General features: G+C 37.1%; 2 protein-coding genes across 2 annotated transcripts; one reads left to right on the top strand and one right to left on the bottom strand.

Annotated features, from left to right (window-relative positions):
- The first annotated feature begins 8,358 nt into the window (after window positions 1-8,358).
- On the top strand, window positions 8,359-25,103 carry lrrc23 (leucine rich repeat containing 23). The gene is made up of 8 exons (XM_039763757.1): window positions 8,359-8,429; window positions 13,168-13,324; window positions 15,819-15,925; window positions 16,035-16,297; window positions 18,489-18,619; window positions 18,819-18,955; window positions 24,022-24,226; window positions 24,593-25,103. Exons 2-8 carry the CDS (start codon window positions 13,187-13,189, stop codon window positions 24,632-24,634), a joined length of 1,023 nt encoding a protein of 340 aa, XP_039619691.1. The 5' UTR covers window positions 8,359-8,429; window positions 13,168-13,186; the 3' UTR covers window positions 24,635-25,103.
- Window positions 25,104-38,884: 13,781 nt separating this feature from the next.
- On the bottom strand, window positions 38,885-70,099 carry LOC120535730 (solute carrier family 2, facilitated glucose transporter member 1). The gene is made up of 12 exons (XM_039763756.1): window positions 69,886-70,099; window positions 65,133-65,217; window positions 58,623-58,672; window positions 58,304-58,402; window positions 51,765-51,925; window positions 51,336-51,576; window positions 50,991-51,153; window positions 48,831-49,015; window positions 48,636-48,740; window positions 47,302-47,400; window positions 40,247-40,450; window positions 38,885-40,041 (listed from the first exon to the last, which is right to left on the bottom strand). The coding sequence occupies exons 3-12, from the start codon at window positions 58,635-58,637 to the stop codon at window positions 39,862-39,864; spliced, it is 1,452 nt and encodes a 483-aa protein (XP_039619690.1). The 5' UTR covers window positions 58,638-58,672; window positions 65,133-65,217; window positions 69,886-70,099; the 3' UTR covers window positions 38,885-39,861.
- Between the last annotated feature and the right edge of the window lie 1,990 nt (window positions 70,100-72,089).

Here is a 72,089-nt window from a genome sequence, read left to right as displayed (position 1 = left end):
CTGCGTCATTTAAATATTATTTTATTTTAGGTGTATTTATTTTATTTTTATTTATTTGACAAGTAATTGCAGTCTGATTTCAACTGTTCTAATCATGTAGATGTCTCTGTTACATGTGGAAAATGAATAGGATGAATTACCACTGGTAAGCAAAAACTGGATGGATGGGGAAAACAGTTTTTTTTCCATTTGTATCTTCAGACAAGATCAGAAAAGCAGTCATAAGCCATGAAAAAACAAACAATTCTTGGCAGAGTTATGCAGTCCTAATAGTCTATTCAACAAGTATTTGAATGATTTTTTTCATCATATGTATGTGAAAGTGAGAATATGCTTGATTTATTAATATACAGTAAAAACAAGGTCACATCATTTCCTGACTTCTTGACCATTCGGGTTCATTGCTTTTGAAGTTTGCACATTGTCTCAGCGTCTAGCTCTGTTATTTCAGGATACAATAATTTTGCCTCCTGTGCCAAAGACATTGACGTTAGGTGAATTGTCAGAATTTTTTTTTTGTTTGTGTCTTTTTGTTTTATGCAACAAGCTGTCCAGTGTGTATATTATAGAAGAGTTTTTATGATTTTAGGAATTCTTTTGTGTTTTCTGCTCTGATGTTTGATGACCTTTTTTCTTTGCATGTTTTTTTAAAATCAGACAGTTATGAGAAAGGATGACAGAAAGCCAAGGCAATTGGAGAAGACATTCTCCATTTGCTCCATAAAAACAAAAGTAATCAAAGCACATAGAAACTCTCCCTGGTTTAATGAAAATACTCGAGCTCTTAAATTAGAGTGTCGAAAACTGGAGCGCAGATGGAGAACAACAAAGCTACATGTCTTTCAAATTGCATGGACAGAGAGTGTTAATAAATATAAAAAGGCCCTCTTTAAAGCTCGCTCAGAATACTATTCTACATTAATAGATAGCAATAATAAAAATCCTAGGGTACTTTTTAGAGCAGTGGCTAAATTAACAAATGGGAATTCAGATCAACAGTGCAAAATACCAACAGATATTAGCAGTACAGACTTTATGAACTTCTTCAATGAGAAAATTAAAAATATAAGATCCCAGATCTCAGCATCACAGTACAAACCAAATACTAGCTTAGCAGACCCTGTCTCACATTGCATTCAGCACTTTAATAATTTTAATCCTGTAACTGAGCAGGAAGTCATAACTTTAATTTCGAAAATGAAGCCCACTACTTGTTCCCTAGATCCAGTGCCAACAAAACTAGTAAAAAGTGCAATGGATGTTCTTGTAGCACCAATTCTAAACATTATCAATAGTTCATTATTGCATGGCACAGTACCTGATGCACTAAAAGTGTCAGTCATTAAACCTTTACTTAAAAAGTCAGACCTAGACCCACACATACTAAATAACTATAGGCCTATTTCAAATTTACCATTTCTCTCTAAAATACTAGAGAAAGTAGTCGCCAGTCAGCTTCAGTCACACCTTACGCATTACAATTTATTTGAGAAATTCCAGTCTGGCTTTCGCACTGGTCATAGTACAGAAACGGCACTAACACGGGTTGTAAATGACATTCTGATATCCTCTGATGAAGGAAATTCCACTGTAATTATGTTGTTGGACTTAAGTGCAGCGTTTGACACCATTGACCATTCTATTTTACTGCACAGGCTAGAAAACGATGTTGGACTTACAGGCCCGTGCTCGCTTGGTTCAGTTCTTATTTATCAAATCGATTCCAGTATGTACAGAAATGTGCTGACAGTACTCCATCATTATACACAGAAGTTGAATATGGTGTCCGCAGGGCTCAGTACTGGGACCTTTACTGTTTTCACTTTACATGCTTCCACTGGGATCTCTCATTAGGAAACATAATGTTAATTTTCACTGTATGCAGATGACACCCAGTTATACCTTTCATTTAAATCAAATGAAGTTTCTCCGATGTTGTCTTTAATTAGTTGTGTTAGTGAATTAAAGGAATGGATGAATGAGAACTACTTGTCTTTAAATACAGATAAAACAGAGATGTTAATTGTTGGAGGGAATGACGCTGATCACAGCAATATTTTGTCGTCATTTAACTCAGTTGGAATCCCAATTAATTTTACTGAATCAGCCCGCAATCTAGGAGTTATCTTTGACTCTAGCATGTCATTTAAAGCGCATATTACAAAGTCGTCCAAAACCTGTTTTTCCATCTTAAAAATATTAGGAAATTAAGGCGCTTTCTAAATAAACAGGATTGTGAGAAATTAATTCATGCATTTATCTCTAGTAGGATTGACTACTGCAATGCGGTGTTCACTGGCTGTTCAAACTGTTCTCTATACAGCCTCCAGTTAATCCAAAATGCGCTGCAAGAATTATTACAAGAACAAGAAAATATGAACACATAACCCCAGTTCTTAAATCTTTACACTGGCTCCCAGTTAAATTTAGGGCAGATTTCAAAATCCTCCTTTTAACATATAAAGCATTAAATGGCCAAGGTCCGCTTACTTGTCTGAACTTATCATGACTTACAAACCTGAGCACATTAAGATCTCAAGATGCCGGTCTGCTTAGGATTCCAAGGATTAATAAAATAACAGTGGGAGGTCGAGCTTTTAGTTACAGGGCCCCTAAACTGTGGAATGGTCTTCCTGCTTGCATAAGAGATGCCCCTCGGTCTCAGCCTTTAAATCCCGGCTGAAGACTCACTACTTCAGTTTAGCATATCCTGACTAGAGCTGCTGATTAACTGTACATACTGCATCTCTGTTGTTAGTCATTAGCACTATAACATAAGTAACATGATAATTATATTTGAATACTAACCCTCACCTATTCTGTTTCTTTTCTCGGTACCCAAATGTGGCCATTGGTGCCACGGCCCACCTGCCAAGTTGTTTGCCTGCCTATGGTAAAGTCATCCCTGATGGAGGATCACAGGAATCATGGGAAAGAGGGGTCCTTTCATCGGAGCAATGTTTCAGCCGTGGCATGGCCAAATGGAGATGCAGCTAGATGGATGAGGTCTCCAGGACTCTAAAAATATCCAAACCTAATTATGTCATATCATCTACTGTTAAACCGTAATTCTAAAATTTTTATTATGCTGTCTTAAGGAATTGTTCTGTTGTGTATATTGTATTGTATTGACCCCCTACTTTTGACACCTACTGCACGCCCAACCTACCTGGAAAGGGGTCTCTCTTTGAACTGCCTTTCCGAGGTTTCTTCCATTTTCCTACAAGGTTTTTATTGGGAGTTTTTCCTTGTCTTCTCAGAGAGTCAAGGCTGGGGGGCTGTCAAAAGGCAGGGCCTGTTAAAGCCCATTGCGGCACTTCCTGTGTGATTTTGGGCTATACAAAAATAACTGTATTGTATTGTATTTTCTTTCCTTGTGAACTAGAAAGGGCTCTTCAAAGGAGTGATCATTTAAGAAGGTACAATAAAAGGTTTTAGCAACGTAAACATTAAAGCTAATGGTACCACAGTACTTTTTAAGTAAAAGTATTACTATTTAGTAAAATTATATCTATTGCACTAAATTCAGTGCAAGTTTGAAGTTTGGCATTTAACCCATAAAGAAATTCTACTATGTAGGTTATCACATCATTTACAAAATGTTCACTTCATCACTTATTTTAAAACCTGAAGGTCCGAGGACCTGGACCATTGCTGAAGTGATGTATCTGCTATAAGACATTGTCCATCTTTCCCCCAAACCACCTCCTTCACTACTTGTGACCTCAACCCTCAAACAAACTTCATACCCTTCTGAATCTTCACTTCCTTCTTCCTCATTTCCACATTCAAGTTCTCCTCAGCCAGCAGTTGCTGAAGTGCCAATGACTTCTGTAGTAGCAGGGTCTCAGGAACCTTCAATCCAGTCTAATGGCCTAGTAGGTTTGTTTATATAATAGTAAGGCAGATGCAGTATTTGCATTAAAGTCAGAGCATTTCATCAACATTTTTATTGTGCAATATTAATTTCAACATTTACATTACACTGAAAAGTCATCGCTCTTACTCATGATACAAGGAAATAATCCAGTTCATTAGACAGAAATGGGCCCAAATCTGAATCAAGAATCACACTAAATGATCAAACTTGGAAGTTAGAAATGATGGTACAGCTTGATAATTAACAGAAAAGCTTTATTGTGTTCAGAGTAAAAGTACCAAAAATACTAAAATAACTAAACCATATATCAGTTTTCCCCATAGGATATTAGAGAAATAATATTTAGCTGATAGAATAACAGTTTCCTATTATTTTGTCCTTTACAAATCAAAGAAGTAGACTCCTTGGAGAACATGGAGACATTAGTATGTTATCTTGTAATTGTGCATATCCATATCAATGGGTGTGAAACATCAATATAAGCATAGCTACAGTAAAGACTAGATAGATAGATAGATAGATAGATAGATAGATAGATAGATAGATAGATAAGAAATTCAATATTGGTCTATTCCTAAACAGTGAGTAATATTAAGTTTTTCATTTATTTTCTCTTTTAAAAAAGTTGACATTGATGTTGAATTTTCATCTGCCACAGCTCGGGATTGGTACATTGTCTCCACCTTTGATAGTATTAAGGAGGAAAATTTCATATTGAAAAAGATGGTCGTGAATTTATCCAGAATCAGCCATATTGGAATGACTGTTCCAGAGGGCATTAACCCATCCCCCGAGATCCATGGAAGAAATTGATAACATGGAGAACAAGCTGGAAGACAATATCAAGATGCAGGATGTTATGAGTAACAAAAATATAATAAGATTTTTTTGCTTTGCATAATGTTGTTTATCTTACACTCTAAGCCACTTATTACATTTTCTTTTCCATTCATTTATAACATAAAATAGATTGAGGTAACACAGATTGAATGCTTTTGATAGTATTGGTAGCACAGTTGTTGACTGGGTTACAAAGTTCAGAAAATTTATAATACTAAATATTCAGTTTTTTAATGTAACATCCATTGTAGGCAGCCTTCTTGGGAATCATTGGATAATAAGGCACGTCACATCCACTCTAATGACTAATGAACTAGCCATGCAGCTTAACTGAATGGGCTATGGAGAAAAGAATGGCTTTCAAAGCCGAAATTCTGCCAAATTATCTGGGGTAAGCAAGACTTTTTTCTGGGTTTTACAGTTGTGCTTAAAAGTTTGTGAATCCTTTAGAATATTCTATATTTCTGCATAAATATGGCAAAAGTATGTGAACCTCTAGGATTAGCAGTTAGTTTGAAGGTGATATTAGAGTCAGGTGTTTTCAGTCAATGGGATCACAATCAGGTGTGAGTGGACACCCTCTGTTATTTAAAGAACAGGTTTCTATCAAAGTCTGCTCTTCACAACACATGTTTGTGGAAGTGTGTCAGGGCATGAACAAAGGAGATTTCTGAGGACCTCAGAAAAAGAGTTGCTGATGCTCATCAGGCTGGAAAAGGTTACAAAACCATCACTAAAGAGTTTGGACTCCACCAATCCACAGTCAGACAGATTGTGTACAAATGGAGGAAATTCAAGACCATTGTTACCCTCCCCAGGAGTGGTCGACCAATAAAGATCACTCTAACAGCAAGGGGTGTAATAGTCGGCGAGGTTACAAATGACCCCAGGGTAACTTCAAAGTAACTGAAGGCCTTTCTCACATTGGCCAATATTCATGTTCATGAGTCCAGCATCATGAGAACACTGAACAACAATGGTGTGCATTGCAGGGTTGCAAGGAGAAAGCCACTGCTCTCCAAAAAAAACATTGCTGCTCGTCTGCAGTTTGCTAAAGATCACGTGGACAAACCAAAAGGCTATTGGAAGAATGTTTTGTGTACAGATGAGACCAAAATAGAACTTTTTGGTTTAAATGAAAAGTGTTATGTTTGGAGAAAGGAAAACACTGCATTCCACCATAAGAACCTTATCCCATCTGTGAAACATGGTGGTGGTAGTATCATAGTTTGGGCCTGTTTTGCTGCATCTGGGTCAGGACGGCTTGCCTTCATTGATGGAACAATGAATTCTGAATTATATCAGAGAATTCTAAAGGAAAATGTCATGACATCTGTCCATGAACTGAATCTCAAGTGAAGGTGGGTCATCAGCAAGACAACAACTCTAAGCGCACAAGTTGTTCTACCAAAGAATGGTTACAAAAGAATAAAGTTAATGTTTTTGAATGGCCAAGTCAAAGTCCTGACCTTAATCCAATCGAAATGTTGTGGAAGGACCTGAAGCGAGCAGTTATGTGAGGAAACCCACCAACATCCCAGGGTTGAAGCTGTTCTGTACGGAGGAATGGGCTAAAATTCCTCCAAGCTAGTGTACAGGAATAATCAAAAGTTACCGGAAACGTTTTGTTGCAGTTATTGCTGCAAAGGGGGGGTCACACCAGACACTGAAAGCAAAGTTTCACATACTTTTGCCACTCACAAATATGTAACATTCGATCATTTTCCTTAATAAATAAATGACCAAGTATAATATTTTTTTCTCATTTGTTTAACTGGTTTCTCTTTATCAACTTTTAGGACTTGAGTAAAAATCTTATGTTTTAGGTCATATTTATGCAAAAATATAGAAAATTCTAAAGGGATCACAAACTTTCAAACACAACTGTAAATGAAGGGATCACAAATGAATGATTTGTTTTTTGTCTTTTTGAATTTTTGACCAATATGACATTTTCTGCTCATTGAATGATCCTTTTATTTATCATTGCCATGCTCTTGTGCAGTTGTAGGAGAGCGGGTAATTATTTGTCTGCTGATAAACAGGCAAAATATTTTAAATCAAACAGAAAGAATACTGGGTTCTTCTGAAATTAAGAAATACTCTGGCAAACCTATTTCATAAAGTGTTTATACTCCTAGGGAAAATGCTATTTTCATTATTGTCAAGTTCTCAGTCTTTTTCTAAACAAAGACAAAACAATTAACTACTAACATTTAATTATATAAAGATAATGTAAGCAAAAATCATAATATGGCAGAAAAGTTTACTTTATATTGCAATATATTGTTATTTTTAATGATGGACAAGGAAAGAATTTTCATAGATGATTGAGATTTCTCCTGATACAGTTGTCTGACACAAAGCCCTGCTACTCAGCTCAATCTCAGTCTTTGTCTACCTTGGTTATTCACAGGAATGGGTTTGAATTCAGTAATGTGGGGGGAAGTGGTTTAAATAAATAAAATGTACTTTGCATTTACCATATTTTTACACAACAGGATATTATCGTAAATGTTTTCTGAAAAATATTTTAAGAAAGATAAAATTACTTGGAAAAATAATGAGCAAATAACTGGATAATTTACATTTATTTTTCTTGCATGCTTTGATATTGTTTTCTATTCAAAATTTTAAAGAAAACATGAGCATAATGGTATTCCAATTCCAATACATGAAATGATGTGTACCACATACAGAATACATAATTTTTGAGGGTAAGAGAATTTTCTGACTTGCAGCTCTTCACAGATAGAAATCAGTGTTTTTAGAATCTTTATCCCACTTATCCTATACACGTTTTCATATTTATGGTGTGTTTTTAGATGCTGTTTAAAGAGCAAATCATTCCCCCCAAGATGCTGCTGTTGAAAATTTGGGTAAACACTGGCTCTATAATGTCAGAGACTGACAGATCTAGACAACAGAAACAGGGGCTCATCCATGCATTGGAGAGAAGTAATTCACTAGGCAAATAAGGATAACAGAAGACTTTCTTTTCCAATCTGAATGAACCTTATTTAATACTTATTGACTATTTACTGACTTCTATTTTATGAATGTTTTTGGTAATGTTTTGTATTATGTGTTGTAACTCCACAAAAAAACGCATTTTGTGCTTTATAAGAATAAATAACTGAAGATACATTAGCATTATTTTTTTCTCATTAATTCATAAATTTTAAATCTTCGTCATTACACGCGATATCATTGACATAAAGAAAATTTTAAAAAAGCTTCAAGGAACGCACCAGTAAGGTAACGGGTTCTTTTCTGGTTGATGACCAAATATGAGCACCCTGTCTGTTTGTTCACACTGGGCCAGTGTTTATGTGCCAATTACGCCCCGATGTGCAAATCCCAATCCGTGCCATTGTTGGCGGCCCACATCGGGCCAATATGTTTGCCCACAATTGGCCTACGCTAACCCAATGCCTATTTGTTTGCTGGGTAACTACTGTGTTTTTATATTTTATAATTTAAAACAAAGTTAAGCTCACTCAGTTCTCCGCCCCTGCTGTCTGAGGTAATGTGTTTTGACAACAAGCATCTGTTCGGCCAAGACGTGCCATTTGTGGGCTGTGTTTTCTATCCACAGCCCGTTTATGTCTCCTCCTACTGTAATCAGTTCTACTTCCGCGTATTGTAAGTAAGCCCATCGTCTCCATAGCAACATCGGACGCGTTGATCTGTAGCAGATCCGAGCGAGGTGAGTCAGTTTATGTTTCTCCCGTTTTAACGTATTAATAAATACATGCCGTTTGTGATTATTGCAATGCCATTATCTACTAAAGAGAACTAAAACATAATTTCAAAATTGCAGTTTGATTTATTAAAACGTTGTCATATATTATATGGAAAGACTAAAGCATGCGTTTTAATATACCTAGCGCCATTCCGTCGTTATAATTCCCTATGTATTGCACCATTTAGAGAACGAGAACCTTTCAAAAAATGGTAACCTGGATTATAGTTGATGAGCATCAATAAAAGTTCGCTTTGAATTAGTTGGATATCTTGTAAAACAACGCTTATACTTTCCTGCTAAAGTTACTGTTTGCTACGCCTATTACTTTCATGAACATATGCAAACAATAACCAATTTACACATTATACGTTATTTTCCGTTATATGTTAATAATAATTTGGCTATTAGTACTTCTATTTCACAGGTTTAGTGGCAGGGGTGTTTGTGCGTCATTGAAAAACTGGGTCCAGAAAATGGATGAATGAGTTTATTTATGTTTTCGCCATAGTGCAGTTAATTGCTGCCTCATGAATTCAGGAGCCTTCCACTCTAGCCTTGTGAAATTCCAGGAAAAGAAAGCCTGTAATTTCCAGAAGCTGCTAGCTCTGACCTTTACTTCCTAACTTCATCCTGTGAAATTCGCTTGCCTTCTTACTGTAACAATGACTTGGGTTTTTCTTCTGATACCCTGGTATAACAGTTTTTAAGATTTTTTTTCTCTTCACCCTGCTTACACTTTATGTAATGAAAAGACCCTCACCTTTTTTTACTTTATTTTTATTTTCCCTTTTCTGTCTGATTGTATTCTTATCTAGGTTCCTCTGCACCATTTAAAGACTGGTGTTTGCATTCCAAGCTGGTATTTTTAAGCATTCAATGTGATTTACATTTACATTTATTTGCTTGGCAGATGCTTTTATCCAAAGTGACTTATAACAGAGGCAAAAATAATCGAGTACCATTAGAATTGGGCCTGTTTGTTCAGCAAGTGTAATAGGACAGGTAACAAAAATTGATTACCACAAGTGAAAAGAGGTAATAACAAATAATTTACAATCATAGATTATAATCAATAAGGCTGCAGAGAAGCATCCTCACAGCATTATTCTGCCACCAACATTCTTTATGGCGTTGGTGTGTTTTAGATGATGTGCAGTGTCTGGCTTATGACAAACATGGTGTTTAGTCTGACCAAAAAGCTATGTTTTAGTTTCATTAGAGTCTTCCATATGCCTTCTGGCCAACTTTAGCTGAGATGGCATGTGTTTTCTTAAGAGTTGTTTTCTCTTTCTCACTAGTTCCGTGACTGTTGAAGCACCGAGACAACAGTTGTTGCATACACAGTCACACTAATCTGAGCTACTGTAGTTTGTAACTCCTTCAAAGTAATCAAATGTTTCTTGGTGACCTCCCTCAATACTTATCTTTTTGCACAATCACACAGGTTTCGTGGGTGGGCTGCTTCAGGCAGATTTACAGCTATCCCAGTGTTTCTATTTGTTAATGACTGATTTAACTACACTCCAAGCAATATTCAGTGACGAATTTTTGCTTGTCTCAATCCCCTGACGTGCTTTTGAATCACCTTTTCATGGAGCTGCTTGAAGTGTTCTTTTGTCTTCATTGTGTAGGTTAGGCCACGTTACTGTGTTAGCACTAGTTGGACCTTCCAGACACATGTGCTTTGAAATTCTTTGACTCCAGAAAGGTAATCTCCATTTAACTAATTTCTGCAAAAGTCCCAAAATCCAGAGACTAGAGATCTGGACCACCTAATAATATCTGCACTTTTTGAGAATTCCAGGATTTTGTATGTGATTTGCATCATGCTTATGATCAGTACAAAGCAGTAATCAGCAACACCACAGACACAAAGAAATTACAGAATCATAAACAAAATTATATACACAAATATTTAAAGAAAACAACATAAGCCTCTGCCAGTCAAACCAGTGTTCCATTGACAAGCAGTGGAGCAGATGCAACTGAATTTGTGTAAATGAATGAATAAGTATGCTCATTTTGATAAACGAAACACATTCTACATTTGTTAATGAATAAATCAACAAAATTTTCCTGCTCATTTCTTTTATATTCTTCTTTAAATTTGAATTTTAAATGTACTTCCCTGATTCCAGGAAATCTGAAAATGTAATTGACCAAATTCTCTTTTCTGACTTGTATTGTTTTTGACTTCTAAAGCCAACTGGCTGCACTAGTGATGATTTTTTGTGTTTCATGTTAAACAGGATGAATAGTTATGCAATCAATTGTTTTGCGGTTTTTATTTGTTATTAATTTAGACCACTTTGTGGAGATTTGATTTCATTTTGACATTAAAATCGTTTTCTGTCAATCAGTGTCAAAAAAGCTGAACTCAATCCGCTTTGATTGAATGTTGAAAATTAAGTTTTCCAAGAGACTGAATATTCTTTATAGGAACTGTACCCCAAAACATTCTCACTTTCCCAAAGATGCTACATACAGTATACATAAATCCCAGTCATTGATTTGATTTGAAGTGAACCAGGCAGTGAAGAAAAGGATAACAGATCCCTTTCTTCAAAGGTTTTACTGCAAATGAAGAGACTGACACATTACTTTTCTGCATTTGTAATTATAGTGGAATCCAGACCTGTATCATGTAGATGTGGTTCTCCGATGCAATAATCCAAGTGATTATAGCGCAGTGAATCAAATCTCCTGTAAGGATTGCAGCCTTTTTACATCAGACACCCATTTTTAAAGAAATATAAGTATTCCCATACTCTCACAACTGTCTCTTATCACTTTTGTTGTTCACACTAGACACTTTAATTGAAATTCTCTTGAGTTAAAGGGGCTCCAATGGCTTAGAAGAATCCACTAATGTTCTTCTTACCAGCACAATCTTTACAACTGGGATCAACTGGTTCTTGGAATTTCAGAATAACAAAATTAATAAAAACAAAGTGAATTGACTAATTATGTGTCAAATTGCTTTACTCAGTCTGTGACAGACACTTTTTTTTCTAGGGTAAACATGTCCTCATCATGTCTTTGTTCAAGAACCTCTCTAACAGCTTGATAAATCTTCGTGACGTATTAGCTTATGTACACTTGTCAGTTTTTTTTTTTTCAGATCATCAAGGCATATAGTAGTACCAGGGATTGTCAGCTATAATTCTTCCTTTTGATTAGCTTGTTGCAGATATACATTGTAGCCCAGATTCATAATATGTATCCATGCTTTATAAGTTTCAAAAGCTCAGGAAATTTTTGGTAGTAATTTTGGAATTAATTGTAACCAGATACTAGTGACCAGTGAGCCCAGATGATGCCAAAATGTGCTCAGCATTGCATGTTTTCAGCATTTGTGTTAGAATCAGTGATTTATAAATCATGGGAACATATTTGGAAACAAATGTCAATGATTGAGAACTGCTTAAGGTGAACTCTTTTAAAAGATAAGTACATTTTAGAAGCAATATAGAAAATTTTTCTTCGTTATCGTTCAATGTGCAAATGTAAGAAGTAGTTTAAAATATCATGTACTGGTAATAAATTTCAACACACTGAAGATTAAAACTGATGTCTAAAAGCAATCCATTAATTTAAAAGATGCATGTAAATAAAGAAGAACAAAGTCATTAATGGAGGTAAATATCATTTATTGTGAACATTCATAAAATGTGTCTGTCCTGTTCCAAAATCTGAAAATTCAGAGTTCCAAACCATAGAGAAGCACTGAAGTCGCTTTTGTTGAATATTCCATTCTGCCAGACTAAAGTTATAGTTCTGTGTTGTACTGGCTTGCGTATAATTTACTACATTTTAACCACAGAACAGGACAATAACAGTTTGGCTCAATGAAACAAAACATTTGACAGATAAGCGAAGATAAGTTTCTGTAAATACTTTTTCCTTGCATAAGAGCACATTTTTTCAGATATTCCAAACAGACATGAATCAGAATAATCAGAGTCTTTGCTTACACTTAATAATGTGGTATTTTTTTCTTTAGCCAAAGTAATTATGCTAAAATAATTCAACTGTTCACTTGAGAATTCTGAAAACCTAAAGTAGGATTACGTATACAATCTTTTGATCAAAAGAGGTTCACTTCTCTTAACATTTTTGGACTATGTCATGCCTGCCAAAGGCAAAGAACGTCTGTGAGTATTAATAGATTTAGAGGAACCAATTTCAGTGATGTCTGTAGAAGTTAAGAATGGTCCCATCTTTTAGTTACATTGTTTTACCTTTCTGCAAAATTCTTCATCAAAGCAATTTGTTCCTTTATTTAGTATAATTGTCATAATATATGTTTAAGAAAAATGAAGTAATGTTCAGTAATATAGAGTACATACATTGGACTGTCTTTCAGCTTGAATAAATGCATCATTCCTATTTCATCACAAATTTATTTTATTGTTTAGATTAAATGATTACTTTATGTTTTGGTTTTATTCATGAGCTAGTGGTAGGTCATTAATAAAGCATAAGGCAACTTATACTTGAGAAGCAAACTATAAAAGCAGTCAGCATTTTTATATGTTAACTGACCCATTCACTTGAGTAATGGTTTCCAGAAAAATATTCATAGTCAAATGAAAGGACAGCATGATTTTCCTTCACTAGCTCTTATATGGCAAAGTAAAAAGAAATGTTAAATACCATGTATTTTTATTCACTTACCTTTTTATTTATCTACATGCAGAACTAGTTAATGATTAACAATGTCAGATGAAGAGGATGAGGTTTTGGAGGGAGATGTTGAGGATGAAGAAGAGGCGGGAGCCGGTATGGAAAATGAAGGAGAAGGAGAGGAAAAGGGAGAAGAAGATGAAGCACACGAGGAAGAAGAAGAAGAAAAGGTATTATATTTGTCAGATTTTTAATTTGTTTTTGCCTTTGAATTTATCTTGCAACATAATCAAAGGGCTACTAATAAATTGTATTTATTTTAGTAATGATGTCAAACAGCAATGACATAATTCAGTCCTTCTGATTGTTTAGGGTATAAATTACCAGTAAAATGTTAATAAAACAGGTTTATGTTGTTTTTATATATTTCTTTTTAACTAAGATGAGAGTTTTAACAAGAATACCAAGCTGAGATGTTGTTATTCAGATATCTAAGTATGCTTGAAATTTTACAGTAGACCAAATGTTTTACATTAACTTACACTCCTTTTCACTTGATGTTCATTTTGATCTAACACAGTGTTAGTACAAAATGAGTACTTTTACTGTGGCAAACAGCATACGCTTTACTAACCCATCTCAGAAGAAAACAACATAGAGTCATCTACCCATGCTGCTTCTAGGATCACACTTAACACTGATGATCTATCTTATAAATTGCTAAGTCAAGTTAATTTTGTTTTCATGTGTGCATAGTAAAATGTAATACTTACATGCTTTCTCAGAACAGCTAAGAACAATATAATACAAAAAATAAGTGTTTACTTTGTTAGCACTAGACATTTTAAAGTTAAGTTCAAGTACTTCACAGTAATTCATACAGCTTGCTAGACATTCCTGATTTAACTAATTGCTGTTCCAGGACACATGGTGGCGCAGTGGTAGTGCTGCTGCCTCTCAGTAAGGAGATCTGGGATCGCTTCCCGGGTCCTCCCTGCATGGAGTTTGCATGTTCTCCGTGGGTTACCTCTGGGTGCTCCAGTTTCCTCCCACAGTCCAAATTGTCCCTAGCGTGTGCTTGGTGTTTGTGTGGGTGCCCTGCAGTTCCTGCCTTACGCCCTGTGCTGGCTGGGATTAGCTCCAGCAGACCAATATAATACAAAAGCAGCAGACCCCCATGAAACCTGTGTTAGGATATAGCGGGATGGAAGATGACTGACTGTTCCAGTACACATTCACTCATTTTTGTATTCTGTTGACAACAGTGACCAGACAGCAACTTTCTGCAGAGATAAAGTTTGTTGACCATTTTGCCTTATGCGTTAAGTTTTTGTTTTTTTCAGTATCTCATAGTACTCGGCCTCCCAAATGACATCTTTATGAAAGCAGTTTCGGTAGTTTTTTAAATTCATGAGGTTCTTTCACTTTAAATGAGATCCACAAACCTAAAAGCCACTTCTTCATTTTTGTACTTGCTCTTGTTACCAACAGTGTCATGCTCTACAAGGACTTTGTTGGGTATGGGCAAAGATTTTCACTTACATTACCTGTGAACACCATTTACTCTTATACAATTATCTATTCATACTGAATAATCTGAATATTTACAGTATTCTGTAATACTGAAGTATTGCAGAACACTCTATTTACACACACTTTATTCCTTTTAGTATTTACCCTATTTAAATGACTAGAAGTTATAAAAATTGTGAAGGCAACTTAACTGTATTTTTTTAAGTGTAAATTATTAAAAATCATTTTGTAAAATCAAGCTTGATTTTAAATTGCTACCAATCACAACTCAGGTTGTAAATACAGCGTCACATTCTGGAGTTGCAAAAGTGACTACTGGCCATTTATATCCAATAATGTTTTTTCATCCATTAATTTATTCATGGTCAAAGTTACCTAATCCGCCAGAACCTGTCTTAACAGCATCAAGTGCCAGTGCAAGTACAGGCAGAAATCAAAAGCAAACACAAAAAAAGTTAGTTCTTAAAAAAAAACAAAAATGAGGCAAGAAACTGAGAAAAAAGAAAACATTGCAGCACCATCAAAAGCTGCAGCGTCTTTACAAAAAAAAGTTGACAGACTGCAAGGATGAGATAATATTTAGGCTTACCATACATCGTGGATCTCTATATCATAATCCAGTTGCACAGTTCACATTATTTGTCATGATTTGCACACAAGTGTGTATTTGAGTTTGCAAATTTTACAGAAAGTAGCACTTGTGATTGCAATCAAAAACACTGTGATTTTTCAAAGTATTGAAATTGATGCAAATTTTGTCAACTTGACGGTGGGCTTAATTTGTCCTAAACCAGCATTTCTGAGGTTTTTCTGTGATGCAATGACTTGAGCTTAGATTAGCTTTACTTCTCTGTTTTTCACAAACAATGTTACTGAAATGTGAATGCCAAATTGTGCATGAATAACTTCTGCAGTGGGTGGGCAAAAGAGAAACTGATCGGGTCACTTGTATTTCTGGTGCTGGTATTCTGGAATTTGAAAATGCATAGTATTAGGTGGGAGGATGATACATTTATTAATTTTAAAACAAAAGGATCACATTAATAAAAATGAATATTTTTTAAGTAAGAACACAAATATTTAATGTCAGAATTGTTCATAATGTATACTTGCCATCATTTTTTCAATAGAGGTTTTCATTTTGATTCTTTCTCTATTTCCACTTATTTCTTGATGTGTTCCTTTAAACAGATAGTATGCCCCTTGTCGTCTGAAATAATCACAGAAGGACTATCATTATTATGCAAGACTAGCACCGGCTTGGGACATGCCTATGTTAAGCTGGAACTCAGTGACAAGTAAGCAAAAAAAAAATACTAAATAATAATACTAAATATGCATTTTAAAAGTGTGTCTCAAAATCTTTGCATACATTTCAATGTTTTGAGTGTTGATTATTTATTTCAGGGGACTGACTGACATTCTTTTGGTCAGTAAGTTCATTCACCTGAGATTTATTGATATTTCTTCAAACTTTCTCAATGACCTTTCCCCATTGGCATCCTTAACACACCTCCTCTGGATAAAAGCAGATGTTAATCGATTAACTGATTTACAAGATCAGAAACTAGAAGAGCTCCCATATCTCCAGTGGCTTAATTTATCATCCAATCACATAAAAGTCACAAATGCCTTAAGTACCCCAGCGCTGGAGGTGTTAAATCTATCTGGTAAGTTCAAACTAGCTCTAATATATTTTGTAAAACAGAAAGTATATGTTTCAGTTTTTTTATGTTTATGATACCCCTCTATGCCCTCCATGGGTATATTCTCCAGTCTAATGATTGCAAGGGACATCAGGTGTAAAGTTGCTGCAAAGGCCAGTGTCATTGAAAAGGATGTGTTGGTTTGGGAAGCATATTCCTTAGTAGCTTGTGTATTTAGTGTACGGTTGAACATTAAGTTGTTTTTAAAGGGGCCTAATCTTCTCAGTGAATTAAATGAATACAGACACATTCAGTCTAACATACACAGTGTACCTAATTCAATTTTGATATTTTATTGTCTTTTTTATAAAGATATATAAAATATAGCCAACCCGCGGCATAGCATACGCCGCATAATCAGGCCGCTTTTTAAATGATTTTTAAGCACAGAGGAAAAAACAAACATTTGAAAGATCCGTAATTTAATAAACCACCAAGAAAAGTAACATTGCAACAAGGCACGCTACGAACCAACATACAATTGTCCGTGACTGAAAACCGGAGGAGCGCAGTCGCGCCTTCTCTTTCCAAAGCGAAGGACGGGGTTGAACGGCGCTCGTTCAGTACGCACTGCCCGCTTATGTGCCCGCCCCCAACTCCCAACCTGAGTCGCTTTCGTCTGTGTACAGTCCACATGCACCTGTGAGTCAAGCTGATTGTTAATTTCCCAAACACCGCCTCAGTCGGTTTCAACGTTGATTTTTCATTCTTCTTTGCGGTTCCGGCTCCTTTTTTATATATAATCCACCAAGTCACACAAACTTTTACAAAGGGTAGTGACGTAATCATTTCGAGTGTATGACCCGCATGTACTGGGAATTTCTCGTTCGTGGGGAACAATTGCAAGCCACGGTCTCCATCACGAATGGAGTTCAACGGCTTACCCACGCCGGGTAGACACACGTTGATCTATTCAGTGTAGCGCGCGTGCAGTACCGGACATACAAGTGCATCACAGACCTGTTAATGCTCAATCTCACGTGGCTGAAAGCCACTTGTCCCTCTAAGAATTTGGACGCCGACCACTGTTGGGTCATGTAACTATTTGGCAGGCGGGAGTCTCGTTCGTTTTCTGAAATAACCAGCCAAATCGCTCCACCAACTAAGAACTACCATGCACCACCACCCACAGAATCGAGAAAGAGCTATCAATCTGTCAATCCTCTCCGTATCCGGGCCGGGTGAGGTTTCCTGTGTTGAGTCAAATGAAGCAGAAGGCTTCACACCTGGTGGTGCCCTTTCGTCAATTCCTTTAAGTTTCAGCTTTGTAACCATACTCCCCCCTGAACCCAAAGACTTTGGTTACCCGGTTGGCTGCCCTGTTGCGGGGCGTGCATTGGTGAAGCAGGTGAGACGGTAATGAAACAGAGGCACAGGGCTTATTGGTTTTTAAAGACTGCTTCCTTAACTCGTCACTCGAGTCGTTGTCATCTTTGTACAGTTCAGATGTACATGTGACTCACGTAGACGTTTCATTGCTCTGTGTGGTTTTGGGTGCCTTTCTATATATAATCCACCAAGACACCCGACCACGGTAGTAGCGAGGTGGGAGGGGGGTGTGTACAAAGTGCAGGAGCATCTAAGAAGACGCCTGTTTGTCGCGTATGCGAATTGCTGTATGTAGAGTGTAAAACACTTTGCTATGGTCATGCAGTCGTGCGTCATAACCGAAAACAAGTTTTTTAAAGACTGCTTACTTCATTGTGTTCTAGCCTCAGTTGTAAAGGAATGTTTTAAGGATCCCAAGGGATACCCCTCGCAAACCGTTTTACACGCTGCATATGGCGATTCACCTCCGCGAGAAACATGCCTCTATAAACAGTCAGTGTGGGTCGGAGCTGCATGTTGCCTCTACGACAGACAAATTATAAATGACGCCATTTTTTCTGTGTCGTCGCGTCTGAGTTGTCGTCGTATCCAATGGTCTTGAAGTTGGTGGGCGTGGCTCCTTCCTGTGTGCGCCATAGGTGTCTCACTTGTCGGCGGCTTAGTGAATCCACGCCCCTTCCGGCGTGCTTTCCATGGTCGTCTTGCCTTAGTGAATTATATATATAGATATACTAATCTTGTATGCCACCTTAGATAAACACATTTCACAAATTGATAATTGTAATAATAATATACGAATATAAAAATATATATTAACTCCTTCCAGGTAATCAGCTAAAGATCATTAGTGGTTTAGATTATGGACGGCTATCTAATCTTGTTACTCTGGAATTAAGAGGAAACCAGTTGGAGACTACAGATGGAATCTACTTACCAAACCTTCGTAAATTGTACTTGGTATGTATTTATATTAGAATTTGTGGAAATTCAATAATTTCTACTTCTCTTTTCGTTGTTTGAGGATATTGCAGCCTGGTGATTTCTTTCTTTTGCAAGAGGAGCTCTTTCTGTTTCCCAATTTTCTTTTAACTTTATCCATAACAGTATAATTTACAATTTTGTTATCCATCTATCAAAATGTGTTTTAATAATATAGGCACAAAATATGATCAAACATCTAAAAGGACTTGATCACCTTGAGAAATTAACAACTTTGCACCTTCGTGACAACCAAATTGAGTCTCTTAAAGGCATTGGCGAGGGAATGAAGTCTCTTCAGTATCTCAATTTAAGGTATGTGAAGCAGGTTTTATTAGGTTGCTTCTGGCTTTCTTTTGTATCTTAAACCCATACAGTACTTGTTAATAGGTGACTTTAAAACAGTGTTTCCCAAACTCGGTCCTGGGCACCCCATGTGGCTGCATGTTTTTGTTCCAACCAGCTTCTGTTTTTAATTGAACTCCTGGGCTAATTAAATGATGTGTTATTTACCAAGTTCTGTGTTTTGGGAACAAGCAGTTATATAGGAATGATGTATTTTTTTTCTTTTTAACAGTATTTTCATCTTGATTTTCATTCTACTTTTCTAGATGTTCTAATTGTTTAATTAATCCATTATTTACTAATTAGTGGGTCTGACTCTAAAATAGTTGCAGCCTTTGATTATTCAGTGTCTGCTCTGCTTGTTTTTGTCATTATTAAGATACAACGAAGGGGGTAAAACTGCACAGAGAAAGGGCAAAGTATAATGAAATCAACAAAATAGAGTTAAGCGTTTAAATCTATAGCAAAAGCAGAAATATTTGTAAATTTCTTATAAATGTAAAGCTCATGCTGCTATACCAGATAATTAAATGAGATCAGTGTTATCAGGTGTTGTCACTGATTAGGAATCTGGTTGGAGCAAAAACCTGCAGCCACGGGGGGTCCCCAGGACTGAGTTTGGGAAAAACTGCTTTAGAACGATAGAATGTGATATTTGGAGTACGTAAATGTTCACTTTGGTATGATCTGGCATACCACTTAGGTCTTGCTTCTGCATTGCATCCAATACTCTGGAGTAGTGTCTGCTCCCTGAAACAATCTGGATATATTGGTTAAAAAATGAAAAGATGGGACACATGGGCACTGAAGTAGCTTCTGTAGCTATCATCATTATGTGCCATTTGCCCTGGTGTGTACTCTGCTCTTTGTTAATTGTCATTATTAGGATTAAGATAGCAAAGGCAGATTAATATGAAATTACGAAAGAGAGGTAAGAAGTTAAAACTGTGGCAAAATTCTTATAAATATAATGCTTAGTATTAATATCAAAATAAAGATCAGTGAATTAAACAATGAGATTAATTAGAGATAATTAATTTTCACTGATTGTGAAAATTGTAGAAAAAAAAAATCCTGCAACTGTAAGATTGCCCCAGGACTGAATCTGGAAAGCACTTCTCCATAAATATTATAGTCACCTCCTGCTCCAAATGTTAATCACTCAGGTAGAACCATACTAAATTGAGCGTCCTTTTGTCTCTTTGTAGCTCTTACTGTATAGTTCTACAATCAGTCAAATAGCTTGTCTTTTGACCTTTTCTAGTGCTATTATGTATTTTGTATGCATTATGGATACCACACATTATGCATGATGCTCCAAATTAGGTCTCACAAATGTGAAATACAGATTAATCATAGCATTTATTGACTTGTAATTCCCAAAGTTTTTTATGTAACGTAACATCCTATTAGTCCTTATGCAATTCTTTATACTAACACAATAATGACTCCACTCAGACTCTTAAGTCCCTATCGTAAAGTGTACTTTCCAGCTTCAGATCCCCTTTCTATAATTATATGTAGTATTTTTATTTCCTATTGTACATACAAAAATCTTACATTAATTTAAAATAATCTTTATCTACCACATATGCACCTAACTGTGAGTTTGTCCAGACTCTTATGTAATAATTTTTCTACTTCTATGATATTCTTTTGAACCACTCATTTAGTGTTATTTACAAACTTAACTACCTTGTTAGTTACTTTCTTGTCTGAATTAAACAGTGGGCCACTCCTTGCAGCGATCCCTGTAACACCATTCTATTGACATCACAAGATTCAGAAGGCATGCCTTATGTCATAACTCATTGCTTTCCATGATTAAGTCCATTTTACAACCATCTGCACATGCTACTTTGAATTTCCACTTTTGTTTTTAGATCACAAACCCTTCATGCAGTACTATATCACAACATTTGGAAAATATAAATTCATAACTTTTAAATAATATTCTAGAATACATGTAAAAAATAACTGTCTAAATCTATGTTGACTGTTTGTTAATATGCCTTTACTTGGTATGTGTGAGTAATGTTTTGAAAAATTGTTTCCATTCGATTTCTAACTGTATTTGTGAAATTCCATTAATTATTTACCCATCACCAATTTATCCATCCATTCACCTATTCATGCATTTTTTTCAACCATTTATTTCTACTGCTAGGTCACAGAACCCTACACCAATACCAGCAGCATTGGGTAGAAGTCAGTAAACAACAGCCCTGGATGAATGTTCACTCGTTTAGAGAGACAGTTATTCACACACATATTGGCCCAATTTAGAGCTACCAATTAACTTAACATGCACATATTTGGTATTTTAAAGTGGGGGTGGAAGGTCACGTGGATTCAGAGAGAACATCACAGTTCTGACTGGGCAGGAAATTACACACTGGTGTCTGGAAATTTTAGACAGTAGCATTAACCACTGAACCACCATACAATCTTAAGTCAGTCAGTCAAGCTTAAACTATATAATAGTTTTTATTGTAAGCATTATAGCACTTTACCGGCACATAGAAATATTGTGACCCTAATATTATTATGAATATATATATATATATATATATATATATATATATATATATATATATATATACAGTATATATACTGTATGTTGTTCATAATAATCAGTATATCTGTCAATTAACTGACATAAACATATTTTCCTTAGTAATTTTTTGTATGCTCAAGCTAGTAAACATTTTTATTTTATTTTGTAATATCTATTTTATTTTTGGGACAGCACAATTTTCCCAATAACATTTATAATTTATTTTCTAGTATATATTGAACTGGATTTTACATTTTCATAGCAGCCTGTCAGGTTTGCTAATATTTTCCCCATTTCTTTGAATTGTTTCCTCATTGGTTGTCTTGTTTGGATTTTGCTTGTGGGTATCTTTTCATACATTTCTTCAAAACATCATCTCTTCATTTTTTTATTAATCAATTATTTTTATTAGTAATTATCTGTTATACAGTTTGGCATTAACTTGTTATGTTTCATTTTTACCAGCTATGTTACAGTATTGCAAAACAACTAAGAAACATTTACTGAAACTTGTCACCCTTTTCTTAGAACTCTAAACCACATCTACAGACCACTTACACAAAACCTCTGACTGGCCAGGCAAATTAAAACAATGCACTCAAAACCACTTTATCTTTGCTTGAAACCAAACACAGGTTTCCGATTACACACAAAGCAAGTCAACATACAAGGCACCTTTGAGCATTTACAACACACTGCATCAAAAAATTGAAAACACTGCCAGTCAAAAATGTTTGTGGAATTCGAAAAAACTGTTTAGATTAGATAAACTTTGTTAAAACCGTGTCGATAAGGTATTTTGGAGTTACAGCATAAGAAATCAACAGCATCAAAAGACTAGAATAAAGAATAATATGTTAAATAGCAATGACAATATTTACAACTCAAAACAAAATACTGTATAAGCAATATATAGTGTTTCTAGTTTTCTTCACTCTAAAAATGTTATTTTAAAATCCAAAGGAAAAACAGAAATTATCCAGATGAAAAGCACATTACAGTGAAATGTTGTACAACAGTAAAATATTGCAAAGTCAAAGTTAAGGAAAAATATTCATTCTGCCTCAGCATCATGTCATGGCATCATTTACATCACAGGCAATGCTTTCTCTTGCAAGAAAAAGTGTGAAAGAATATCCAGGCATGCTGAATTTAACCTTGACATTAGTCCACACCTACAGGCCATAGGCCAAGATTTTTCTGGGCATCTGGGATTCTGTTATGCACTTTCTACTGCCATACCAAAAAAAGTTCTCGTATGGGATTTAGGAAGAGGAAGTATGGTAGAAGGAAACCAATTACAAAATGTTGTGATTATTGTTGAACCGCTGACATATCTGTCCAATACATGATTAGAAACGAGGGGGGACCCAAAAATAACCGGAATTTTGTTGTTGTTAGGTTGGTACTTGTAGTACGTGGTTGGGCCGCTAGGGCGATCTAGTTACACTCCTCACAAGTCAGTCTGCCAAGTGCCATCAGTCTGGAAGGTTGTGCTTGTGTTCAGTGAATTTTGTAAAAGTAGTTTTGTGCAAACGTCGTTTTTTTACGATGGCCGATTATCGTGAGCAACGTGCGGCAGTGAAATTTTGTTTTCTTCTTGAAAAAAGTGTTGCAGAAACTATTGTTATTGAAACGGTATGACAACCCTGAACCACCCACCCTACTTACTGGATTTAGCTCCGTGTGATTTCTTTTTGTTCCCTCGGATGAAAAAAGACTTGAAAGGAAGGCGTTTTGCTGACGTCGAAGAGGTAAAACAAGAAACGACCAGAGCATTAATGGGCATTACTTAAGACGAATTTAAAAAATGTTTCGAACAATGGAATGGTTAGATAAGTGTATTTCCGCCAATGGAGAGTACCTTGAAGGAGACTAATTGTAGTTTGTACAGAAAATTAAATTAAACATGTTTTAAAAACATTTCCGGTTATTTTTGGGTCCCCCCCTTGTAAATAATTTTGAATCTAAATTTCTAAATGACGACAACTATGCGTGCTAGTTTGGTTCAACTTTTGTGTTTTCAACTTGCATCAGAGGGTAAAAAGACTCCAAACATAATTGTGCATTGTGAATACTGATGTGTTTATCCAGGGTGTATAAGCTCTGCAAATTTTAGTAGGTGAACATTGTTGAATTTTGCCAAAAGACTGTTTGACTCATTAACTAAGTTTTGGCCTTTGACACTTTTGTCCTAAGAATCATTTTTATTGTTTTAGCAATTCAGAAAAAAAATTAATTGGTTGAAATATAGCAGCCTGAGTAGCTTTTCCATATTAGGAAACAACCTATTAAAACATAGCACTTAATAAATTAACAGGATAACAATACCATATGAAACAAAACATGAACAAAAGCAAGAGGGGGATGCTACAGCAAAGAAAATAGTCTTAGTTTAATTATAAGAATACTGAAATGAAGAGATGAATCTTTATCACAGCATTGTACAAAAAAAATATTTTTTTCATTTTTTTTTCAGAGGAAATCTTGTGCCCGGTTTCCATTCGATTCCCTGTCTTGCTCCATTGTCTGACACTTTACGAGCACTTGTTCTGTCAGACAATCCACTTTGTGAACTTGATGACTATCGTTTAAGAATTCTCTGCTTCCTACCACTGCTAGAAAGAATGGATAAAGATCCTGTCAGCTTTGAAGAGAAAGAAGAAGCAAAAGAGAGACTGAGAGTAAGTTTTTGTAAAAGTGATGAAGTCAATAATCTTGTAAAATAAAATTACAAAGAAACACTGAAGCCCATTTTGTAGTTAGACTCAAAGCCCAAAGTGCAATATGGTTTATATTGCTTTTCAATTAATTTCATTAAAAATAATTTAATTATATACAGTAATAACCAGAGGAGTACCACTAAACTAACACAAGAAATAATATCTTTGAGCAACAACATTGTTTTAAAATATTTCTATAGTATTAATGGGCATTTTGCTTTATCAGTAAACAATCCCTTTTTTAACATATAACAATACAGTAATGATATTGTTGATCTTATAGTCCATTTTCCTTTAGACAAACTGTATATATGTTTTTTTTTTCAGGAACTTGAAGAAGCAGCCTTTGAACAGGAAAATGAAAATTAACAATTCTTGTATTTGTAGTAATATTGACTAGGACTGTTCAGATTTTCATCCTACTGTATGTACACTATACTGAAGACGATTAAGACTGATGAGTACAGCTTGCACAGTAAAAAAATGGACTTTGATTAATACTAGCCCAGTCACACATGAGGAAGTAAAAGTCACTATCAATTATTGAATATATAAAGAACATTGGACCAAACCAAAAACAGAAATGGAATATGGAGGCTTATCATAAATACCATCCAAGAATATCACTGGGTCCAAGAATCCTAAAAGTGGGCAGGTGGTGTTGCTAGCTGCCTCTTCACTGTGTTACTGTTCCTTGCATACATTATTCTTAATACTATATGCAGTATATTATATGGATCTTCTAAAAGAACAGATGCTCCTCTGACAACAGCACTGCTGTTTGTATTAGGACATTAGCTGAAGAAATACAATAAAAATAAAATTATATGTTTTATAACTGGTTCATAAATGGTTTAAATTATTTATAGTCTGTTTGTAATAATAATCTCAAGAAAGCCATTTATAATCTACCAAAATAGCCCATAGCTTGTGCAATTTATGGCATCACATTTCTGTTATTGCCATATGTATGAATACATAATGCTCTTGGTAATCACAGGCATTTATATTATTGTCTTTTAAAATATTCATAATTTAAAAATTCAAGGCATTAGCGAATATAAGTGCACAGTTTTAAATGTTTGCAATACATGCAATGAGGTCACAAAGTTTAACTTTTGTGGGAATAACTTCCTAACTTGTATTAATTACAGTGTGATCCTTCACATGTCTAAGTTACATCAGTTTCATACTTACATATCTCATTAGAACAGATGGCAATAATAAAATACCAACAAATACATGCATACGTAAAAAAATATAAATCGCACTGCAACATAGATATACTGTATATGTATATAGGTTATATTCCATTAGAATAAAGGCTAGGTGGAAAAAATAATTAGTGATTTTCTTATAATTAAATTGGAACATAGCGCAGTCTTTTGGCATGTACAGATTATGGTAAAGCCTTAATTCTAAACATTTTATTTTTAAGTGCCAATAGCATTCAGTCAGTATTATTGGACTTCAGGATCCAGAGGGAGGCAGGTTGGGGGTTTCCTTCAGGGTCCAAAACACGTGCCACGTGAGTTACATAAATGGCGCCCTTCTGTGTCCAGAACAGACACCCCTTAACTTCCATTAACAGCGCCCCTCAGGTGATGTCACCTAATGAATCGACATGCTGTTTCTGGCTGTCTTTTGTTCTTTAGTGAGTAAACCTTTTTTTAACCTAAAAAAGTTTTACATAAAAAGATCATGATTAAATGTTTGAGGAAATGAAGGTCACATTAAATATACAATAAATATGAAAATATCTAAATGTATATGTATTCAAATAAAAATTCAAATGCAGCTATATTTAATTTTTAAAGATGACGTTGTTCAGTTGTTCATAGGATAAAAATCTCAGTGAATTTATGAAAGAACTGGTTGAGTAGCGTAAATATGAAGGGAAGCTCAGTTGTCAGCACTTTTGCTGAAGGACAAGCCAAAAATGAATCCTCAATCTGATCAAAGTATGTGTGTGTACTGTATAAATGGTGTCTTCATAATGTTTGGGACAAAGACTAATTTTTCCTTAATTTACCCCTCTGCTCCACAAGTTATAATCAAACAATTCAGACATGATCAAAGTGTACTTTGTAGAATTACATTTAAGGGTATTTGCATATATTTTGGTCACAGCATGTAGAAATGAGAACACTTTTTACACATTATCTCGCCATTTTAGGGTACCATAATGTTTTGGACATAGCAAGGGTAAATACTGTATATTAAAGCAGTTATATTTAGTACTTTGTTGCAGTCACCTTGTTTGCAATGACTGCTTGAAATCTGCGAGTATCTTCTCTGGTGATTCTCTGCCAAGCTTCTAATGTAGCCATGTTTACCTCCTACTTGTTTTGTGGGCTTGTACCCTTAAGTTTCCTCTTCAGCATATGAGAATCATGCTCAAATGGATTTAAATCGAGTAACTGGCTTTTCCATTGAAGAATTTTCCCATTTTTTAGCTTTGTAAAATTCCTGTGTTTCCTTAGCAGTATGTTTGGGATTGTTATCTTGTTGTTGGATGAAGTGATGTCCAATGAGTTTGGAGGCATTTACTGGAACTTGAGCAGATAAGATGTTTCTATACACCTCAGAATTCATTGTGTACCTGCTATCAATAGATACATCATCAATGAAAATAAGTGTGCCCCTGCCTGTGGCAGTCATACATGCTGAAAGCAACCAATCCCCACCATGTTTAACAGATGAAGTGGTATACTTTGGATCTTGGGCAGTTCCTTTTCTCCACTACAGTTTGCTCTTCCCATCACTCTGATCTTTGTCTAGTCTGTCCACAAGATCTTTTTCCATAATTCTGCAGACTCTTTTCAGTACTTTCTCGCAAACTATAATCTGGCCATCCTGTATTTGTGACAATCAAGTGGTGTGCATCTTGCAGTGTGACCTCTATATTTCTGTTTGTGAAGTCTTCAGTGGATAATAGTCTCTGACACACCTCTGCATCCGTAACACTGTTTCTGATCTGTCGGGCAGGATTTGGGCCTTTTCTTTAGCATAGTGAGGATTCTTCTATTGTCATCAGTGGAGGTCTTCCTTGACCTACCAGTCCCTTTGTAATTACTGAGCTCACCAGTGCATTCTTTGCTGTTAATGATATGACAGTTGATTTAGGTATCCCTAAGGTTTTACCAATGTCTGTAATAGTTTTATTCTTGTTATTCTGTCTCATAATTGCTTCTTTCACTTTCTTTGGCATAGCTTTTGTCCTTATGTTGAACAATGGTAGGTAGAAACAAACCAAGGTGTCTTATGCCTGCAATAATGAAACAATGAAACACACATAATTAATCACAACGCCTCTGATTCCAATTGTCCCAAAATTATGGTGCCTTGAAATGGATGCAATTTTTACATAGTGTGACCAAAATGTATGCAAATACCCTTAAACTGAAGTGTACAATGTGCACTTTAATCATGTCTGAATTGTTTGATTTGTAATTTGAAACTCTGCAGCATAGCGGTAAATCAAGGAAAAATGCATTACGGGGGGCACTGTATATACATCTACTTCTGGGTGCCACATTATCCAGCAGCCTTTACAGAAGCCATCTTCCATCCAACCATCCATTATCAAACCCGCTATATCCTAACTACAGGGTCACGGGGGTCTGCTGGAGCCAATCCCGGCCAACACAGGGCGAAAGGAGGAAACAAACCCAGGGCACCAGCCCACCGCAGGGTGCGCACACACACACACACACACACACACACACACTGCACCACCGTGCCACCCGAAGCCATCTTTCTCTGTTTAAAATTTATTTAGAATTAGTAATTATTTTAATGCAATTCTTCTTCTTTCGGTTGCTCCCGTTAGCGGTTGCCATAGCGGACCATTCTCTTCCATATCTTTGTCCTCTACATCTTGTTCTGTTACACCCATCACCTGCATGTCCTCTCTCACCACATCCATAAACCTTCTCTTAGGACTTTCTCTTTTTCTCTTGCCTGGCTGCTCTATCCTTAGCATCCTTCTTCCAATATATTCAGCATCTCTCCTCTGCACATGTCCAAACCAACGCAATCTCGCCTCTCTGACTTTGTCTCCCAACTGTCCAACTTGAACTGACCTTCTAATGTACTCATTTCTAATCTTATCCATCTTTGTCACAGCCAATGCAAACCTTAACATCTTTAGCTCTGCTATGTCCAGAGTGATGATTTAAATTATTTGAATGTAATTATGAAATGTTATTAAATAATGTTAAGATTTGGTGTCTGGCTTTTTACCATATATTTTTGAATTAATTTTTAATATAAACTAAAGAGATGCTGCTATCAACGCAGACCAATGCAGACTTGAGAAATGTCACATGGTGAGTTTACAGTCATGGTGAAAAGTTTTGAGAATGACACACGTATTGGTTTTCACAAAGTTTGCTGCTTAGTGTTTTTAGATCTTTTTCTCAGATGTTTCTATGGTATACTGAAGTATAATTACAAGCATTTCATATGTTTCAAAGGCTTTTATTGACAATTACATTGAGTTTATGTAAATAGTCAATATTTGCATTGTTGGCTCTTCTTTTTCACGACCTCTGCAATTCACCCTGGCATGCTATCAATCAACTTCTGGGCCAAATCCTGACGGATGGCAGCCCATTCTTGCATAATCAATGCTTGGAGTTTGTCAGAATTTGTGGGTTTTTGTTTGTCCACCCACCTCTTGAGGACTGACCACAAGTTCTCAATGGGATTAAGGTCTGGAGAGTTTCCTGGCCATGGACCCAAAATTTCAATGTTTTGTTCCCCGAGCTGCTTAGTTATCACTTTTATCTTATGGCACGTTGCTCCATCAAGCTGGAAAAGGCATTGTCCATCACAAACTGTTCTTAGATGGTTGGGAGAAGTTGCTGTCGGAGGATGTTGATTCATGGCTGTGTTTCTAGGCAAAATTTTGAGTGAGCACACTCCCGTGGCAAAGAAGCAACCCCACACATGAATGGTCTAAGGATGCTTTACTGTTGGCACCCTATAATCCTGAGGATAAATACAACTGAAAAAAGTCAAATTAAACTCTACGGGGTTGTACCTACCAAATTTAGAGAAACCTCACTGATGACAGCATTTAAATCAAGCTTGAAGACTAAATCACAGGTCTGAAAAATTAAATTAATAAAAAATAGTTTTAATTCTGAATAGTTGTTTTTATTTGCATTCACAAACACAATAAAAAATGTAATAATATTTCAACCACATAAGAATTAATTACAAATCTGAAAACATTGATAAATATTCATTGAGTTACATTTAACATCTATAGTTTTTGTCACTTCTTAGTATTTTTGATCCAAAATTTCAGTCAGTAGTATTCTTTTTCTGGTGCATATCTATGAATCATCCAGCAGTAGTCCACCATCACACGGACATCCACATGCTCCTGGTACAGTATCTCCTTTCTATGTCTCTGATACCCTGACGGAGTTTTTCAGTTTGTGATTCACTCACCGCTCCACAAATTTAAGAAATATTACAGATGCAAATCCAAGAAAGTTAACTTTGACACTCATTTTGTAACCCAATTCCGTAAACATAACCAGCTTTTCATATTTTGTTTATAATTTGTATCTTTATTTAAATAAAAACAAATTGCTTCTTTGAATGATACCTTAGCCTCTTGTTCCAGGTTGTTCATCATAACATCAAATTCTGCATCAGAAATCAGTTTGTTAATATCTGGTCTAGCAAAAATGCCCTCTTTCAATTTAGTCTCGGGAAAACCTAGAAATGTTCAGCACAAACACAGAAAACAGGCTCCTTCTGCTGAAAGAGCTTTGACAAAATGCTTTCTTAAACCCAACAATATGATGCAATGAGAAGCACTATATTTGGATCCACCAAGCTACAGTAGACCTAATGATGTTTCTGGCATCAAGCTGTAGCTTTTTTTTCTTAGCAGGCAATTCCTTCTTATCAACCAAAAATGTAGAATAAACACATTACATAAAAGTGGTAAATTGATTTGCATGTCATTAGGTGAAATAAGTATTTGATCTCCTACAACCCAGCCAGAATTCTTTCTCCCATTTATTGGCAAATTACAATCAATCAATTTATCAATCAATTACACTCCTGATATCATCTCGTTATGTGTACAGAAGCTTGGCAGCTCAAAGCATCAGCTCCCTCCACAGATTTTCTGTAGGATTGAGGTCTGGAGACTCCATGACCTTAATGTGCTTGTTCTTTAGCCACTCCTTTGTTGCCTTGGTGGTATATTTTGAATCATTGTCATGGCAGAAGACCCATCTTCTGGCTGAGGGAATGAGGTTGTCGTCCAAGATTTTACGGTACATGGCTCTGTCCATTGACCCCTCAATACGGTGATGTCATCCTGTACCCATAGTAGATAAACAGCCCCAAAGCATAATGTTTCCACCTCCGTGCTTGACTGTGGGGATGGTGTTTGGGTCATACACAGCATTTCTCTTCCTCCAAACACAGTGGGTCGAGTTAATGCCAAAGAGCTCGATTTTGATTTCAGCAGACCACAGCACTTTCTCCCAAGCCTTCTCTGAATCATTTAGATGTTCACTGGCAAATGTAAGATGTACATGTACATGTACATGTGCCTTCTTGAGCTGGGGGACCTTGCGGGTGCTGCAAGATTTCAGTCTTGGTGACTGTGGTCCCAACTGCCTTCAAATCATTAACAAGCTCCTCTTGTGTAGGTCTGGGCTGATCCCTCACCTTTCTCATGATCATCCTCACCACATAAAGCAAGATTTGGCATGGATCTCAAGACCCGAAGGCGACTTATGGTTGTTTTATTTAATCGCACCAACAGTTGTCACCTTCTCACAAAGCTTCTTGCTGATGGTCTTGTAGCCCATTCTAGCCTTGAGCAGGTCTACAATCTTGTCCTTGATGTCCTTTGACAGCTCTTTGGTCTTTCCCATGGTGGTGGAGAGGTTGGAATGGAAGAAACTGATTCTTTGGACAGGTGTGATTTATACAGTACATATCAGGAGCATCTGTATTTGATTCATTGATTGATTAATTGTAATCTGTATGCCACATGGCCACACAGCCAATCTGTGGGAGCTAGAATTCTAGCTGGGTTGTAGAAGATCAAATACTTATTTCTCTCAATGACATGCAAATCAATTTATAACTTTTATGTAATGTATTTTTTCTGGATTTTTGGTTGATATTCTGTATCTCTCCATTAAAATGAAACTACCATAAAAATTAGTACAGTATATATCCATCCATCCATCCATTTTCTAACCCGCTGAATCCGAATAGGGTCACGGGGGTCTGCTGGAGCCAATCCCAGGGCACAAGGCAGGAACCAATCCTGGGCAGGGTGCCAACCCACCGCAGGACACACACAAACACACCCACACACACTAGGGCCAATGTAGAATCGCCAATCCATCTTATATATATATATATATATATATATATATATATATATATATATACACACACACACACACACATATACACACTAGGGGGCTTTTCCTCCTGCTGGCTTCACTCTCCAACCCCCGTGTGGGCGCTACAATCTAGCCACTTCGTGGCTCTGCCACTCACGTATGGGGAAGCAGATGTACAATTTAAACCGATTGTTATTTTCATGGGAATTGTTACATATGCATAATAGACCTAACTATTTTACATTACAACGAGTAATTAACCATAGTAAAAAAATAGTAAAATGTATCTTGGCTTCAACAAGACATCTTGCCAACCTGAATAGAGGGTGGATTATTGGAGCTTGATTGTCAGGAATTTTAGTGATAAAGATTGCAAATCAGTGGATGCTTCAAGAGGAGAAGTATCTAAGTATATGGGATATTTTTCATAGTTAGTATCTATGATGTACAGTACATACTTTTAATTAGTAAAACTAATGCTATAGTGGTAACCTGATCTGTGAAATACTGTATGTCATCTCATTTGCTAACCTGCATAATCCAGAACAGGGTCATTGGGTAGTGGGACTGGAGCCTATCCCAGTTCGCATAAGGCACAAGGTAGGAATAAGCCCTGGACAGGGTACCAGTCCATCACAGGACAAACACACACATACTGGGGCCATTTTGGCATCGCCAATTCACCTAACCTGCATATCTGGAGGAAACCAGAGTACCTGGAGGAAAACAACACAGACATGAGAAGAACTTTCTTACACCACTAAGGGAGGACCCCAGACACAAACCCAGGTCTTCATACTACAAGGAAGCAACGTTATCACTGTATCATGCCACCTGCCATGAAATATGGAAAAGTGTAATACTTAAATGTGATAAAAAGTAACCTGTATTTCCTTTGTCTCAAATTTATATATTTACTTCCCTTTACTGTATGTGTATTACATTTCCAATTTGAAATTTTATCCAAATAAACCAAAGAGGCATGCTATCAAATTATAACTTAATATAAAAATGTAGCGGTCAGAAGCCACTAAGATTCACACCGTCGTGAGAGACGGTGATTTATTTATTTTATATGAGGATTACCAGGGACAACCCCAGCCTTGGCACGACACACACACACACGCTACAGAGACAAAGAAAACACACTAGGAACTTAAACGATAAAAAAGTATAATGAAATTAAATTAACTAAATGAAAACAATAATAGCACCCCTGATCCCTTCGGCGATATTACAATTAACAGATAAACACGACAAACACACAGTAAAGTCCATGTATGAAATGATCAACGGTGAAGTTATGTCCAGTGATTTGTATGAAGCGAGGGAAATGGAAAAACACAGTCCTACCGGTAAATGCTAAAGTATGATGACCGATGACTGGTTCAGGAGCGCTCCTTCTTCAGTGAAAGCCAATGAATCCAGACAACATCCTCAGTAACAGTAAACAGGTAGACAAATGATTCCAGACCCCAACAAACAATACAATCCAGGACACGAAGATGTAAAGCAGGAAAACGACAGGCAGTTCAACAGATAGTACAAGCACCAAACAAACAAGAAGAAAACCCCTTCTCTCTTCGACCCCTGCCCTCCTTTTAAACCCCTCTGGCCACCTTTGCCCCCAACAGCCCCTGCAAGGACTGCTGGGATATGCAGTTCTAACCAATGGTAGCACTGCTACAAAAATAACATTGGCACTTATTTCAAAATATTCTCAAGGACATTGCTGTAAAAATCAATGCCATGAATGTAAAGCACAAGACCTATTAAAAACATTATTAAGAAGAAAATATAAACTATGCAACAAGTTTATTTATTATATGGGTAGTTAATCTCTGTTTAGCCAAATTTACCTTTACATTTTATTTGACTTTGGTGTGACTTACTTATCTTAATTGCTGGTAAATATTGAAACTACCTGGGCAAAAATAAGCATTTAGCAGTTTTATATGCAATATAATCATGATTTATGTAAGTGATAAAGCAATGAAAATAATTAAAAATGCTTAAGTAAATGATGGACATATTTCTCTGCAAGTATAGTATCTGAAATATTCTGCAATTAACAATTTATTATACTTAGGGCTGTCCATAGAGTATTAATGTTGAACAGAGTCACATATTTTTCTTTGATAAAGACCATGGTGTGTGTATTGCATTTTGATATTACCTTTTTTTGGTAGACAAAGGCTGATTGTTACTTCTGTGTGCTAGTTTAATTTTTATTGCAGCTTTTGCTCCTAAAATGTAATATTTATTACTACAATTGGGCCATGGTTTCCTTTTTATAAACTTTTTCCTTTTAAGAAGAGTTTATTTTTTCTTTTTTTTACCTGTACAGGAGTAATGCTAAGCTTGTGGGCTAAAGTGACATGTGTTTATTTGAACTACCATAGCACAAAATTTGTGCATCCTCATGCAATTGCCTTTGTTTGGGCCTCCACCTCAAAAAAAAACCTTTGCCTACCCACCTGCCTCTCTGCTGTTATACAAATAAACCGTAGTTTAGAGACCATATTAAATTAAACCTGTTCTGTGCACGGTCAGTTTGTTACAATGTGGGGGAAAACTGCTGTGGCATGAACAAAGTGTAGTGGGAAGCAGATTGCTCTGAAGATGGTCAGGACTGGATGCCTGATTGACAGTGATATATCACACAAGTACGCAGAGGACTATACTGTATTACAAAAGTTTCCAGAAGGTACACACTAATTTTGCAGTCCGAGAAGATTCAATAATACTGGCAAAGACTTTTCAATAGCAGCACTGTACAAAAGATAAAGGCTGGTCCTTGGTGGATCACAGAAAAATAGTGTGACCATGGGAAAGACGATCAGCGATCCTAGCCTTGCTACTACAGTTGTTGGCAGAAGAGCGTGAAACTAACACACTTTGTCATGTATGATGTATTTCCTGTGGCACAGAACAACAGAAAAGTGTGATCATAGGTGTTAAACTTCACAAGGTACAAAGGGACAATTCATCATTATTAAATAAATGCTGGGTTTAATTGCTATTCTGCATGTGCCTCAGCTTTCTATCTTGGTGTCGGTTACAACAATAATCAAACATTTTGAGACAGTGTTTTTATTGACATATTTCTGTTTAAAATTGCACATCATTTTTTCTGCCTTCTGTTTGGGGCTGGCAGAGTATTTGGCACATCTTGATTAACAGAGTCATGGTCATCTGAAATGAGGGGAAATGAGCAGGGAAAGAAAGGAGAAGCCTTTTCTTAAAAGCTTGTCTGATGCTATATTCATCGCAGTTGATCTATTCCATTCACACTGACAGAGTACAACTAGCTCCGTCTTCGACTCATGATTTAAAAAGGAATGTTATCTTTGGTATATTTTGCTAATGGATTGTTGTGGCCAATGCTTGCTACCACATATCGAGCACTGCTTAGATGTTCTTTTTCTCAACATAATGGAACTCTTCATTGTCTACTAGGTGACTTGTGCAGATTTCAATGTTTATTGTGCCCAACAATCTCTTACCTGTGACATGTGACAGAACATATCAGTTTCCTACTGTTTTATTTAGTGAAGGAATATGTATTACTAGCTTCAAAAATTAAGTCTATATTTGTGTGGATGACTTTATGGAGGTTTGATGAGAATGCCCTTTGGTTCTGAAGGCTCCTGGATTGTGGAGGCATCCCCTATGCCAGTGTTTATTTGTTATGTGTACAAAAGACAAATAAGATAAATGCTTTATTGCAATTTTATCCACTTAAACTAAAAAAGTTTGGATATATCATTAGAACAAAAAACTAAATAATTCAGTTATATTGCACTCAAGTCAGTGACTATTCATGTTAATGTGAGAGAAGGGACCAAATTTATATTTTATTGTGAGAGACATTAGTTCTGTAGATGGCCGACTTTGTGCTATGATGAAAAAAAATTATTATTACTTGAAAATAGTAAAGACGGTCGCAAAATGAAAAAAAAGGCATGGAAGTGGTGAGAGCTTATTGCTATTTGTAAGTTACTTCACTACACATACAGCCACACAGTAGGGTGTAAAACTGTGATAGTAACAGCATGTTAAGACCAAAGCATGATATGGTAATCTTAATGTTGAAAACAAGCCCTCACTTGCAAGGTTACAAGGTGTAAAATAACTCCTGTAGTTGCTTTTTTGGGACTTTCCAGAAAAACATTAAAAGTGAAGCAAATACAATGCCAGTTATTTATGATGTTAGACTTCTTGGAAATTTGGCCTACATCTGTGACAGATTCCAGCTAATCCAGCATCTTGAGTATAAGGTTTCTGAACTGGTGAAGAGGGTAAATAGCCTATACTATAGTACAGAAATTGACAAATTTACATGGGTTTTCTTTAGAGAGGCTCTGTTCATTTCATAATCAGGAAGATAAATAGATCAGGTAACAAAGGCAAGCGCAAACCAAAGAGGAAGGCAGTAAAACAGAGCAGAGGACCTAAAATCAGTAGAAAGTAGCAAGAAATGCAATCACCAAGTTCTTTAAGAGTCCCTGTAATCTTTTGCTTGGCGCTGACCTTTAGGCAGTTGCACAGATGACATCATGAATAACAACACTATAACAACAATAAGCAAAAGAGGCCACAAAATTGCAGTGCACAAATGAAACAATAATGAAGTAACAATATGTTTAGCTTGTAGAAAAACACTCCGAAGATGACATAAACTTGAGTTTATGCTCTCTAGCCTAAAATAAATAATAAGAAAGAAGAAACCAACTCATAATATTGCATTATCACCTATTTAAGATGGTGGCATGGCAATACCTACATATTGGAGCAATTACAAAATATTTTCTCCACAAACAACTTTTGTATAGAAGATTGTGAAGAAATATTTATTATTTTTTTTATTGTGTATTGTGAATTTGGTGCTTGTTTTTTCCGGTCTTTTCTGGCAGTTGACCTCTGCCTCTCAACCCATTAATCTTTGTCTCTTTCCTTTATAAATAAGTTAGACAATGTATACATGATGTAAAATTCAGGTGTTTTCGGCAACTAAATTAGCTGATATGAAAGATGGATTTATTTATAAAACACAAGAAAATTATCACAGGATCCATGCTTGTTTTTGGATTCATGTTGGACTATGCACAACCTAATGACATTGGAGCATTTTGCCAAAGGAGAACTCCAGAAGTGGACTTCCGCATGTAAACAGAGGTTTTTAAGATGCCAGGTTTCTGCTTTAACTGGGTTACTGACATGGACTAATTGTATAGACCTTCTGTACCTCACACCGGATGATTTATTTTCTATGATCCCATTACCATGACTGAACATGAAGAGGTCTTAGACTCTAGGAGTGCAGGACAGGATCTAGGTTTAGATGCACTGTGTCTTAAGTTAATATCTTTTTATTTGAAGCACTACATATCTCCCATGTTAACACTAATAAGGAAGTCACCCCTGTCATTGGTCACTGGACTGCTTCTAAAACAAAAAAGGACCCCCTTAGTATGCCAAAATTGACAGCCACTGTCATTCATGAATGCAGATATTAAAGTTTAGGTCAAGGTCCTTGTTTGTCAATGATAGAAACTTACTCGTAAATTAATTTTTCCTAATCAAACAGGAGTTATTTGTTTCTGGCCAGGTTAAGTACTCTGTTATTGATTCTGTTTCAGCCCTTAATAGACATACATAACTCTTTTTTCTTGATGAAAAGGCTTTTGATCGAAATAGCCTTTCTTTGATGGGTGAAGGAATAATCTGAGTACATTCAACCATTCAGCATTGTCTTAATGAATTCTTCAATGTCTCATCTTTTCACCAAAAAATGCTAGTCAGACTGGTCTATCTACTTTGCTCCCTTCTTTTTTCTTGAACCATTGTCTACCATCAATTGCAACTCTCAGGTGTTTACCTCAATGCCCAATTATAATTGCTCTCATATGTCATTTTATGCAAATAATACTCTCTTTTACATAGTATAAGGAAGAGAAGGAGAATAGAGAGAATGGCTAAGCAGTACATATACTAGTCAGGATATTGTGATCTGCTTGTGATGCAATATTTTAGTAGCAGAGATGCCATAAAAGTGTCATATTCATCGAAGCCATTAGTGAACAGAAACATTGTTCATCTGCAATGGGGCAGACTCCCGAAGATGCTCTTAGGAATTGTAGTCTCTGTAGGAATATAATAACTTTTATGTGCTTTCAGACAGGCTGTCCTGGCATTGAAAGCACCCCCAGGAATACTTTTATTAAAAACCCTGACCTCCCCTGTCAAACAAACTTCAAATTGGGAAAGGAGCAGAGTATAAGGATGATAATCAGGCTGAATCAAGATGATAGCGTATTGAGGAAGGAGTGTACCACACTTAAAATGTGTGTAGTCTCAACAGCTGGGTAATTGGGTCCATAGTTTATACAGTCTAGACAGTTGCAGAGTAGACTTGTGTTTACTGTTTTATATACTCTTTTGTGTTGTTTTTGATCCTTAAATTTTCACCTCTCCTTTTTTATTTGATTTCTGTAATAAACCAGAGACTAGTCTGGCTAGGTGTTTTTCTGTATTCAGGAAACACACCAGAGCACTCCATCTTCTCACAATAGTTAATGTTCCTACTATCATCCTCATTAATCTAGATCTTCATAAGTGTTATATAAAAACTCATTGGTTATAAAATCAACTGGATCAAATCTTCCCTCTCATTTATTGTTTCAAAATACATTCAAATTCCTTCATAGGCATTGTCCTTCTCCTGGTAGGCCACCTTAGATGTGGCTGAAACCTGATTCAGTATGGTCCCTGGTTGCCCTTGGCCCCTTTTTTCCACCTGTCCTATGTACATCAGAGGGTAGCCTTTAAGCTCAGCTTAGGTAAGTAGCACCTCCTAAAAGTGAGAGGGGGCAATGTCGCTAGCCTTGTCACCTGTTTTTGCCTCCACAGCTCCAGTGAGGGCAACTGACTCGACCCCTCGTGGACCAGGCCCTATAAAGCTGGGCATCCCAGGAAAGAGGTGTCTCACTTTGTGTCGAGCTAACATAGGGAACAAAGCTCCAGTAGAAACAAAGACCCACTCAATTGAGCAACAACACTGCTAAAGAGAATGCTACTACCTACTTATGTAAGGAAATAATTAGCACTAAACTGAAAGAAAAAATATTCAGATCTAAAGCAAAGAAAATATGTTAGTTTTTAACATCAGCCAATTATAACATTTTATCTGAGCACTGTATTTGGAATGATGAGAAATCAATTAAATGTATTAACTTTTTTTATTTTCACAGAAAAAATTGAGCCAAATATGAATGAAACAATGCATTTCTCCTAAAAGTACTAAAACATGCTTCTCCATGAGTTCTGAGTACAAGCAATGGTTTACAGTGTTTCTGCGGCTTTATTTGTTCACTTAAGGAGCTGAGATATGACAGGTAGGTTGTCCTATTTTATAATTACTCTGAATTTCTCGTGCTACCTTTGTAAGGAATTTATTGTAGTTCAATATTTCCATATTTCATTTATTTTTGATATCATTTTTTATTAATGCTTGATATTGCTTGATCTTTTTGTTATACTTTGTTTGTGGTAGATTTATTTATTTAATTAGGTATGTTTGTATATATGTATGTTTGTATGTATGTAGTTATTTATTTACTTCTATAATATTGTAGAGTTTAACAGAATAAGCATACTTGGTGTACTTCGTAGGGACCCTGTAATCTTTATCTTAAAGTAGGATTAACGTTAGGTTTGATAGGGTCCTTAACACATTCTGTCTGCTTCTATCTTCTAAAAAGTTTAACTGATCAGCTTTTCCTGTCCTTGCTGGTTTGTTACATTAATACCATAGACATGGTGCTAGTTTTCTTTAAAACCACCTTCTAATGTAGAAATCAAAAATTCCTGAAAATTAATTTTTCATTTAATTAAATTGCTTACAACAACACTCTACCTGCAGTTTCAGACCATACCAAAATTGTGAATTTTAATTCCCCATGAACTTCAAAAACATTCTTGTTGTAGCCATATTGTAGCTATTAGTGTACTGAATTATACATGATTATCATGCAACTTAATCTGAACATCTTTGAGATTTACCTGGACCCGACTGTGCTGGGTTTGGGCCTGTGAAGCAGGAAGGCTAACACTATGATACTGTTATTTTTTGGTAATTTTTTCATGATACCTCGATATCTTAGATGCATGAAAATATTAAGTACTAAGACCATTATTTCATTGAAAAGTCTTAAATCCATATTTCACATCCAATAAGATGCCATCAGTTTTCCGAAACTCTGAAGAAATTTCGTCAAATGTGCGGCCCTTAGTTTCTGGTAGGTGAAGAAATGCAAAAACAAATGCAGCAATCAGAATACCTGCATATATAATGTAAACGTAGGGTCCAATCACCATCTATGGAAAAGAAAATAGAAAAGAGATGAGACATAGCAAAAGTTATAAACTTCTTATTAAATTAAGTCAGTAAGAATGACACAAGTTTATCAGAACCTACATGTGCCACTATTATAAGTTATTCTTTCATGACATGTTAAAAGAAAGTGAAATGCATACAGTCTTTAACAGCGCAGTATTTAGAAAAAATAAAAATAATAAATACCAGTAGTGGTGTGTAAAGTAGAGTGGACAGGAATTTTCCTCCCCAGTTTAGCAAGCTAGTCAGGGACATTGCAAATGGTCGAGCAGCCTGATCAAAAAGTTCCGCAGAAATAAACCAAGATATCGGGCCAGGTCCAAGTTCAAAAGCTGATACCAGACCGAAAACAGCCACAACTTGTACAATAGGCATCCCAGAGATGGTGGTCTAGAAGAGGTAATTTTATTAAAACAATTATATCAATTTATATTATATTCCAAACTGAGCTATATGTCATAGAGAGATCCAAAACAAGACAGGCATAACATGACAATAGCAGTCCTATGAGGTAAACAAAGAGAGAAACAGATGAGTTAAACAACATTGCCATTGCCAGACGTATACAAAATTGTTTTGATTATTCATGCTTAACTTGAGAGAGAAAAAAGAGGAGAGATTAGGAGCACACACTGATATAGCACATTGCTGCACCCACCACACGACAAATCAATTTAGGATCCCAGATTAGGACCTGAATGCAGCCATGCAATGGGTGATACCTCAGCACCACACTAGTTCAGATGGAATGGAACAGTGTGAGGTTTTTATGGTGGCTGGAATGCCAGTTCTGCCACCAACCCCCGGGTTTTTCCCTGCAGGTTGGAGGGCCTACACACAGGGCTGGATGCAGATTAACGTCATAGCCAGGACGGAGCAAATGCAAGTTAAGGTCCTTGCTCAATGGCCCAATGAAGTAGAGTCACTTTTGGCATTTATGGGATTTGAACCGGCAACATCCCGATTACCAGGGGATATGCAAAATATTATCTAGTGTCATTGTATGCTAACACAGATAATTTCTCTGTGAGAACAATTTTACTTAAAGCTGTATGTGCCTCATTTACATTTATATGTTAATAAAAATCTTTACTTATTGTAAATTATTTGTCTTTTTAGTTAATTGAGCTATATTAGTTTTATGTGGAGTAGCCATCCATATTGATTTCTATAATTTACTAGCTGAAGTACATGGTATTGTATTGTATGGGTATATTTGTAGAATGGGTTGAGGAAAGAAAGCAAACGTTTATGTGTTTTTTAAAATGGTAACACTGTTGTTATTGCTACTGTAGCTGTCACACCCATCATCCGCACTGCCTCTCTATATATGTCTCTACTCTTGTGAGTCAAGAATTTATTCTTTTTGGTTCCGATTGGATTCCAAAATTGCTGGGTTGTATCCATTAATGCTGTCATGTCTGACTTGTCATCCTAGTTCAATGTGGAGAGTTCATAGTGCTTAAATTATAAAGAAAATCTGATGAAGCAGAAGTTAAAAAATAACTCTTTGATTCTTTATGTTGTGCTTCACTTCCACTCTTGATCAAACCTCATCCAAAACCCCCTTGCAAAATTTTAAGATACTCTTTTTTATAACAGTGGACAGAAACGGCATGCAGCATTGCCCAGTTAAGTGGCATTGGTGTGCAAACTGTAGCACATTGGACAATAAAACTACTGGGACCCCCAGGATCAGAATGTTTGGTTCTGAAGCAGTCTATCTTATCCTGGTTCCTAAAAAGAAACAAATCAGTCAAAAGGTGTAGGATTGTATTTTGAACATACAGACAGGAACACAGATGAACATCCTATTTTGTATATATGGATAATCTATAATCATGTTTCTGTGCTATAGACTCATGGTGTGCTGAAGCATGTCTGGGCAGCATTGTATAACCCAGGATATATAAAAAAATACTGTCTGACAACAATAGTAAAGATTAACTTTTGTTTAGGTGGACATCATCTCTTGAAAAAAAAAATAGAAAACTGAAGATGTGTCAAAATATAACACAACTGTGTTGTTAACTGCTGAAGAGCCCTCGGTTATAATCCAGATCTGATAACTTTGTGTTGTCATACATGTGTGCATGGGAGGCAGCTAAAGGGCTTAAATGAGGGTAATTCCATGCCAGACCAGGGGGTGGCGAAGTGCACTAACCCTGCCTCTGTTTCTTCTGCAGACCAGTTATGGGAAATTCTGCCTGGCTCCAATGACACCGCTTCCAGTCCTGGTCCCAGTGACATCACTTCCAGTTCCGGTCCTGATGACCTCACTTCCAGTTCTGGTCCTTATGTCCTTACTTCCTCTGCCCGATTTTAAAACCACCATTTTATCTCATATAAATCAATTCTGTGTTGAGCTCAGTGTGGGAAAAAAATCACTGCTGATTTCTGAGCAGAACTTCCAATATACGGTGTGGCTACCCCAAACCTTTTTGGGGCATGTGTCCTTTTCTTTTGACAGTGTGAAATCTTCAAGATATACAGTACACAAGTTCATTTGTCTTTTGCTAGAGTGTTGTGTTTTCTTCGAGAATCCCAATAATGCTCATGTTAGTTTGATTGGTGACTCGTACATACATGAGATTATGACAAGTTAATTTGCTGTTCAGGTCTGACTCATGCATTTTTCCTAGTTCTCTTGGGATATGCTGTACATCCCTGTCCTTGTAATAGAAAATTTGAGACTGATTGATCAACTATAATTTTTTAAAATGACTGCATTTAAATGAACATTGTTACTTGCTGTTTTAGACTGCTGTATTGTACTAGGACTAGATTCAATGTTCATTCATTGCAACTCATTACAATCATTTTCATTCATTACATTTAATAATGATTGTCATTGCCAAAGTATTCATGATTTGTATCTAATTTTGACAAAAAATACTGTTTTTTCAATTATTATATGTTGATAGTTCTTCTACTTCAAATCTAATTTCTGCAAAACAGCACTTTCGTGGTTTACTTCTTCATGTTAACATAGTGAAAATTGTAATACATCATTTTGTGTGGAAATATGAATATGAAACACAAAAAAGACAGTAATTAGCAATTAAGTTATCACATTGTTTTTGGATAGTCCTGGAGAACATGTAAGCTGACAGAGCACCAAAACATAATATTCTCCAAACCACTTAATCCAACACAGTGTTACAGGGGCCAGAGCCTATCTTGGCAGCATCAAGCCCAAGGCAGGGAGCAATCCTGGTTGTGAGACTAGTCCACTGTAGGCCACACTCACACAAAGATAAGGTTAGGACTGCCAATTACTCTTAAAGTTTATTTCTTGTAAATTTGAATTAAAAGTTGAGAAGCCAGAGCCTATTCAAAGAGTACTCTACACAGACAACGATGAGTATTGGTTTTACACCCAGAATGCTGGATCTGTGAGGCAGTGCTGACAACCACAGTGTCAATCTGTCACCCAAAATGATAACAGAGTAGCTTAAAATTAGCTTCATGATAGAAGAGTTGTGCAAAAGTACTGATATTAACATTATTGTTATCCTAACAATTCAACTGTCGTTTCTGATGACATCTAAATGTAAAAGTGAAATAAATAACATGTTAAACATAGCTTGATGTATTAAAAATAAAACAAGTGATATTGAGTTGTATATAGCGAAGCATAATTAAGTTATTATAGCAATAGCTGAAACCTGGCTAAATAACAAGGATGGGGATGAGTATAACATAGATGGGTGCACATTTGTTAGGGAAGACAGACAGAACAGAAAAGAAGGTGGGTTACTGGTTATATCAAGCAGAATTTAAACACAACTCCTCTTCAATTGGACAATGAGCCCTATCTTAGTGAAGACATCAGGCTCTGTGCGGAAAGTATTAGAGAAAGAAACCTTATTTCAGGAGTGTGTCATAGATTGCCCAATGCAGACAGTTATTTCAATGCACATCTTTTTAATAATTTTAAAAAGCCAACTTTACTGGGGGATATTATATTCATGGGATACTTTAACTACCCCAATATTAACTGGACCAACCTTATTAATAGTGAAGCACAAGAGCAGGAATTTTTAAAAGTAATCAATGAATGTTTTTAGCCCAGTATGTTAAAGCACCAACACAGAGGGAAGCCTGTCTAGATTTAGTATTTTGTAATAGTCAGGATAGAATTGAGAGTATAGAGGTATTTGATTCACTAGGGAAAAATTGCTATACATAATACAGTGATCAATGTTTTGAAAGAGTTTGGATGCAAAGACTAAAACTGATTTTAACTTCAGTACGGCAAATTGTAAGCCGATGCAGCAAAGTCTAAGGAGGACAGACTGAAATAAGCTTTTAAGTGTGGAGACAGTTGAGGAAGAATGGAACAAGTTTAAAAATGTTTTACATATAATGCAGGACAGGTAAATACCTAAATATGGAATTAGTAGGAAATTAAAAAAAAACTCCACAGTGGGTTAATAAAGAATTGAAAAAGAAGTTGCAAAGGAAAAAACAGCTGTATTTGTGTCTAAGACGAATAACCAATTGTAATTGTAGTTTGCATGAAAGCATGAGGGCAACTATTAAGAAAGATATTAAGACTAAAAGGCAGTTAAAGAGAAATATAGCAGATAAGACAAAAGATGGCCCAAATAGATTCTTTAAGTATTTTAGTAGTAAAAGAATAGTCAAGAAAGAGGTAATCAGGAAGAGCAAAGGGGAATTAAAAAATGCAGACAGTCAAATAGCAAATGCTCTAAACTCTCATCTTTTGAGGTTTCCACACGTGAGTAAGTAGAAAACGTCCTAGCAGTTAAAGGGACTACTAAAGAGGTACTCAGTGATTTGGAAATTGTAGAAGGAAAAGTACTGCTTAGATTACATAGGCTGAAATCAAACAAATCACCAGGACCAGATAATATTTATCCTTGAGTTGTTAAGGGGGTTAGTGAGTTCATATATATACCTTTGTCACATATTTTTGGGAAGTAATTGCGCACTGGGGAAATTTTAAAGGGCTGGAAAATGGCAATACTATATTTTTATAAAAGGGTGATTGGGCAGATCCAAGCAACTATAGGCTAGTAAGCTTAATGTGCATCACATGTAAATTAATGAAAAAAATTGTTAAAGAAAAGACTGAGCAACACGTGGCTAAAACAGGAGTTTTACTGAACATTCAGCATGGGTTTACCAGGTGAGGTTGGGCATTAAACTAAAAGAAGTGGGAGTTCAGGGTGTTGTTTGCAGATGGGTAGCATAATTGGTGCAGACATAGAGAGCAGAGGGTTATGGTGCAAGGAACTCTATGAGAATTGTGGTGTTTGACAGAGGTCAGTGCTAGGACCACTGCTATTTTTAATATATGTAAATGATTTGGTTGGGAAAATAAGTAACAAGCTGGTTAAGTTTGCAGATGTCACCAAGCTAGGTGGATTGGCAAGTAATGGGACTTGGTCAGCATACAGGCCTGAGCAGATTTGTGGCAAGTCAAATTTAATATACAATAAGTATGAAGTCTGAAAATTAAGAATACACCTTATGAAAAGGATTTAGGAGCCGAAGTGGGCTTGACACTATCAACTCACAGACAGTGTTCAGAAGCCATCAAGAAGGCTAACAGAATGTTGGGTTATATGGCACGATGTGTAGAATACATATTTAAGGAGGTTGCTGAAGCTTTATAATGCACTGGTGAGACCTCACCTGGAGTACTGTGTACATTTTTGGTCTCCAGGCTATAAAAAAGGATATTGCAGTGCCTTTAAGGCCTTGTTCACACGGGCGTTAAGTTTTTGGATAAACGAACTTGCTCTGAACGTCCTAGACATTTATGTTGCATTTTGTGGTGGCGATCGATTGACTTCTACACCGGAGTTCGTTTGTCTCTGTCTAACGCCAGCCTGCAGCCCAAATTGTGTGTTAACCTGTGGAGGCAGTGTCGGGAACTGGATATGAAAGCCCTTGTCGTTTTATTTGAGGTGCCTCCTTTCAATATGGACCATTTTGCTATGTTAGATATTAATCTTCTTGTTTTAAAAATACTCATAATACGGCGACGTAGGGAGAGAAAAAATTGCCGCCGCTACTGGGTTCATCCTCTGACTGCACAACGTCGGGTTAAAGGAAGTTTTTTTGTGCTTTATGAAGAAATGCAAAAATTTCCGCGCAAGTTTTTTAATTACTGTCGGATGTCGGTTTCCACTTTTGATTGTCTGCTGCAGCTGGTGCAATGCCACATTGCACGCCGATCAACCAATATGCGACTTGGTGTTAGCCCCGAAGAAAGACTACTTGTCACTTTGAGGTAAGGAAACAGTAGTCGTGTGTGCGCTTACATAAAATAAACGCGCAGAAAACGAACTAGAAGCGGTTTCCTTGCGTTCGTTGGGTTTTGAACGCCAAGAAAAAGCTGCATGCAACGTTTTTTTGATGCCGTATAAACGCGCAGCCGGACAAACGCACGTCACCAAAGCCCGTGTGAACACTCTCATTGACTCCTACGTAGAAAACAATCGGCGCTGATGCGCTCACCGGACGCTACGAACGCAAAAAAAACGCTCGATTTTAACGCCCGTGTGAACAAGGCCTAAAAGTCCAGAGAAGAGCAACTGGGCTTATTCCAGGATTATAGGGAAAGAATTATAAGGTAAGATTAAAAAAAGCTAAACCTTTTCAGTTTCAGCAAAAGAAGATTAAGAGGAGACATGATTGAAGTGTTTAAAATTATGAAAGGCATCACTACAGTGGGTTGAGACTGTTATTTTAAAATGAGCTCTTCAAGAACGCAGGGACACAGTTGGAAACTTGTTAAGGGTAAATTTTGCACAAAACTTTATCTTCACATAGAGAACTATAGACGTTGACATATGGAATAAGCTGCCAACTTTCAAAACTAGACTTGACGTTTTTTTGGAAGAATTAAGTGGATAGGACTAGCAAGCTTTATTGGGCCGAATGACCTGTTATCATTTAGACTGTTCTAATATTTTTGTTGCAATATTCTAATCTGGCCCAAAATTAAAAACTACACTTGTTTGTATAAATGGGCTCTGCAATCAGAACAAACACCACACCCAGAGCTGTTTCCTGCTTTGTGCCCAATACTTGCAGCTCAAGCAGCTGCTCCACTTGACCCTGTAATAGAAAAATCTGACTGAAAAGATTAATCAATAATTCACTTATTTATTTTCCAAATGTATATATTTGCATTTAATTAATTATTTTGTATTCTTATTTGATTGCCTTGACTCTAGCAAGCTCTATCCAAAAATAATTCATACCAAAGAAGTTGTGATAGTTAGCAACACATTACACAATACTTTTACAGCAAAGCCAACCAGGAGTAATTTCCGACGTCCTGCTCGTTCCATTAAGGATGCCTGCAAGTTGTTAAAAGAAAAAGCCTGAATTAGCATAAGCCACTCTGATTCGAGGTGTTCATAAGAAATGCAATGATTTACACTATGAGATAATATAGAGGAATAGTTGCATGAAATAATTTAAATATTAAAATGTATGCTTTAAATTAAATGTTTAAAGTCTAAATTTCCTTGATTGTAATAGAAATTTGTAATTTTTCTCCCACTGATAGAGGTCCACAGGGGCTAAATTCCTAGCAAAGGATCAAAAATCAAAAATAACATCATATTCACAATGGCTGACCTTAAATATTCTGCAATGATACCCTGCATGTTTATTTTTGAAATTTATCACTTTTAACCTTCTGGGAGTGGTTCTTAGAGGGTTAGGACCAACAGTCAAATATCAGAAATATTGCCACATTTATGATTGGCAACTTCAAAATAGCAGAAAACAACACTCTGTATGCCTACATTAAAGAACCCCATTTTTTCTAAGTTTTGTGATAAAGAGTGACTTTGACCCATCCTATCCCATTTTAGGGTGAATCCCTGGGACTCGCTGATGTGGCCTGCCCAACTTTAAGCCCTTCTGATCAATTTTGCTCTTTAACATAAAGTTGTAATTTCTTGCAGAAAATATTGCCCACAAATTGTCTGAAAATGAGTTTTTGTTCCAGCCCAGTTGCTTAATTAGAAAACAATCCTTCCCAATAACAGTTGTAATTTAATATCATGACATGTTGGTGTTTTAACACTGCAGTGTCAGTTAATTTTTTTTTCCTTTCTAATGATATCATCCAAATGATTCAAAGCCTAAAACGGATGAGCAATTTTCAGTCGTTCACTTTCTGTTGAAGTTCCTTTGGAGTACTTTATTAAACCAAACAGTGCACAATAAATGCACACTGGTGTACATGGAAACAAGATAGACAGAGAACTACTGACTCCTTTGTCATTTGCATCTTATACATAGTAAGGAACAATTAAAAACAGTGAATACAACTATTTAAGACTAAAATAAACAGTTAAGGGTTTAAAATCTTAAAAAGTGAGACAACCAAAATGAAGCACAAAAATATCAATTGAGCAAAAAGTATTTCATATGTGGGGTTTTTATCATACCAATGAGGCAAGAAAGTGCTGGACAAAAAAAAAAGATTTTACCGTGTGTCATTCTTAGCAACAGAATAAAATGCATTGAATATTAATTTAAAAGTGAATAAACAATAACTGGGTGAATGAGCATCACTTACAGAGACAATGGTGAAGAAAGTATTGATAGCACCAGCTCCAAGGGTAAGTGATTGAGAATGTGGAAGACCAGAGGCTCTGAATATACTAGTTGAATAATTTACTATCTGAAAGAAGCACAGACAAGCAGATGAAATTAAAGCATATGAAAAAGAGGCTCTGATAAGCAAATGCATTGTTTAAATTTTAATACTTACTATGTTGAACCCAGACATATGTACAGCTAAGTTAATAACAATGAGAATTAGGATTGGCATCCTGTAGCTTCGTCTAGTTAGAAATGCCTTGACGGTGACCTTTGACTGAATATTAATTGCCTCATCTTGCATCTCTTTAATCTCGCTAGATGTATCCCTCAAAGGTCCTCGAAGGGTTTGTAGGACTTTCATAAAAAGAGACACAAACAAGCAGTTAGTGTCTGCATCAGTATAGAAAATTGCACCTGCAAATACAGGTTTAATCAAGTTTCATTTGACAAAGATTTATAATGTACAAACATGAAGAAAAAAGTATTTTTACACTAGTTACAAAATAAAAAAAAAAATACTTAAACAGGCATGAAAAGGATATTAGTATGGTTGGAAGTAGAAACCCCAGGGCTAACTGATGTTTTCGACTTTGCATCTAGCCTTGAACCAAGTTTGTCCTCTTGAGTCATTTTTAAGTTATGCAGATATTTTTGATATTTTGAAAGCCATTTTTTTTCTGTCAGCAATTGATACTGTAAATTAAACAAAATTCTACAGTGGGCTTTGGTGACACTAAATTGGCTCAGACAGAGTGAATATAATTGTATGCACAAATGTGCACTTTTTGAATTTAATTATTCCCCAACGCTGTACTGTAAAAAAACAGTTTGATATCTGGAATGACAGCTGACAGCAAATAAATACAAAGACTGAATTACTTAACTTAAATATGGACCTTATTTCTGATAATGTCTATGTGAAAAATTTTGATATATGTTGGCCTCTTAGGTAATTTTATTTTGGGTAGGTGGTGTTGTGAAACTCCTTAATTATGTTTGACAATTCTTTTATATTTTTTTACTGTTAATAAAATGTATTATTATATTTTTCATGACATTCTGGTGCCATTTTATTGTCTAAATTATGTATCATTTTCTGATCTTGTTACTGTTAATGTCGACTGCATTGGCTGGTCATGTTGGTGTGGCATATGATGTGATCATGCAGATCTTTTTAAGCTTTTGGACTTTAAAGCCTTAAAGCTATCTCATGTGTTATTTGTAGTTAGGCATTACTGGATGGTCTTAGAAACTTTGGCTTTGTTATTTTTGATGATCAGTGTTTGCATTTTTTTGGTATCTAACCAAACTAGTTTTATTAATTATTTTGCGTTATTAAACTTTCATTTCCTGGAACTAAGGTCCAAAATGGCCTTTTCGTTGTTCAAAGTGCCCTGATCAAAACAGATGGCATTCACATTTAGTCATGTTGAAAATCACATTATGAAAATTAGAATTAACAAAACAAAATTTTGCAAATATTATTTTGTTTGTCAAATGTGTATGCTAAGCATGTCATAGTGTTGCAGTAGTCAGACCTGTTGTCATATTTTTCCTAGGATTCAAGTCTGAATCTCATGTCAGTTAATTTGGATGGAGTTTAAATGTGTTTATTTACCACTACAGTACTTCTTAGTGGCATGCAAGTTAATTGATTTTCTATAAACTGTCAACTTATACGTTATTGTAGCTGTGTTTTTGAGTATACCTTGTAGAAAAATTAGAATCCATCCTTATTTAACTTGTGTCTCGTGCTGATGCTGCAAGCACACCAGGGCTACAGGATAGAAAATCTGGACTAAAATATATTTACTGTACATGTGATCTAATAAATGTAAAGCATCTAAAAGAGATCTGAAAGCAGAAATAATCTAACTTTACAATGCATACCTTTTTAAAAAACAGACATTAATCAAATCCACCTAGCACAAAAAAAATATTTTTGTCTTGTATCAGTTTCATGGGAGTCATTTGTAGCATCTGTCCTTTGAAAAACATGCATATGAATAATCACAAATTTGATATCTTATAAGTAATCATACTAGTGAAATTGCTAAATAATCATTTCAAGTGTGTTTATTAATGGAACCTGAGTTAGATGTTAGTGGTATTAGCAAGACGTCACTGCCAAAATGAACAGTGTCATGGAAAAGAAAATGGGACTGCAACAGGATTAACTCAGTTAAATAATTATTTCATTATTTCAATTATCTTATTACTACTTTTCTTTATTATAATGTCTCTCTTATTTTAAAAAGATGCACAAACACCAATACGAGCCCTTTTTGGGGGCCTGGTTTGGGTTGTTAATAATAAATTTAACCCCTACCCTTTTTGGCCTCTTCTACTTTCCCTTGATTTATAATCAGATAACGAGGGCTCTCTGGACAGAGGGGTAAGAAAAGGTATTGGAGAAATGCTGGTATCAAGGACAGTGAAAGCATTAATGGCCAGCAATCTTCTGTGCCCAAAACTGTATCCAGACTCATTAACTGAAAAGGAAAAGCAAATGCAATGATAAAGCGAGATAAGGAAATAATCACAAAAAAGTAAGAAGAAAAAGAAAGTGGAACAATTTTCTTTGCAATCCATCATATTAAACATTAATTTTTAACGTCTAGTCCTCTTAACATTATTAAAACAAGTTGACACTCATCACGTTTTAAGAACTCACCATGCCCAATAAAATACCAATGGAAAATAAGGCCTGGTTAACTGTCGCACATGCTCCCCGCATTGATCTGGGGGAAATCTCCTGAATGTAGAGAGGGTTCAGACTCATTATTAGACCACAGAATAGTCCAAAGATTAATCGACCTAAAATGAGCAACTCAAATGATTTGCAGAGGTGGGACAAAGACATCAAACATGTGCTCAGAATGGATATGCCATTGGCCACAAGAATGGAATTCCTTCTGTAGAGAAAAGACATATCTGGTAGAGTCTCTTGTTCAGTATAGCATATTTTTACATAAGTAAGAAAGATTCAACACAGAAATGAAACACTCATTTCACAAAAGAAAGCCATTCAACACCCAACTAGAATCAAAAGCATCATTATAGTTTATAAAAATAAATGGACAAACTCATCCACAAAGCTTACCTTCCATAAGTGTCTGCAAGAACTTTGACTCCTAGTGCTCCAATCATTCCTCCAAAATCTTTAATGCTGACTGTGACAGACCACCACAGGGAAAAGCTGGACTCTGATAGTGAACAGTTGTACCGCATTTCCCATGTTTCATTAAAAAAAATTTCAATTATCTGGCCAAGGTAAGGGACAAGATTACTAAATAATACTGAAAGAGAAAAAATAAATTTAGATTATGAATTAATTTAATTCCATTTAATGTCAAGCCATTTTCAAGTTCTGGACCTGTATCACTTGTGCTAACAATGTTCTCAGGGTTAGCTCTAGTATTTTTCCTGCTGTATGTGAAGTAGTAATAGTACACCACACCCTGGCCAATCATGCATGACCCGTTCTGTGACATAAGAATTTCATATATGTAGGATTATTGTTATTTTAACCTTAATTCTAATATTAGATATATAACATTTTGTTTGTAATTTGATCATATAAATAGATTATATATTGATATTCATGTGTGCATTTTATATGGTGTCAATAGATGGACACTTGAGGGCACTGTTGCCCCGTGAAGCCCAAAAGACAGATGTAGACACAGGTTTAAAAGCACCAAGAAGTATTTTAATTTTCTTCTTCAAAGTGCCCCAAAGCACCTCCACCACAATAACCAGGCAATAACTACAATAATCACACAATATTTAAACACAACAATTCTCCTCCTCTCCTCCCAGCAGCTCTGTCACACTCTCTCCCAACTCTGGCTTGCCTACTGGGTCTCCACTAGTCCTTTTTTTAGTCCTTGACCCGGAAGTGTTTCTCCTCTTCTGTCCACGTGACTTGTCAGCACTTCCAGGTCAGATGGAGAATTACATTTTTTTCAGCCCGGAAGTACTTCTGTTCTTCCGTCCCCATGACTTGGGAGTACTTCCTGCCTATATGGGAAACAAAAATCCCTCAGTCTCCCCGCAGCATCACATGGCGGCACCCACAATACCCAGCAGGGTTGTGAAGCCAAACTCCATCTCCCATGATGCCCTGCGGGAATCTGGGGCACCTCTAAGCTGCAGGGAAATTGCCATCTAGAGACCTGGTTGTGTCGGCCGGGTTGAGCCCGGCCGTCCATCACAGTGGGCTATACTGATTTGCTCTTGCTGAGTATATGATAATGGAAAAACTGAGGGCAAAGTTTTCAAATGAGTACACATACTTAGGAACTTTAACTGTTTCTTGTTAGTAATTTTAAATAAAACTTGAATTAGCTTTATTACACTTAGTGAAAGACATAAGTGATTATAAATGTGATATAGTTTTTTGGTGATTAATGTCTAGGTATTAACAGAAAAAAAACAGTAATCGATATCTGGGCAGCAACATTCAATATTCAATAATGTCAATAGTGGCAAGAAAGAAGTTTTCAGGGTGAAAATGAGAAATTAAAGGAAACCAGTGAGGAGAAATGAAAAGAGCACAACTAGTTTCCTTTAAAAATTGTTAATTGCACAAAACTATATACCTTTTTTTCTTACTAAAATGTCATGGATGTGCTTTTTAATAATATGTGCACAATATCAAAAACTAGATCAATACTTGATAACACTCTTGCCTTGAAAAATGGATGTATTCAATAAGTTTTAAGGCATTTATTTTTATGTTTGGTCACATGCCCTATCATCTCCATTTTAAAATACAAGAACATATTAAACTTTATAAAAAATACTTAAATTCAGAACACAAATTTCATGTGGCAAATTAAAAGGTACCAGTATTTTAAAAAAATAACTTCACCTTATAAATACTGAATGTATTTTTTAAATGTTGTCAGTATTCATAACAGAAACATTTACAGTTCCTCTATAACCACTTGTAATGGCAATGCATCCATGCCTTCAATACAGAGGAAACAACAAAAAAAAAAAAAAAATGTACATGCATATATCCACAATATGCATCAACTGAATTTTGAAAAAGTGACAGAGAGAGAGGTTAGGAACACACACTGATACAGTGCATTGCCGCACCCACCACATGACAAACCAACTCAGGATCCCAAATTGGGACCTGAAAAGAATGAAAAATAATATAAAGGATAATCTTTCTGAAAGGGAAACAATGCTAACACAAAAACTAAAACTAAGAATTTACCCCTGAAGAAATAACGAAACAAGGATTTTCTAGACCTGCATATTTCATTCCAAGTTCAGTTTGTAGCCAAAGACTATCTTGCTCATAAGACAGCAACACACTCTGAATGAGATGATAATCCTTTAAAGAGCTCACACATTCATATAACAGTAGTTTAGTGTGGCCTAGCAACCTAACACCAAAGTATTTGTAATCCATCCATTCATCCATTATCCAACCCGCTATATCCTAACTACAGGGGTCTGCTGGAGCCAATCCCAGCCAACACAAGGCGCAAGGCAGGAAACAAACCCCGGGCAGGGTGCCAGCTCACCGCAGAGTATTTGTAATATGGGAGGAAATTAAAGTATTCCAGTGGACAAAGAAAAACCAGTGCCATGTTTATAGTGATCAACACATTCATCTTACCCAAATCTCTTAAGTTGTTTATGGAAAGATCTTTGTTGGGCTTTGAGAAATTGAGATTTGGAATAAAGAGTCTAGTGTGCCGTTATGTTTTATTGAGGAAGTTACATTAGTCCTTAATATGGAAATTTCTGTTTTTATCTGAAGAAATAAAAAAAATCATGTACTAAACACAATGCTGTACAAAAACAGGTATAATTAAAAAGCAGACACCACATGCACTTCAGTAAAGGTCTTCCAACTGAAGCTAAGCATGTTCAGGCCTAGCCAGTACTTAGATGGGAGACCAACCATGAAAAGCTTGGGTTGCTCCTGGAAGAGGTGTTGGTGGGGCCAGCAGGGGATGTTTACCCTATGGTCTGAATGAGGATCCCAATGCCCCAGTGCAGTGATGATTACACTGTGCTGTAAAAATGGCACCATCCTTCGGATGAGACATAAAACTGAGATCCTGACTCTCTTTGGTCATAAAAGATCCCTGGGCATCCTTTGTAAACAGTAGGGTATATCCAGATGTCCTGACTAAATTGCCCACCTTGTGTCTAACTGGCTAAGTATCTCTCACCCCTTTACCATCTAACAGCTAACGTATGATGAGCATACTGGTGCAAAATGGCTGCCGTCACATCATCCAAGTGGATGCTGCACATTAGTGGTGGCTAAAGTAGCTCCCTGCTCACTATGTAAAGCATTTTAAGTAGTGAGAAAAGTGCCATATAGTTGAACTGTCATCCCAGTCTGAGGCTGTGTGTATTCTGGAGTTGACACTTTTTTGATTTGACAATTACTGAGTCCACTAACCTGCTGGGAACACTCAAAGTTTTAGAAACGATATAAAACCTTTGCCCTGATCTATATCTCACCACAATTTGACTGGAAGGGTCCACAAAGGATCCCTTGGACATCATGGCCTGGTTTTTGTCCTGACATGCAGTATGAACTGTGAGACCATATATACACAGGTATGAGCCTTTGTAAACTATGCCGAATCATTTCAGTTTGCTGCAGGCTTCTTCTTCTTCTTCTTCTTTCGGCTGATCCCATTAGGGGTTGCCACAGTGGATCATCTTGTTCCATATCTTCCTGTCCTATACATCTTGCTCTATCACATTCATCACCTGTATGTCTTGTCTCACCACTTCCAAAAAACTTCTCTAAGGCCTTCCTCATTTCCTCTTGCCTGGTAACTCTATTCTTAGTATCCTTTTCCCTATATACTCAGCATCTCTCCTCTGCATATATCCAAACCAATGCAATCTCGCCTCTCTGAATTTGTCTTCCAACTGTCCAACCTGAGCTGACCCTCTAATGTACTCATTTCTAATCCTATCTATCCTCGTCACACCCAATGCAAATCTTAGCATCTTTAATTCTGCCATCTCCAGCTCTGTCTCCTGCTTTCTGGTCAGTGCCACTGTCTCCAACCCATATAACAAAGCTGGTCTCACTAACATCCTGTAGACCTTCCCTTTCACTCTTGCTGATAGCCGTCTGTTGCAAATTACTCTTGACACTCTTTCTCCACCCGTTCCACCCTGCCTGCACTCTCTTTTTTACCTCTCTTCCACAATCCCTGTTACTCAGTACTGTTGATCCCAAGTATTTAAACTCATCCATCTTCACTAACTCTACTCCTTTCATCCTCACCATTCCACTGACCTTCCTCTCATGCACACACATATTTTCTGTCTTTTTTCCAACTGACCTTCATTCCTCTCCCCTCTAGAGCACATCTCCACTTGTCCAGGGTGTCCTCAACCTGCTCCCTACTCTCGCTACAGATCAAAATGTCATCAGCAAACATCATAGTACAAGGGGACTCCTGTCTTATCTCATCTGTCAACCTGTCCATCACCATTGCAAATGAGAAAGGGCGCAGAGCCGATCACTGATGTAATCCCACCTCCATGCTGAATGCATCCGTCACTCCTACTGAAGACCTCACCACTGTCATACTTCTCTTGTTAATATCCTGTACAACTCTTACATACTTCTCTGTCACTCCCGACTTCTTCATACAATACCACAACTCCTCTCAAGGCACTCTGTCATATGCTTTGTCCAGGTCCACAAAGACAATGTAACTCCTTCTGGCCTTCTCTATACTTCTCCATCAATACCCTCAGAGCACACATTGCATCTGTGGTGCTCTTTCTTCACATGAAACCATACTGCTGCCTACTAATCATCACCTCACTTCTTAACCTAGCTTCCACTACTCTTACCCATAACGTCATGCTTTGGCTCATCAATTTTAACCCCCTGTAGTTACCACAGCTCTGCACACCCCACTTATTTTTAAAAACCAGCACCAGTACACTTCTTCTGCACAACTCAGGCATCATCTCATTTTCCATGATTCCATTAAACAATCTGGTTAAAAACTCCACTGTCATCTCTCCTAAACACATCCATGCTTCTACAGGTATGTCATCTGGACCAACGGCCTTTCCATTCTTCATCCTCTTCATAGCACTTCCTGATTCACTATCTCCACACCATCCAACCGTCTCTTTCTCTCATTCATCAGCCTCTCAAAGTACTCTTTCCATCTTCTCAACACACCCTCCACGCCTGTGAGTATGTTTCCATCTTTATCCTTTATGACCATAACCTGCTGCACATCTTTCCCAGCTCGGTCCCTCTGTCTAGCCAATCGGTACAGGTCCTCTCATGCAACTCATTATATGCCTTATCTTTAGCCTTTGCCACCTCTCTCTTCAACTTGCGCTTTATCTCCTTGTACTCTTGTCTACTTTCTGCATCTCCCACTTCTTCACCATTATCTTTCTCTATATACTCTCCTGTACGTCCACATTCCACCACCAGGTTTCCTTTTCCTCCTTTCTTTGTGCAGATGTCACGCCAAGCACCCTCCTAGCTGTCATCCTTACTACTTCTGCTGTAGTTACCCAGCTGTCAGGTAACTCTTCACTGACACCCAGTGCCTGTCTTACCTCTTCCCTAAACTCAACCATGCAGTCTTCATTTTTCAACTTCCACTATTTGATCCTTGGCTCTGCCTTTCACTTTTCTCCTGTTCTTGATCCCCAGTGTTATCCTACAGATACCATCCTATGCTGTCTAACTACACTTTCCCCTGCCACCACTTTTTCTTTATCTCCTTCAGATCTTCAGATTGACTCTTCTGTATAGGATATAATCTACCTGTGTGCATCTCCCCCCACTCTTGTACGTAACTCTATGTTTCTCCCTCTTCTTAAAATATGTATTCACCACAGCCATGTCCATCATTTTTGCAAAATTCATTATCATCTGACCTTCTTTATTCCTATCCTTGACATCATACCTACCCATCACTTCCTCGTCTCCTCTGTTCCCTTCATCAACATGTCCATTGAAATCCACTCTAATCACCACTTTCTGTCCCTTGGGTACACTGTCCATCACTTCATCCCACCCACTCCAGAAAACTTCTTTCTCATCCATTGCACACCCAACTTGCGGGGTATATGCACTAACAACATTCATCATCACACCTTCAATTACCAGCTTCATAATTATTACTCTGTCTGACACTGACACTCTTGCAATACTGTTCCTTCAGAATAACTCCTACCCCATTTCTTCTCCCATCCACACCATGATATAACAATTTGAATCCACCTCTGATCCACCTGGCCTCACTCCCCTTCCATTTAGTCTCTTGTAGGCACAATATACTGGCACTGGGACTGGCACGAAGAAACACACTGGGTTGTGCATCCTCTGTGGAATAAAATTCTAGATACATCTGAAAGATAATTAAAGAAAACGGGATGCCCCTGACCACAGCCTGAAGTGGCACAGCAACAGTTCTAAATGTTTATATAAATGATTTTAGGTTTTTTTTTTAATAAATTTGCCAATTTAATTTGTTTATATGTTCTCCAGCAAGATTTTTAGGATACATCATCTGATATTCTAGAAGTTTATCTGTATTACCTTATAGTTTCCAATTTATTTATTTCATGTTTCTTCTTAGGTGAATTTGATCCACTCACCTTTTCTGGTGAGTTAATGTTGCCTGAGTGGTACCCAACCTGGAGAGATCCTAGGACGGCAGCCATAACACAGGTCACCAAAGGCAATGTGAAGAGACTCTGTTGGCAGTACAGTATATATACATAAAGAGATTTTATAGTATTCAAACATTTTAACAGCATTGGAGACACTGAGAAAATCAGAAGTGTTATCCACCTGTATGCTATTCAGTACCAAAGTTAATATTTTCAAACTGAAATAATTGCTATTATAATAAGAAATAATGTACAACAAAGTATTTTGAGAAAATGTATGTATTGGTCTCTAATTAATACTAACCTGCTTGATACACATTGATGTGCAGTAAATTCAAAGACTGGAAAGCACACCTGAAAGAAGTATTATTGTGTTAGTGTAAAAATCATAATTAACAAAGTACTGTATTTAAAAAAAGAAAAGTCTTACAAAGAAGATTTTAATATACCTAATTCAGTATATAGATAATGTGCTTACTATTTTGACCCAGGGATCTTACTCACGTTTTAAATCCACGCTAAATATCTATTGCTTTGTTAGTTTTTCTATGCACTTATTGTCATAAGTGCTGAATAATTATTTTTGCATTAGTTATTTTACCATGCTGCTGAAAAAATGTACCATGTCAAACTGCTGTTTCTACCATCAACTGTTAATAGAAATACTGGGATTTTTTTCTGTTATTAACATTTATATAATATATGTTTATTTACACAGGGGTTACTATTACTATCTCATAGACTGCTGCGTCCCAGGTTTGAATTTTAGGCTGGGTCATTGCCTGTGTAATCATTCCTCATTATCTAATTCTATGTTTCAATGTATTCTCAGGGTTCTCTCACTTTCCACAAAGACATTCCCTTTAGGCCCATTCACATCTAAGAATTTGTCTAGTGTTTTAACGCTAGATCAGAGTGATTCCAAACCGCTTGAAAAGTTATTTGCCAATGTTTTCAATGACACTATTCACACCTATGCGTCTTAGCAGCAACTGGTTTAGACAACTCCTGCATGCAGAAGTTTTCAAGCATTTCTGGCCAAACTCTTCTGTGTTTTGGAAGTATTTTTACAGGAAGTCAATGTCTTTTCCTGGATAACGTAGCTGATTGAAACTAGAAAAAAAAAATGCTTGTTTCATTGCATTTTTCCCCATAGGAAAGTTTTACTGCTCAAGGGTTCTTCTTTGATGGCTCCTGAGACTTAAAAGAGATTCTAATTTATGTTTCATCTAAGAATCGACTTTGTCACAGATGTTTCTCCTCAAATTCCTTATGAGACATGAGATATAACTGAGGTGAAGGAGTCAAAATGGAAAATTTACATACAAAATCATTTTATATTTTGATGATCATTTGGCTAATGCCTTTATCTAAGTTGACTTACAACATTTGAAATATAATTGGTTAAATTTCTTATTCTAATTGGACCATGGACAGATAAAGTAACTTTCTCTTGCTCAGATTGTATTAGTAGCAGGATTTGAACACACAACCTTTGGATTGAAGCCCAAAACCTTGATCATTATTCCACACTGCCTGTCTTGTCTTCTAGTAGGTGTATGATCTAACTGAAGCACAGCAATATAAATTAGAGCAACTAACAGTATTATTCAGAAGCAAGGACTATAGTTTTGTAATCATAGTAAATTGTTTTGTTGCCACAAACAACTATCCACATATTCCACCATATATTACTGAGCAAAGAATGCAAGTACTATCAAACTGCAACATAAAAAAAAATGTCAAGACACAATTTGGAAAATCTGAGCCCAATGTGTCACTTTGTTGAGATCTCTGCTGAAACTCAAGAGTAGAACCTTGTGAAGTATGGGGGAACGTTCAAAAAGTTTCCGCACTTTTATATTTTCGTTCGAAATGGTGAAGGAGGGAGGAGTAGAAATGTGACATAAAAAAGTTGGTACAATACTGGGGAAAGAAAGGTGATGTCATTTGTTTTTGAAATTCTTAATAAATAAAGTTTAAAAAAGTGCAGAAGCTTTTTGAACATCGCTCGTATTTTTTTGTCAGGAATAAATTTCGTACAAGCATGAGACTAAAGAAAATGTATCCATTTTCTTTTTTACTTATCTCATTGTTGTATAGGAGAAACCAAAAAGATATTAAGGAGATCACTTTTTTGATTTTTCATTCCTATGGGTCTAGTGAGAGTTATTCAGGGATGGGTTAAGGTACATTAATCAAGTGATAAGAATTTTACAAAAGTTATACTGTAAGTATACATTTACTTTTAATCAGGTTAAGGTTTAGTACAGATGTTTTAACAAATTCCTTACAGATAATGCAATTTGCATGTCTGAGTATTTCTGGATTTATTGGTATTATTGAGCATGTTGAGTATCATTACCTTTTTCTACAATGAATACTTAAAATGTGTCAGTGATATTTTCAATTAAGAAAATAAATTTAGTCCTTCATGAAGTAAATAATATCCATCCCCTTTTTCAAATTCCAATCCAAGCACCCAGGTGAATACTGGCTGCTATACCACCAGATCACACTGTTTCAAAATATCTTTAGCAAATAACTAGACTGAAACTAATCACATACTTTATGAATACTTTTCTGTTACTGGATTGTACACAATACACTCTTTTGTACTTCACTGTCTGTCTGAGCCATAAAAATGATAGGCACACCTTCTACCACATGTGCTTCTTTCCTTACATCCATCACGATTGCAATAATCACTGCCTCTCAGTGACACTAAACCCTTAGCACATACAGGATTAAATGTATATGAATATCACATACTGTATGCTCAATACTTTTCAGTTTATTACTGCTGTGCACGATAAACCCTTCCTCACTTAATGGCCTTACTAGATGGCCTGTTCACGTGCTTGCATAACGTTGCACTGACAGCAGTAGACAATTTTTTTGTGAAATAATGCAATGTTTTGTGTTTTGTTTTTCCAAATATAACTACTTAATGTCATTAAGTGCTTATCTACACCTGTATGTTGGACTGCCATACCCTGTTCAGGGTTGCTGACTGCCTTCCACCTGATGCTGCCAGGTTAGGCTCTGGCCAACCACGACTTTAAATTGAATTAAGAATGTACAATTATGTGCATCATTTATTTAGCTTGTTCACATATTTATAAAATCTGCAAACTGGTAGGTTAAGATACTTGATCAGGGAAACACAGTAAGATAATAATTAACCTGGCAAATATATTTATACCACTTTACCTACTAGACTGCACTACCCTCCATTGTTTTATCACTTATTCTTGAGTGCTTAGCTGCAGCAGTTAACTTTATATAAATCTTTAGTCACTTTTTAAAGTGGACAGCATAATTCTACTGTACAGTTTATTCTTGTGATTATCATATTTGAAGTTTATCTTTTTTGATTTTTGACATGAATATTAGCTTTTACTTATTTCTTCTTGCTGCTGAACTGCACTTCTATGATTTTTAAATTAAAATCAACAAAAAGAAAAATAATTTGCAATTTGCTCATTTATTAATTTTATTTTATTTATTAATTGCCAGACTACTACTGGTAAAGAACACATATAAAGCATGATCACACAAACCAACAGAGCATTCAATGACACTAATATTACACAAAAATAAACGTCATTGCATACTAGAGTTTTATTTCATATCTTGCTAAAACAAGCTTTGGCAAAGTGCCAAGCACTTCTAGAAATCCAAAAAATTGGCATCCCGTGCGGTGGAGTCTGCCAGTTGGCCTCTGTGTCCGCCCGGCTTTTTTCTTCCCCATTGCAAAACGCCTGCAGCAGCTCCTTGGCGGCTTCAGTTGGGTACTCCGCGCTGGCTTGCGCGTGCCTGCTTGCGGCCCCTGCCGCGTGTGCGCGCTTCGCGCTGTACCGCGTGTGCTGGCTTGCGGCTCCTGCCGCGTGTGCGCGCTTCAGTGCGCTGTGCTGTGCAGTCCTGACTGCTTGCCTGTAACTGCGTCGGGAGCGCACTCTCCGACGCCGGTGAGCCGAGAACCGTGCCCCGCGCTGTTGCGCTTCGCTATGCCGGGTCAGCAAGAGTAAATAACGCAGGTTCCGACCCAAATGGACGGGCCGGGATCCGCACGACTACGCCAGTGTGATAAAGGCGCTATATAGCGCCCGACCCGGCACAGACTACGCAGAGGCACGTGTTCACACTCAAACGGCTTTTTATTTTCTTCAGCTGTGTGACACGCCTTCCCCGTGCCACACAGCCCAAATACAGTCCCAAAGCACAAAATAACCCACACAACCAAACGCTTCCTGGCACCACCACCACTCCTCCTCCTCCTCCTCCTCCTCCTCCTCCTCCTCCTCCTCCCAGGCAACCTCGTCCTCATCCTCCCGATTCTGGCCCTGATTGCTGGGAGGCAGGCCCTTTTATTACCCCATCCGGAAGTGTTCCAGGTGCCTGACGAGCTGGTCTTAATTGCTCCTCCGGGTGGGGCTGATAAACCGTCCAGCGTGGTGGCTGGTTGTCCGCAGCACCCCCTAGCGGCCACCCCATCTCCCAACCGGGCTGCTGTGGTGGACTCCATGTCCCATGGAGCCACGGGGGAGATTGAGGAGGGATCCACGGCCAGGGAGGCTGCCCCCAAGCGCCCCGGGGAAGGTACTGCAATGTCCATGATGGCTCCCTCGGGACGTATGCAGCAGAGGCGTCCCGGCCGGGCATGGGACCCGGCTGTCCGTCACAATACATACAAATTGTTTTTTTTGCTTTTTAGTATTTTCTTTTTATTTTTCTAGTTATTTATGACATTACTTACTAATAAGCACACAAATGAGTAAAACTAAAACAGCTGCTGTTTAGCAGTGAATGTTGCCCCTCCCTTGTGTCTGCTATGCTTGTCATTAATCGTCCATATATTCAGATATAGTTAAGAAAGAAAATTTTACAGAAAAGGGGGATTTAAAGAACATTGCATAATTATGAATCTAAAGATAAGGTATATAATACAAATATTTCTTAATTTCCTATAAATATAAATCTAACACTAATTTACTTTTCTGAAGGCAAAATAAGAGAAGAAATATAAAGGACAGACAAATATCAACAAGAACAATGAAAGATAAAAATTACCCACTGATTGTAACACTGGTTGAAATAAAAACCTACAGCCACATTATGAAATGCCTGGCAGAAATTAAAACATTGAAAAAAACTCAGATATTAATGTCTTGACCCTTTATACAAATACTAGACATTAAGCCCATTAAAATAACGGGCGATAGAACAGTAGTGCATAAACATTTGTATGAACAGTCTATATTAAATGGCAAGGGACCTTGTATGTGGCTGTAATATGTGTCACTGTATTGTGTGCCTTTAATTTTCTCTCTCAGTAATACTGGTTTGTATTTCCGTAAAATGCCTGTAATTTTGTATGACAGTAATACAGTTCAACCTCGGTTCACGACCATAATTCATTCCAAAACTCTGGTTGTAACCCGATTTGGTCGTGAACCGAAGTAATTTCCCCCATAGGATTGTATGTAAATACAATTAATCCGTTCCAGACTGTATGAACTGTATGTAAATATATATTTTTTTAAGTTTTTAAGCACAAATATAGTTAACTATACCATAGAAAGCACAGCGTAATAGTAAACTAAATGTAAAAACATTGACTAACACTAGGAAAACCTTGAACAACAGAGAAAACTAACACTGCAAGAATTTGCGCTATAGCCTTATGACCCGCTCGCTAAAAACTCTTTTTTTAATGAGTTTTAAGCACAAGGGAAAAAATGAACATTTGAAAAATCTGTAATTTAATAAACAACCAAGAAAAGTAACATTGCAACAATGCACGCGTGCGCCTGTGTGTGTGTGTGTGTCTCTCGTGGGCCTGCGTGTGTGTGTCTCTCGTGTGTGTGTCTCTTAAGCGCACGCCTCTGTGTCTGTGTGTGTGTCTGTCTGTCTCTCGCCTGTGTGTGTGTGTGTGTGTGTGTGTCTCTCGCGGGCCTGCGTGTGTGTGTCTCTCGCGTGTGTGTCTCTTAAGCGTGCACCTCTGTGTCTGTGTGTGTGTCTGTCTGTCTCTCGCCTGTGTGTGTGTGTGTGTCTCGTGTGTGTGATGCGCACGTGCCTGTGTGTGTGTGTCTCGCGTGTGCGTGTGTGTCTCGTGTATGTGAAACGCGCGCCTGTGTGTGTGTGACTCGCGTGCGCCTGTGTATGTGCGTGACTTGCGTGCGCCTGTGTGTGTGTGTGACTCACGCGCGCCTGTGTGTGTCTGTCTCTCTCTCTGCACAGGGAATGCACAGGAAGAGACTGAACACATGCTGTGTGGCCCGCGCATGCGCACTTCTCCAGAAGACACACACACAGACACTGTGCGCCTGTGTGTGTGCGTGACTTGCGTGCGCCTGTGTGTGTGTGACTCACGCGCGCCTGTGTGTGTGTGACTCGTGCATGCCTGTGTGTGTATCTGCCTCTCTCTCTGCACAGGGAATGCACAGGAAGAGACTGAACACATGCTGTGTGGCCCCGCGCATGCGCACTTCTCCAGAAGACACACACACAGACACTGTGCGCCTGTGTGTGTGCGTGACTTGCGTGCGCCTGTGTGTGTGTGACTCACGCGCGCCTGTGTGTGTGTGACTCGTGCATGCCTGTGTGTGTATCTGCCTCTCTCTCTGCACAGGGAATGCACAGGAAGAGACTGAACACATGCTGTGTGGCCCGCGCATAAGCACTTCACCAGAAGACACACACACACGGACACCTGGATGCACACAAGAGGATACATGGGTAACGGCACATGCTCTGTCTAGTATTTTTCTGAATCTCTTGCCTTTGTTTATGAAATTTTTTTTTGCCTTACCCTTTATATTTGTTTTTGCTTGTTTGTGCACTGTCCCCTGCTTCTTTTTGCCACAGTCTCAGCAAGCCCATGAGTTGTCTGTCACCTGTTTTGGATTAAGCAAATGATAATGTCACAAGCAGCCATTACAAGTGTTCTAAAGGTGAAAAGTTCAAAAACGAAATACTGGCATCTTTTGGACAAACATATGTATTTTTCTTTTTGTGTAGGGCATAGGGAGAATGCAGAAGAGACATACTAGAGGCGCTGAGGAGATATACTAGCGTCATCCCCAATGATGGAGAAGCGAATGAGAGTTTTTGTGTTCTGTGATGTCAGAGTTAATTATAAAAATAATATTTTGCTCTTAAAAACGTGTTTTGATTGCTGCTAAGGAGCTGTGCAGGAATTTTTAAAGCCTTTCTTTCACTTTAGAAGGGTTTGTCTGAATTTTTTCGCCCACACAGGAACAAAAGCAGCTGAGTGTTTGGGGGAGCATTTGTAAAAATTACTTGTTACTTCTACTTGTACTTGTATGTTTTATTTGTATTCAAACAAGCAGAAAGCAGCAGTAGGTGACACTGGCATCTCTGTAAGTAAATACCTAATATTGTAGTGACGAATAATTAAACGTAATAGAAACAATGATTCCTCAGTGGAAAAAAGGCAGTGGCTGACTTCAAAGTGATAAAGAGAAGGGCTTAGTGGTATGTAAGCAGGCTGCTAGTGTTCAGGCGCTGAACAGACAGGAGCAAACAAGACATTAAGAAATTAACTAGCAGAGGATATTCAGTAAGCAAGTTTTTCTAGATTGAGCAGTTCTTAGTGGTCAGGAAAGTAGAGGGGTTAAAAGCGCAACAGCTTAAGGGTTCATTAAAATGAAGGATTAAAAATAGGGCTAGTGGGCAGATTTTAATTAAAGAATAAGAGGAGTGCAAAGTTAGGAGTGCAGTAAAAGAAAAGTAAAGTTAACCTTATATAAGAACAAACAGCAAACAGTTTAGTGGGAGAATGTTACAGGAGGTGTAAAATAACTGTAGCAGTTCTTTAATCAATTTTTTTTTATCATTTATGTTAGAAAAAACTTTAAAAACAAGCAATTTTAGTGATTCAAAGTCAAATTGTAATAATGAGCCAAGTGCAATGCAAGTCCTCTTGAATGTTGGACTTTTCAAAGGATGGCCTCGAGGAGCCAGTCTTCTATGAGGGCTATATCTGTAGGAGATGCCACCTGATCCAGCTCCTCAAGCTCAGGGTTGCTGAACTGGAAGAGGAGTTGGTTAGCCTCTGTTGTATTAGAGAATTGGCAGACCTGGCCCAGGTGTTTTTATAGAGAAATATTGTGCACCCCTAAGGTGATGTGGGAGGAGATTCTGGACCAGACAAGAAGAGATAGTTGGGTCACAAGGTGGAAGGTAAAGGGTTCAAACTATTTGGATGGCATCAACCCCAGAACTGGAATTGCCAAACCATTTTCAGGTCCTTGTGGAGCTGGATGGTGTCTCTGAGGATTCTGAGTGGGTAGGTAGCCATGAGGAGCCCCAATGGACCACCTCAAAACCAGTTCTCAGAAAGAGACAGGTAATGATTGTTGGGGACTCAGTCATTAGGGTAATTGAAACACAGGTTTGCTCCATAGACAGAGAATCTCACATGGTGTGTTGCCTTCCAAGTGCACAGGTGGAATGGATGGAAGGGTGGCTAGGCTCTTGGCCGCAGCGGGGGTGGATCCAGTGGTCATTGTCCAAATTGGAACAAATGACATACATAAGTGTAGTCTGTCAGTTCTGTAATCTACAGTATATTTAAAGAGTTAGGTGCTATGGTCCAAAGGAGCAGAACTGACAAGGTAGTCTACTCTGAAGTTCTGTTTGTACCATGTGCCAGTCCAGGTAAGAGTGAGGAGATTAAAAGACTTAGTGCATGGCTCAGATCTTGGTGTGAGATATAAGGGTATAGGTTTATGGAACATTGGGACTCCTTATGGGATAGATGGGATCTGTTCCACCACAACATTTGAACTGGAGGGGCAGCAATGTGTTAGGGACATTTGAGTAAGTTAGTTGAGGATTGTTTACATATGTACATATAGGAACAAACAATAGTGTAAAAATAAAAATGTATAGTAATGTAAATTCTAACTCAATGTTAAAATGCAAAAGTAAAATGAATAATACATTAAAAATAGCTTGCCTTAATGCTAGCAGTATATAAAATAAGGCAAGTGAGTTGGAGATGTATGTAGCAGAACATAACTATATTATAGCAATAACAAAAACCTGGCTAAATAACAAAGATGAAGATGAGTATAACATAGAGGAATACACATTTTTTGGAAGGATAGATGGAACAGTAAATGAGGTGGGGCTGCTGTTTATGTCAAACAGAATCTAAACATTAGTCCTCTTCAGCTGAATGATGAGCCCCATCTTAATGAGAACATGTGTCTTATTCTGGAAAGCATTAGGGAAAGATACCTTATTTTATGACTGTGTTATAGACCACCCAGTGCATGGCAATGCAGACATATTGCTGTTGGTATAAAGGAGCCCCAGCAGAGTTTCTTCACACACTTCAGTTGAATAATTTGTTGGCTAAAAGTACTCAGTGTCAGTTAGACAGGTGAGGATATGCAGTATTGTTCATAATGGCACTCAGTTTTGTTTTCATTTTCTGCTTTGCTACGCCCCCTACAGGTGCCCAGAGTGTGTTCCATAACTGAGTCTGCCTTTTTAATTAGCTTGTTGATTTGGGGGGCGTCTGCTAAAGTGATGTTACCAGTCCAGCACACCACAGTGTAGAACATCACACTGGGCATCAAAGAGTCATAGAAGATGGGAAGGATGTCACTTCCCACATTAAAGGAACACATTCTCTGCTCTGCCCTTGCTCATATAATTAGGGAGAAATAATAATATAAAGGGAGTAATACATTGAGAAAATTTACAATATTTAAGTTACTAAAATTGCATCTTAAGTGTCATTACCCTCTTTGTTTAATTATTTTTCCAAATTCATATGTAACCTTGATAAGTAGAGTGAGAATGTGTTGCAGTATTAGGTCCTGGGATGTAAAAGCATGCATTTAATGAGTATAAATAAAGCTTAGGAAAAAAAAAAATATGAAGGCAGCATGGTAGAAGAAAGAGTTTCCTCCAAGTTGCTGGATACTCCCTGCATGGAGTTTGCATGTTGTTCTCCTCATGTCTACATGAGTTTCTTCAAGATGCTCTTGGTTTTCTCCACACTCCAAAGACATATGTGTGTGTGTCTGTTCACATTGCAATGAGCTGGCACCAGGGATTGTTCCTGTCTTGTGCCCTTTGCCTGCTGGGACAGACAGTTTCCCCATGACCACACTCTAGATAAGTTTATGGTTTAGAAAATGGATAGATGTATATTTTTCAGTGATGATTTACAGTAAATGGTAATCGTATGATAATGCAGAGCCTATTCAAAAGCATTGAGGTAAATAATATTTGTAATAGCTCTACAGTCTGCCTTGCAACCACTGTCATTCTGGTATAATTTAATGTAGTGTTTCCAAGAATATGTCATGAGGATGGAAAATGCAATGTAGTGTTCCAAAATGAAGCATACCCCTTTCCCACTTTTCTGCCCCTTTAAATGTGTGAAATGCATTGCAGTATTTTTATAATTACCGATGTGCTACTCAGCTGACTGCATAGTTAAAAAGTAGTACACCACAAAAGGACTGTAAATTAGTTATGCATAGACTTGATCGCCTTACATTTTTCACTGCAGCTAACAACTAGACCTCAAGATCATCTCCTGTTAGTTTTATGCTGTATACTGTAGTCTGGCCTTTACATATTGGTAGTACAATACTATATAAGATACATGGCAACAGACTCTCATGGATTTTCCTGTTATTTCTTTTTCTCTCTGTTTTCTCTTGAGGTACTGAAGTCTGTGGGCCCACAAACTGACATTTTCTGCAGGTTTATCCTTCCTAGAGTTTTTGTTTTCCTGTCCTTGGTTGCCTTTTGCCCATAATAAGTACTGTTGTTAAAATATATGAACTATCCACTTGTCTGTGGTGTGCAGATTAGGAGGTGTGTGGTTTATGTCTGTGTAAGCTATTGCATTTTGTATTATTATTATCGTTATTGATGAATTCATTCAGTCTAGGTGAAATATTCCAAAGATTAGCAGGAGCTCAGTATGCTCTGTTAGGTGGTTGCAACATTACTTCTTGTTAAACCTTTTTCAAATTTTGCTCTTTAGACATGTAGGACAAAGTCTATCTATAAGAAGTAAGATTAGCAGTATTGTATACTGTATATCTTATTGCTCTGTAATGTATTTGTTGTAAGCAGCACCTGATGTTAATAAAATAAAAAAATATAATGGGTGAATAAAAGAAAGATTGCTGAATGGATTATAATTGCACTGTAATTAACTGGAGTCTTTTCCAGGTCTGAATCCTAACCTTGTGTCCAAAGCTACTGGGGTAGTCATATCTTCTTCATGGCTTTGTAATGGTAATTGTGAGTATGAAAAATAGTTTTATGAATGAGTGGATGGATTATTATTTAAGTCAAAACAAGCAAGCTAAAATAAAAAAGACAAAAATCATACTTTTGCATTCTGGGTCACTTCAGTGCTTAATGTAAACTGAAAATCAATAATTTATATTTATAGTACTGACCTGTATTAGTGCCAATTACACTGTAGGTATTCTACATTATAACAGTCCTTAAATATACACAATGAATTTACAGAGATAAGAAAAGGTAAACAGTAAAAGTACCTTTTAGAACAAATCTTGTTTGTTTTTCTAAAATGCTCCTTTTATTCATTCTATTACTCTGTCTTCTTCTTCTGTACACTCTCCCTTCAAAGCAATCTATGTAAGGCTTTGTATCATATTTTCCAGAGTTCTCTTCATCTTCCACTCTCATTTAGTGTCTTCTCATCTCTTACTCTTAACTTGTCTTGAACATTTCCCCTTGAGTTTCTGTATATAATGCTATAATCCTCAAAGTTGAACTCTCTTTATGTCACCTTTATAACTGGCAGGTACACATATTACACTCAGCTGGAAGGGAGGGACAGGCTAGAAGAAGATGTCATTTGGCAATTTTGAATAACTCTGCTAAAACAGACGAACATGTGTAAAATATCACTTTGCATAATATATTCAAGAACAATATGACTTCATTATAGTTTTTAATACAGAGCCAGACTGGCTAGAGTGTTAGATAGGGACTTGGCTTCCATTCCAGCCATAGTTTTAAATGAGAGCCACATGTACATATATATATATATTGTCGGAGATGGCTGGGGTGGTGACTAGGCCGGGATGCCCTGGAGGACTGGAGGAGGGTTTGCACCTTCCCCAGACCATGTGGGGGTGACCGCCCTGGTACCTTTGGGAGCCACAGGTACAGAGCTTTGAAGCTCAACCCTGTAGGGGTCCGTGGCCACCACCAGGGGGCGCCCCTATGCCTTTGGCGCCCTGTACCTCAGCACTTCCGCCACACCCGGAAGTGCTGGGGGGGAGACGTGGAGGAACACCCGGAGTGCTTCCGGGGATGCTTATAAAAGGGGCTGCCTCCCTTCACGTGGGGATGGGTGGAATAAGGATGATGTCTGGGAGGTGGCAAGGAGACGGCCACAAGGCTATGGACTGTTAGGCCTGGACTGGGGTTGTGTGGCACTGTAATTAATGTATTATAAACTTGTGTTGGGTGACATTGACGTGTCCACCTGTCTGTGTCCAGGCCGGCTACCACAATATATATACTGTATATATATATATATATATTCACACAGTCAAAGTCCCAGGTTCAAATAAAGTTGTGTTTTATTACACAACTAGCAAAATATCCGCGCTTCGCAGCAGAGAGGTAGTGTGTTAAAAAAGTTATGAAAAAGAAAAGGAAACATTTTAAAAATAACGTAACATGATTGCCAATGTAATTGTTTTGTCACTGTTATGAGTGTTGCTGTCATCAAGGATTTGATTATCATTATTTCTTTCAATCGGGTTCGTATTTGGAGTACGTGTTGTGTTCAAGTTACATTCCGTGTTTGTTAACTGTTGTAAAGATAACAGGTTTCATTCATCGAAGTGTTCACTACCCAAATCAGTACTCGTGAATCTAAGATGTTTAACAGGCATTTCTGTTATGAACTTGTGGATTTGCCTGCGAGTATTTAGCGGCAGCGTCTCTATGAACATGTGGATTTGCCTGTGAGTATTTAGTGGCAGCTTGTCTATGAACTTGTGGATTTGCCTGCGAGTATTTAGTGGCAGCATCACAAAGTTGTTTCCGTCTAGCTGCATCAGAAAATGTACCACAACGTCTGACACGCCTCCTTTTTACTGCTTTCTCACAGCTTGGATTGCTGCTGTCATAATCGGTTTGAGTTTCGGTAAGTAACAGTTCTTTGACTGATGGTGATCACCTCGATTGACATGTTAATGTGGGTACGGTTGGAACGGTAAAGGAAATGGGTACCTGAACAGTAAATTAAGTCTAAAATACCTACACAATAACTATAATTGTAATAAACGAACAATAAAACAGCGGAGAAGCCATGGATTAAATAAAAAGGCTGCAGTTATCAGCAGGGAGACGTGAATACCGTGGCGAAGCAAGGAAGGGAATGAACAGACCAGAGCGACGGACAGCCTTATATGGGCAAGCAGCCAATTACGTTAGAGGCGTGGGGATGGGGGACGCAACTCCGCCTCACACGGCGACCGAGCTGCAGGCTATGGACATATATATGTACGTAAGTAGGATTCAGTTAGATTTTGGTCTCGTCCGTTGCGAGAGATGCACGTCTGAAGTGGAGCTCCGCTAGCGGCGATGTTATTTTTCATATTATCTGCTTATTATCCTGTATTTATCCAACCAGAGGGACACTGCTACAGTATATGTAAGCATATACAAACATGGTCAACAAGAAAGGAGGTCCAAAAGAACCGAAAACTAAAGCTGCACC

Source organism: Polypterus senegalus, chromosome 9, assembly GCF_016835505.1.
Source record: "Polypterus senegalus isolate Bchr_013 chromosome 9, ASM1683550v1, whole genome shotgun sequence".
NCBI classification, from domain to species: Eukaryota; Metazoa; Chordata; class Cladistia; order Polypteriformes; family Polypteridae; genus Polypterus; species Polypterus senegalus.
The sequence above is the reverse complement of the archived record's forward strand: the minus strand, read 5'-3'. Positions and strand labels throughout refer to the sequence as shown.

Excerpts from the sequence above, each read along its gene's own strand:
- lrrc23 (XM_039763757.1), top strand. The coding sequence starts at position 13,187 with ATGTCAGATGAAGAGGATGAGGTTTTGGAGGGAGATGTTGAGGATGAA. Across the intron at positions 18,956-24,021 it reads CTTCAGTATCTCAATTTAAG|AGGAAATCTTGTGCCCGGTT; the intron begins GTATGTGAAGCA and ends TTTTTTTTTCAG. Across the intron at positions 24,227-24,592 it reads AAGCAAAAGAGAGACTGAGA|GAACTTGAAGAAGCAGCCTT; the intron begins GTAAGTTTTTGT and ends TTTTTTTTTCAG.
- LOC120535730 (XM_039763756.1), bottom strand. Across the intron at positions 51,577-51,764 it reads CTTGCAGACACTTATGGAAG|AAGGAATTCCATTCTTGTGG; the intron begins GTAAGCTTTGTG and ends TTTTCTCTACAG. Across the intron at positions 49,016-50,990 it reads AGTAGAAGAGGCCAAAAAGG|TCCTACAAACCCTTCGAGGA; the intron begins GTAGGGGTTAAA and ends TTTTTATGAAAG.